General features: G+C 33.4%; 7 protein-coding genes and 1 long non-coding RNA gene across 27 annotated transcripts in view; 4 read left to right on the top strand and 4 right to left on the bottom strand.

The window, feature by feature from the left end:
- Positions 1–7,939, top strand: part of LOC147383201 (chloride channel protein CLC-d-like) — a 13,207-nt gene extending 5,268 nt beyond the window's left edge. The window contains exons 9-23 of one of the 2 annotated variants that reach the window (XM_086427508.1): positions 462–532; positions 713–792; positions 917–1,066; positions 2,668–2,727; positions 2,825–2,899; positions 3,993–4,144; positions 4,392–4,527; positions 4,629–4,760; positions 4,858–4,935; positions 5,034–5,089; positions 5,559–5,645; positions 5,727–5,883; positions 5,990–6,091; positions 6,176–6,217; positions 7,395–7,939. In XM_086427508.1, coding sequence (XP_086283634.1) covers positions 462–532; positions 713–792; positions 917–1,066; positions 2,668–2,727; positions 2,825–2,899; positions 3,993–4,144; positions 4,392–4,527; positions 4,629–4,760; positions 4,858–4,935; positions 5,034–5,089; positions 5,559–5,645; positions 5,727–5,883; positions 5,990–6,091; positions 6,176–6,217; positions 7,395–7,409 — 1,393 coding nt within the window. In that variant the 3' untranslated portion in view covers positions 7,410–7,939. Of the gene's footprint in view, positions 1–461; positions 533–712; positions 793–916; positions 1,067–2,667; positions 2,728–2,824; positions 2,900–3,992; positions 4,145–4,391; positions 4,528–4,628; positions 4,761–4,857; positions 4,936–5,033; positions 5,090–5,558; positions 5,646–5,726; positions 5,884–5,989; positions 6,092–6,175; positions 6,223–7,394 lie in introns of both variants that reach the window. The other variant, XM_086427506.1, reaches the window with a different exon arrangement.
- Positions 7,940–11,678: 3,739 nt separating this feature from the next.
- On the top strand, positions 11,679–15,665 carry LOC147383200 (sugar transport protein 8-like). The gene is made up of 4 exons (XM_086429321.1): positions 11,679–11,855; positions 13,222–13,541; positions 14,105–14,731; positions 15,049–15,665. Exons 1-4 carry the CDS (start codon positions 11,756–11,758, stop codon positions 15,502–15,504), a joined length of 1,503 nt encoding a protein of 500 aa, XP_086285447.1. The 5' UTR covers positions 11,679–11,755; the 3' UTR covers positions 15,505–15,665.
- A 2,725-nt stretch (positions 15,666–18,390) lies between these two features.
- Positions 18,391–25,875, top strand: LOC147383199 (sugar transport protein 6-like). Its single transcript, XM_086429286.1, has 4 exons — positions 18,391–18,593; positions 22,054–22,373; positions 23,055–23,681; positions 25,266–25,875. The coding sequence occupies exons 1-4, from the start codon at positions 18,482–18,484 to the stop codon at positions 25,710–25,712; spliced, it is 1,506 nt and encodes a 501-aa protein (XP_086285412.1). The 5' UTR covers positions 18,391–18,481; the 3' UTR covers positions 25,713–25,875.
- Positions 25,876–27,819: 1,944 nt separating this feature from the next.
- LOC147383198 (mavicyanin-like) lies at positions 27,820–31,220 on the bottom strand. The gene is made up of 2 exons (XM_086429308.1): positions 30,949–31,220; positions 27,820–28,296 (listed from the first exon to the last, which is right to left on the bottom strand). The coding sequence occupies exons 1-2, from the start codon at positions 31,115–31,117 to the stop codon at positions 27,917–27,919; spliced, it is 549 nt and encodes a 182-aa protein (XP_086285434.1). The 5' UTR covers positions 31,118–31,220; the 3' UTR covers positions 27,820–27,916.
- A 3,873-nt stretch (positions 31,221–35,093) lies between these two features.
- On the bottom strand, positions 35,094–44,631 carry LOC147383196 (uncharacterized). Its single transcript, XR_015173974.1, has 2 exons — positions 44,365–44,631; positions 35,094–35,282 (listed from the first exon to the last, which is right to left on the bottom strand). It is a non-coding gene; the product is annotated as an uncharacterized LOC147383196 (long non-coding RNA).
- LOC147383197 (uncharacterized) lies at positions 35,922–42,604 on the bottom strand. Of its 19 annotated transcripts, XM_086429295.1 has the most exons (9): positions 42,251–42,575; positions 42,056–42,163; positions 40,257–40,334; positions 40,109–40,179; positions 39,810–39,907; positions 37,754–39,359; positions 37,312–37,651; positions 36,289–36,432; positions 35,922–36,136 (listed from the first exon to the last, which is right to left on the bottom strand). In XM_086429295.1, exons 6-9 carry the CDS (start codon positions 37,895–37,897, stop codon positions 36,027–36,029), a joined length of 738 nt encoding a protein of 245 aa, XP_086285421.1. In that variant the 5' UTR covers positions 37,898–39,359; positions 39,810–39,907; positions 40,109–40,179; positions 40,257–40,334; positions 42,056–42,163; positions 42,251–42,575; the 3' UTR covers positions 35,922–36,026. The 19 variants fall into 19 exon arrangements, with proteins under 19 accessions (XP_086285421.1, XP_086285416.1, XP_086285419.1 ...); XM_086429290.1 differs by having other exon boundaries at positions 40,257–42,163; XM_086429293.1 differs by adding an exon at positions 40,526–40,594 and having other exon boundaries at positions 39,810–40,423.
- Positions 44,632–47,004: 2,373 nt separating the features above from the next.
- Positions 47,005–50,522, top strand: GEX1 (gamete expressed protein 1). The gene is made up of 7 exons (XM_086427450.1): positions 47,005–47,054; positions 48,007–48,558; positions 48,662–49,249; positions 49,346–49,472; positions 49,568–49,754; positions 49,848–50,001; positions 50,109–50,522. The coding sequence occupies exons 2-7, from the start codon at positions 48,062–48,064 to the stop codon at positions 50,362–50,364; spliced, it is 1,809 nt and encodes a 602-aa protein (XP_086283576.1). The 5' UTR covers positions 47,005–47,054; positions 48,007–48,061; the 3' UTR covers positions 50,365–50,522.
- Positions 50,523–50,678: 156 nt separating this feature from the next.
- On the bottom strand, positions 50,679–59,401 carry MSS1 (Major facilitator superfamily protein). The gene is made up of 5 exons (XM_086427449.1): positions 59,147–59,401; positions 57,720–58,060; positions 54,229–54,353; positions 51,595–51,886; positions 50,679–51,491 (listed from the first exon to the last, which is right to left on the bottom strand). The coding sequence occupies exons 1-5, from the start codon at positions 59,280–59,282 to the stop codon at positions 50,781–50,783; spliced, it is 1,605 nt and encodes a 534-aa protein (XP_086283575.1). The 5' UTR covers positions 59,283–59,401; the 3' UTR covers positions 50,679–50,780.
- Between the last annotated feature and the right edge of the window lie 11,416 nt (positions 59,402–70,817).

The raw sequence follows: 70,817 nt of genomic DNA, 5'->3' as shown, positions 1-70,817 counted from the left end.
AAAGATGGGTCGAATATGGTTTTATGTCCCATGATCCGAGTTGGATATGGATCCCTCCATATATCCACCTAGATCCGAATTATATATTGCTTTGAAAATTAATTTTTTAGATTTTTCAAATATCTTTTTCAACTACTTATATCATAAATTCTAATAAAATAAAATGATTATAATGGTAAAATAGAATAGTATAGCAATTAACAAACAATATATAGAAGAAAAAATGTTGAACTATACAGAATTGTCTTACCTGAATCAAGCAATTCGGTTGGGTCGGATCTGGATCAAGTGAAATCAAAATGATTCGCATATGATTTATCTAGTAAGATCCAAGTTGGATCCATATAAAGAAATTCGGATCTGAATATGGATATACTCAGATACGGCCTGTATCCGACCCATTATAAGCCTTATTTGCTTTGCATTGATTCTTTTTAACGGGTACTATTTTCTTTTGTTAGGGGTCAAGATGACTACTCGTTTGAGGAGTTACTGCCGATGGCCATTATTGGGGTTATTGGAGGTGTTCTTGGTAGGAATTTTGTGGGCTGAGCTTTTTACACTTTCTTACTCCATTGTTTCACATTTTTGTTTTTTTATGGCTAAGCTGAACTTGAACCCACGACCTCAAAGTTGTTTTGCAATGTGTCAAACCAACTGAGCTATGGGTCTAAGCCCATTTCCTAACTGTTTCCTTGCTGGTTCTTTTCAGGAGCCTTATTTAACCAGCTTACTCTTTATATAACTTACTGGCGTCGAAAATATTTACATAAGAAGGGGAATAGGGTTAAGGTAAGCCATTGACCTATCCTACATTATGTATTATCAGTATGTATTGTTCCTTTATAGTTATGTCTGTCGCTGAAATGTTACATACATATGTTTTATCATCAGAATATTCTTTTCACTGTCACAGATAATTGAAGTATGCCTCATCTCTGTGATAACCTCAGTTATTTCCTTTGGGTTACCACTTCTAAGAAAATGCAGTCCATGCCCGAAATTAGAAGAAAATTCTGATATAGAGTGCCCTCGTCCTCCTGGAATGTATGGAAATTATGTAAATGTAAGTTCCATCTTTTTGTGATCAGCAAAAAAAAAGTTCCGTCTTTTTGTTCCTTTGGATCATCTCATGGCTGATTTAGGGATTTCAAATTTTCTTGTTGTCTGGTAAGTTCTTGCATATATCTGCTCCATCTCTTTTAGATTACTACTGCAAGTAATTCTCTGTACTTGTCCAAGCTGGGCATGTTTGATGTCCATGCTCTTTTAGTTTGGGTTTAGTCTTCACTGTTATGTGTTGATTGTAACTTGGCCTGTAGGCCCATTACTTATGACACTATATATGACAAAGTTAGGACTGAGAACTAATTTTTCTCTCTTTTTTGCCCCTTTCTTATTATTTTTCCACAGTATTATATTAGTATATTAATATGTCAACTAGAAGTCTAAATTTCACTTTAACGTTATGTAGCACCTTCTTGAGCCATGTTTAAGGCACTAGAGTTTTGATTGGGCGAAATGGTAGCCTAGCTGTCGCCTAAGCAAAGCTTTACCACACTGGTGAATGTTGTTGTATTTATGCTTGGTGGGAGATGTGGCAGTGAAAACTTGGTTGTAGACATATCTTACATTTTCTAATGGTGGTTGCATCAACTATGTTCTAGATGGACGTTAAGGGCATTAGAAAAAGATACACCCTTCTAAGGGTGCACCCTTACAACTTGATTGCTCATCCAGCCAAAGTCCTTGTTGGGAACTGAGACATGTGAATTCCCTTCCCTTGGAGGTTCAATATATGAAATAGTTTGTTGAGATATCTCATTTGGGAAATCATTTTCATTTTTATTCACCCTCAAGACTGAAACATCTTGGTGGAGATATTCTGTGACTTAACAAAACTATGAACTGTCCTCCTCTCTGGATTCAAATGATGAAGAATATATGCGGCCACAAGTTTTCCCTTTCTCTGGAGTTTTCTTGGCATGTTTCAGTTTATCTTGCCATTGTCGTGATTGTTTTGTACATTCTTTATTGAGTTTTTCAACTAATTAGGGCATATTTCAAAACTAAGACTTCAAACCGTGGAATAAAGAACACCTTGACTTCAGAAACAGCTCCTCCATAGGTACAGTGACCTTTCCATCAAAGGGCTGTAGCTATCTTCATTTTAATTGGGAATAGTCTATCCTACTTTTCCTGCTATTGGTGGGTTATATTGAGCTTTGGTAGCATATGAACTTGGAGCTACTAATTGTTAGTGTCTCTTTCTACTATTATGTTATTATTTTCATCCTTTCCACTACCTTGTGTTCTATGTGATCTCTGTTCTCTTTTCCATGGCTAGTTGTGCTTCTTTTGTTAATTTGGAGCCTTGGACCAGGAAATTTCTTTCTGGATTTGGCATGGAAGTATTTTCATCTTAATAATTGTTTTGCGTTCTATCTGATTTATGTGTGTGAATGCATGTATCAGATATTTATTGATATCTTCGTATACCCATGACATATAATGTTATCAGCTTTGTGAAATTTATATAGCTCTAATCAATATTTTAACTTAACGCAAAATGGTTAGTACGTATGCATGTTGTGATATTCTTTACTTAATCTGTTCCTTTTATAGGATTTTGCATTTTGGTTTTTATCTCTTCTTTTGCAAGTGCAGTTTTACTGTTCTAAAGAGAAGGAGTACAATGATCTGGCCACTATTTTTTTCAACACTCAGGTTCTCATGAAATTTCTAGCAACCTCCATTCTTGTTCTTGTTAGTGTAAAATGCGTGCTTCTTAGCTTTTGTAATGGAGTATATGTCTTGGTTGCAGGATGATGCAATACGGAATTTATTTAGTGCGAAAACATTTCATGAGTACAGTGCCCAAAGCCTTCTAATATTTTTGGTATTGAATTTCTTTACCAGCTCACTATCTTTGTCTTTTATGCAAGAAATCAATTTTGGTTTTTTCTGATGCATATTGCCTTAGATGAAGTTAAGAAAGACCTTTCCTTTGGGCTGTGGGTCACCCAAGGCCCTAGCAAATTTCACACTGAACCTTGGATAAGTCAACTACTCTTGTATTTTGCACTAGATTTCACTCACCACAGGTCCAGTCGGTTAGGCAGTTTTGTAAGGAATTAGTGCACCTGAGTGCTCTAGATTTTCTTAGGAAAATTACTTCTTAAGCCCTCTCTTAATTGTTTTTTTCCCAAGAAAACCCAAGCATTTTCCACCTTTGCTGATACATTAAGCCTATCCTAATTTTCTCACCTAGTCTTTCTAGTAAATTTCTAATTTTCCCAATCTTGACCCTTGGTCCCCACATAAAGTCAATTACCTTCTTGCTCATAATTTGTTGAGACTCAATTAAGGTAGATCTTTAAACCCGTGACTTTTATTCTTAATTCAATGCCTTTCCTCCTAAGTTTCATGTTAATTGACAAAGATCAAAGCCCTTGACCGTTTTACACATCCATAAGATGTCTCTAGAATCCCAAGAGCAATTACTCTTCTATCCTCAAGTTGTTAGAACTTAGGAGCTTTTCCAATGCAATTGACTAAAAAGCCCCAACTTCCTAAGTATCTTGGGTTCTCTATTCCTTCTTTTTAGTAAATTCTATATTTATTAAAAAAGGGTAATATCCTACCAACATTGCTCAATGATCTATACAGATCCTTTTCACAGGTACACACTACACACAAATATGTATGCATTCTTCCTTTAGATTTTGTTGCTTTTTCCCCAAGTGCCTGAAAAGTGCGTAGTCAATACTTTGTTGGTGAGGTTGGAGTATTTATGTAGCACATGGTCATACTTAGAATGGAATTTCAATTTAGGTTAACAATTAATAGGTGACACACAATAATTGGGGCAGAGGAATGGTGATGATTAGGATGATGACAACCTAAATTATTAAGTCATTTAGTGAATTATTTTGATAACCATACCTTGCTTTTTCTTGCAATGTTTGACTGCTTCATCCATATGTTTTCAGGTCATGTTTTATACCTTGGCAGTAGTGACATTTGGTACAGCTGTTCCAGCTGGTCAATTTGTTCCTGGAATAATGATAGGATCAACATATGGACGGCTTGTTGGCATGTTTGTGGTTAAGTTCTACAGGAAGCTCAACATCGAAGAGGGAACGTGAGTTCCTCATTAGTCACTAATGTCCTGTATGATTCATGAATTATGCGACTTTGAAATCCTGGGTCCTAAAGTCTTCCAACCATCATGGGTGCTAATTATGTTTTGAGAATATAGATTATGAATCAGCATTCATATTTTTTGGTGCTGATTTCAAACAAGTCAGAACCACTGAAAATCTTCTGAAATTATAACTTCGATTTATGGGAAGACAGTTACAATCCCAGTATTTGGTGAAAATTTTCAGATATGCTCTACTTGGTGCTGCTTCTTTTCTTGGGGGTTCAATGCGGATGACCGTGTCACTTTGTGTCATTATGGTTGAAATCACAAATAACCTGAAACTTTTACCTCTTATCATGCTTGTTCTTCTTATATCAAAGGTATGCCCTTTAATATCAAATATCGTGTTACTACTTTAATGCTCCAAAAAAATAAAAAAATGCCACACTAACCAAAGTTTCCGGGTCTTTTTCTTCTACAGGCTGTTGGTGATGCTTTCAATGAAGGTTTGTATGAAGAACAGGCCCGCTTGAGGGGCATACCCTTACTTGAGTCAAGACCTAAATACCACATGAGAAAAATGACAGCAAAGGAGGCATGCAGAAATCAAAAGGTTTCTCTCTCTTTCAAGCTGCCTCTATTATTTCTAGTCTCTCTCTTTACATACCTGTTTTCAACTTACAATTGGATTGACTTGCTACATATGAAAGGTTGTCTACTTCACTCGTGTTGTTAAAGTTGCAGATGTAGTTTCTATTTTGCGAAACAACAAGCACAACGGCTTCCCTGTGAGTTACCATTGTACCCTAGTTTTTTTTTCTCTCTCTCTCTCAGTTTAACCTTCCACTTTTCTTTAGGTTATCTTTCATCTTGCTTTGCATTCCAGGTCATAGATAATGGAAGGAATGGAGAGGAACTTGTTATTGGACTCATCCTTCGTAGGTAGAACTTGTTAACCTCTGTTTGCTCGCTCTGTATAAGATTGCTTCTGCTAGATGATATTGGCACCCCAAATTTTACTTATTACACCCCAATTTCTTAAATTATTTATCCCACCCCAATTAAAGATTAAAATGCACTCTTCTAACATTACATAGGCTTGGCTCAAATTATAATCTAAGCATTACAAAACAGTATAACACTCCTTCAAATAAATTCAACAGTTGTTTACAATTATGATCAGGCTCATATAAAATCCTAAACCCAAAAAGAAAAAATATAGCCAAAAAAAAATGAGAGCTTCTATTGGCACCCCGACTTCTACTTATTTTCAACCATTCACTTATTTTCTTGATTTTTAATCAGGGTGTAATAAGCAAAAGTTGGGGTGCCAATAGCAGCTCTCTTATGTCATGATGGTAGACACTTTAGTCAATGATGGAATAATTGAACAATTGGTTCTTTGCTGCAGTCACTTGTTGGTCCTTCTGCAATCTAGGATAGACTTCCAGCATAGCTCTCTGCCCTGTGATTTCGGTGGTGGATCCATACCTGTCAGGTACCTGGATGCTCAATATTTGTCTCTAATTCTTCCATTCTACTCGTTTGGGAAAAGTTAACAAAGTGGATGAATATCCAGGCACAACTTCTGTGAATTTGTTAAACCCGTCTCTAGCAAAGGACTGTCCATAGAGGACATTCATCTAACTCCAGATGACTTGGAAATGTACATAGATCTTGCCCCTTTTCTGAACCCCTCTCCGTACATTGTTCCTGAAGATATGTCTTTGACGAAGGTGAGTATTCTCATTTGTACCCTAACAAGTATGTCCATTTTATTTATTGTTTCTTTTCTTCAAATGTGTCTATCTCCAATTCTGATCTATATAACCTATGATACAGACATACAACCTTTTTCGTCAGCTAGGATTGAGGCATATATTTGTTGTACCTCGTGCTTCTCATGTTATTGGTTTGATTACAAGGAAGGATTTGTTAGTTGAGGTACTTAGCTGAATGAGCTCCTTTTATGTTATTTTATTTAAGTGCGATGCTTTGTAAATTCATGGTGGTTCATTGGAATTGTAGGACAATGAGGATTCAGCTACGGTGGAGCTACAATCGACTAGTGTAAGGTCTTGATTCAGCTATACCCCTCATATCCCTTCTTTTGTTTATTTTGATACTCACACCATGGGAAATTCTCCAAGTTTGATGAATTGCTAACAATTTTTTATATTCTTGTACTTAAATGTGCTTATTGCACCGGCTCTAATTAAGTCCTTATATAGATGGGGAATGCTAATGGTCAAGAACTCATGGGGATATTAGCATTGTTCATCACATTTTTTTTTTCAATAATATCCCTATCCATTTTGTCTTTTAGTGAAAAAGATAGGGGTATGTTGGTCTTTTATATAATAAATACTTGTTTACATTAATTGCTAAAGCATTTATTGCAAACAAAACATTAAATCTAAAGAATAAATCTCCTTTGCATTTATTATGTAAAAGATAAACATTTATTATGTAAATTAGTATCTATAAAAAAAATAGCATTTATTATGTAAAAAGACTAATATACCCTTGTCTTTTTTACTAAAAGACAAAATGGGTAGGGGTTATTATTGAAAAAAATGTGTTGGAGAATCCTAACGTCCCCATGAGGCCTTGGACGTTAGCATTCCCCTATATGTATAATATGAGAAATCCCAACAAAAGACACATTTGGCATTCGGAAAACCATATCATTTAAGTAATGTTTTAGATCAAAGAGTAATAAGTTTATTAGTCATAAAATGTGTATTTTTTCTCCATCTGGAAATCTTGATCAAGTTTTTGTCTTAAAAATTGTACCTTTCACTTCCTCAATTCCATTCTTTGTTTGATGACACATAATACGTATTCGGTGGAGTGAGGGGATGAGACCTTTATAACATGCTATATAAAATATTTGAAGAATATGTAGTAAACAATGTTGTTTAAATTATAATTTTTGTACATGGATGGAGATAGCGAAAACAGATACGAGCACACTTTCAGTAGCAGAAGAGTTGGAAGAAAGCATGCTACCATCTTGCTTCCTTTGTCTCTACAAGTAGTTCGAATCAGGAGTTAATTGGGTGATTTACTGTGATATTGCTCCATTTTCCTCCAAACAACTTATATTTTGACTTGAAGCCCTTGAAAGATCTGATGCCTAAATTAATAGTAAAAAAAAAAAACGGAAAAGAAAATGAAATATGGTCGAAACATATTTTTCATGTTGTTTTAACTGTTTTCTAATTCTCATTTTTCGATTTGGCAGAGCTCATGGGCCTGATAATAGAGTAATTGCAAGGAACACAGATGTGGAGCTCCCTCTTCTCGATGGTCTTCTGGTGCAAGATTAAACAACATTACACCAATGTGATCATCCAATCCACCCATGCTAGGGCCTTAGCTTTCTTCTGCTTTGCCATTGCTGATTGATTCTAGTTTATACGAGGCTCCGAGGTTTGTCGGTTATTTGTGTGGATAAAATTGTTGGTTTGGGCGTGAAATGTGAGATCATTTCGGGGAAATTTCAAATGGGTTATGCTTAAGCAATTCTTCATGCCAAAAGATATGAAAGCTTCAACGTCGCTAGTGAATGCCCCAAGGAAGATGCATGCATGCATGGATTGTAGGAAATTTGTTATGTGAGAAGGGTAAGCTGTGTTCAAGAGTAAGGTTTTTGTTTCCACTAGTGCTGTCCATAACATGTAGGAAAAAAAGACCCTTTTAGTTTTGCTTGGTCTCTGTATGATATTCCAAAATGCTATTAGTTTGAGGTTATATTGGTAACAAAGTGAAAAAAGTTGGGACTAGAAATTTGAGAATAATTTGGCAGGGTAAAAAATTGATAAAAAACAATATTTTTATGGTCAATATAGAAAAAATGTATATTTAGTAATTTATATATTAAAAATAATATTAGATAAAATTATCATCAAAATGTATTTTTGTATTAAAATACTAAATAAAATATCATTTTAACATTACATGAAAGTACATTTTTTTCCCACAATTTTGGATATAAGTTGGGATTAAAGAATACTTAAAAATGGGAGCATTTTTTACGAATGAAATACTTAAAATGTTTCTGAGAGATGTAATTAAGATTTAAAAATAATAATAATTACCAACATATTATTTTATTAGTAAAAACCGGCATGTTTCATGTTAGCTTTTCCAGAAACAAATTCCTTAAACAACAATTTAAAAAGAGAGCTGCTATTGGCACCCAATTTTTATGTGATCACCCCAATTTCTTAAATTATTTATCACACTCTAATTAAAGGGTAAAAACACCACTCAAACATTAAAAAGTTTGGTTCAAGTTATTGTTTCGGCATTACAAAATGTTATAACACATTGAAACAACTTCAACAGTTGTTTACAATTAGGATTAGGCCATATAAAAACCTGAATTTAACAAATAGAAATCTTAAAAAAAAAAAAAAACTAGAGAGAGCTAGTTTCTATTGGCACTCCAACTTTTGCTTATTCTCAACCATTGATTTTAAGGTGAATTTCTAATTTGTAGATCACAAAAGTAATGAATTCACCGGAAAAACATGTTTTGGGAATTAAAATGAGCAGTGTACCAAAATCGGAATTTGGATGTATGTTGCACACATTTTGAAAAAAATCGCTTGATTTTTTTAATTTGGGTGTAATAAGCAAAAGTTACGGTGCCAATCACAGCCCTCTTTAAAAAAGAAAGGGAACATTACTTAAAGGTCCCCAGCGGAGGGTTTTCTTTTTTAATTGTCCTTGAATTTTGGGTGGTAGCTTGATAGTCTGTTTAGTAAACTTTTTTTTCTTCTTCTTAATGGTTCCTCATTATTAGGGATGTCAATGGCTACCCATTTAACTGGAATCAAAATCAAATTTCGGTTATGTTTTTATTGGAACCGATTAGAGTCGGGTCTAATATGAAACCAAATCGGTAAGAACCGGAACCATTAGGTTCTATCCGATGGGTACCCAAAACCGATTTATTTTGTCATTTGTTTTTACATTATACATGATTTAAAGTTTTTCCATATTTTAAAATTAACATATATTATATAAAGGGGGACGGATCATGGGATGGGACATATGTAAAAACAATGCAATAATAATAATTTTTCAAAATATGGGCTAGAAGTTTCGGATTAAGCTGATTTTTTGTGAGGATGATCTCTATGATGAGAAGATCATCCTAAAAAAAAAAAAAACCAGTACAATTTGAAACTTCTAACCCCATCAAAAGTGATTTAGAATGTGAACCATCGATGTTTTACCAATAATTTGTAAACCACTTTTGATGGACTTAGAAATTTTAGATTGAGCTGATTTTTTGTGAGGATGATCTTCTCATCGTAGAGACCATCATCCAAAAAAATCAGCTCAATCCAAAATTTCTATATTTTGAAAAACCATTGTTTTTACATATGTCCCATGATCCGCCACCTATATAAAGTTATTCAATTTTACATATACACTAAATATTATAGCTTCAAATGGATCATCTCTTCTTAAAGTTTATAACTTGTAAAGGATATGAGTTTAAATTTTTGAAAAAAAAACATAATTAAAATAATGTTTTTAGTGGAACAAATTATTATTAAGTTGATACTTTGTAAATAATATGTTATCTTTCAGAAGATGTTTTTTAATAATGATCTAATTTTTTTTTCCCATTTGATTCTTGTGAACTGGAACTGATGAGTACTTGTGATTCTTTGCGGTTCTGGTTCCATTTATTTTAGAACTGGACCTAGAACCGATAAGAACCAGAATTAGAAAATATAATGGTTATGGTTCTAATTTTCTTAGGAACCGACCCATTGATACCTCTAGTCCCTACTCGTTATTGTCGAGCTTACCACTTTTTATTTATTTATTGTCGAGGTCAACATTTTTATTGTTGAGCTCACCGCTTTTTATTGTTGAGTAAGACAATTTTTATTGTTGACTTTGACAATTTTCAAAATTGTTGAACTTGAAACGATAAAATCCAATCATTTTCGTTTTTTTTTTTTGTTGAGATTTTCCGACTAAAATACATGAAAAGATCCACTAAAAACTTGGCATAACGACATGTCTAAATGATTTCAAACCAAAAGAACCATCTTTGATCAATTTTCATCCAAAAACGAAGTAAAAAAATTTGAAAAAACCTAAGTTTTCTACATGCCTTCAAAATACTTGAAAATGGCTTCTTCTTCCTCTCAAATCTTTAACGTCAGAATGAAATCTCCTAAACTCGATTGGGGTGTCAAAAATCCAATTTTTTATTTATGAAAATGATGAGTTCGAATGGTTAGGGCACATTTATCGTTTCAATTGTGAAAAATGTGAGGACTGAAGGGTGAGATTTAAGGACTAATTAGAAATAATTTTTTTATGAAATAGACTATTAAGAGAAATCTTAAAAGTTAGGGGTTATTTACAAAATAGTTCCTTTTTCAGGGGCCTTTAAATAATTATCCTAAAAAGAAACCCAAAATTTATGTAGCTTTCCATGGAAGTCAAAGGGCGCAAATCTTGCGTGTTTGTCTCATAACTTTGGACGCTCAAACGAGAAAGTCCCTGTAAAATGTCAATTGCCCTTCCTATTAACTCTGAATATGTGTCAACTCATCCAATATCTTTAAAATTTTCTAATTATTTTGATATAAAATAATTAATTTTAATAATTTAGAGATTTGTTATCTATATTTAAATTACGATTTGAATAAGATCTTCTCTCAACTGATTTAATCCTTAATTTACTCTTTTATTGCATTATTAATTATTATTTCAATAAGATAAGATGAAATCTCATTCTTAATTAGCTGATCGTGATGATCTAAAACAAATAAAATGGGTCAAATAATATCCGCTTATCCGACTCATCCTTTCTGAGTTATTCGTGTATGGGTATAAATTTTTTATCCATTTAAGAATCCAGATAAATTTATTTGTAATTATTTTTATCCGAATATTTTGAGAGTTAGATATGAATATATATCTTATCCAACCAGAACATCAATTTATTTGAATTTAATACAATAAATTCATAATATATATAAAATTCAAAATTAATATTTTTCCATCATCTTATCTGACATGGATATCCGTTTGAAATTTGGGTACAAGTCAAATACGGATATCCTTTTAAAAAAGTGGATAAATAGTTGGATATGGATATTTTTAGCGTAAGTGAGTTAAACATTGGATACGAATAACCGGATATATAATTGGATAAGGGTATGGAAAAAGCTTCACCCGATCCATTGCCAGCCCCATCTATGCATAATGAGTAAATTTCCAAATGTACCCTCGGATATAATTGGAAACTATTTAAAGAAAAAGCTGTCCTCTTCAAGTTATGTGGCTAGAGTTGAAATCCTCATTAACTGTTTTTCAACATAATCACGTCGACCCATTTATACTAAAATGGGAAGATAATCTTCGTTGGACACGTAATGTTAAACATCTATATATGGATATTATAATATTCTGGTACTTTTTCTCTAACAAACTCATACATTTTTGGGTTTTTTTTTCTATATAAATTTGTTGTGTTTTTCTTTGTTTCTCAATGCTCTTTTTAGATAATAAATAATAATTAAAAGTCTGACATATCGGGGGGTGAGTGTCGGCGATACAGGAAAGATGTCGGATACTAAGTTTTATTCCAAGGGTTATGTGGTGTTTTGTTGGCTTGTAGCAGCAGTTGGAGGCCTAATGTTTGGTTACGATATTGGAATTTCAGGTTTTTATTATTATTTATTATTATTATATATTTCTTTCACAGTACTTTTGAATGACAAAAATCTGTGATTTATTGAAAAAATCATGATTAAATAATGATTTTAACAGTTGTTGATCAAATTACGATTCTTTTCAAAAGGAAAAAATAACCAGAATTATTTTTTATTTTAACATTTTTTAAATATTGTTTTTTCATTTAATATATAAATATTTTTTTTATACTTAAAATAATTTTTTTTACTCTTTAATTTATTCGATGTTTTTCCGAATTTTGCCTCTATTTTTTCAAAGCTTTCTCTTTTTGAATTATTCCCGAACCCCGACTTTGTCACTATGGATGGGTTGTGCATTTTTCATCATTTTCAAATCCAATGGCTAAGATTTAACCAACAAGCTTACATAGATCAATTTATGGTGATCCCAATGTCAGTGGGTTAGTAGGCCAGGGTAGGTGTAGAAATTAGGACCATGGATTTAAAACTTGTTGTTCGTAGACAATATCTAGTTGTCTTGTATGAGTCAAACCATTCAACTTGGTTTATAATTATTTATTCATATGTGTTTATATAAAATTAATTAAAATTTTTACAAAATTAATTAGATTAGAAGATGTTTGATCATAAAATCATATTTTATTTGGATAACATGATCACACACCCCACAAGGGGGAAGTTGGCATAACCATGTCTAGGGGCCGAGCCAGGATTGTCTATGTTGAGAGTAGCTAATACACTTAAAAAAAAAATTTGTGGGATCAATAGCAACGGATTTTTTAATTTATCTCAATAGTTGCTAAATCCTTATAATTATTAAAAATTCTTGTTCCGTGCAGTTCCCTCACAATAAATCTGCCCGACCATGCCACACTCAGAGTGTGAAAAACACTTATCATCACCTAATCATAATAGAAAAGACTATTTATGATTTAACCTCATAAGATATGAATCCCATTCTCATTAAAAAAAAAAAAAGAAGATATTTATAAAATTACTATTGTACAACAACAATTAACAAGAGAATTCATACTTTTTTTTTGAGTTGTGATAATTTGACGCCCCCCTCTGACATATGCTCCCATCACAGAATTGTAGATCATTTGCCTAGAGATACAAAAGAAAAAAAAATTATGATTCCATGTATCCCAAGGAAAATGATCTACGGTTCAACGATGGGGCGTAGGGGTGCGTATGTCAGAAGGGGGTGCCAGAAAATCATTAGTCTTGTTTTTTTTTTTTTCACTGTAGAATTGACAATAAAAATAAATGTTTAAAGATGCAAATATGACAAATAGACTGTTTTGGAGATTGTTATAATTTGATTTATTGTGATATTGATACCTCCTATTGCAAATTTTGGCATGTTTTTAGGTGGAGTGACAGCTATGGATGACTTCCTATTGAAATTCTTCCCCGCTATCTATAGAAAGAAACAATTAGCACATGAAGACAACTATTGTAAGTTTAATAACCAAAAAGTTCAGCTGTTCACATCTTCTCTGTATTTCGCCGCTCTTTTCGCCAGCTTCTTTGCTTCGAAGGTTTGCACCAAGTATGGTCGAAAGTTGACAATGCTAACTGCATCGGTCTTCTACTTGGTCGGTGTTGTATTGAATGCAGCAGCCTCCAATCTCTCAATGTTGATCATAGGAAGGATCCTTCTTGGTGTTGGTGTTGGATTTGGTAACGAGGTACAAGTGCAACACTAGTAAAGACATTTAGTTCTGAATCAAACTTAACACCGGATTCTAGAATCAGATTATGGGAAAGTGTGGGATTTCTAGAATCCAAACCAACACTTTAGTAGCATAAATTGATTAAAAGAAGTTGAAAACATATTATATGTGGGGAATGCTAATGTTCAACACCTCGTAAGGATGGTAACATTCTCCACCACATTTTTTTTCTTCCAATAATAGTTCTTCCCATTTTGTCTTTTAAGTAAAAAAATAAGGGTATATTAGTCTTTTACATAAAAAAAAATGCATTCATTGTAAATGTCTTTGGTAAATGTATTTATTATGTTGGCATTGATTGTCAAAATATTTATTAAAAAAAATATTTAAATCAAAAGACTAAAAATCCCTTAGTATTTATTATGTAAAAGACCAACTAATGACTGTCTTTTTCACTAAAAGACAAAATACATAGGTGTATTATTGAAAAGTGAATTTATTGAACAATACTAACATCCAATGAGTTATATATATATATATAGGAATTCTAACTAAATAGACTCAAAAATTCCTTGCAGTCAGTTCCTCTATTTCTATCTGAGATTGCTCCAACAAAATTTCGAGGCGCGGTCAATATTCTCTTCCAACTCTTTGTGACAATTGGCATTTTAGTTGCAAACCTAATTAACTTCATGTGTTCAAAAATTCACCCATGGGGCTGGAGGTTAGCCTTGGGCCTAGCAGGTGTGCCTGCCTTAATTCTATTCTTGGGTGGCTTTTTGATACCCGACACTCCAACAAGCCTCATTGAGCGCGAAAAGCTTCAAAAGGGTAGAACAATACTTGAGAAGATTAGACGTACAAAGGACGTCGATGCCGAGTATGATCAGATTGTACTTGCTAGTGAAATGGCACGACAAGTGAAGAAACCATTCACGGAACTCTTGAAGCCTGTGAGCCGCCCCCCCCTTGTCATTGGTATATTGATACAAGTTTTCCAACAATTCACAGGGATCAATGCTATTATGTTCTATGCACCCGTACTATTTCAAACCGTTGGATTCAAGAGCGATGGCTCATTACTATCATCTGTCATTACGGGGCTTGTTAATGTAATAAGCACATTAATCTCGATTTACACTGTCGATAAGTATGGGAGAAGAAAATTGCTTCTTACTGCGTGTGTCCAAATGTTTATCACTCAGGTAATATATTTTGCTTTTTTTTTTTTCTTCACTTCAACTGGATTTTGCTAAGATCAGATTTAATTAATCAAATGGTTAGGATCATCTGTTGAGACCATTACTTGCCCAAGGATTTGTTGGATTTTGAAATCTAAAATTACTTGTAGAGATAATAGAATTACTATTTTATCTCACATTTTCTCTTGAAAACCTTATCATAGAAGATATCTATGGTGAACAATATGAATCCTATTTTGCCATTAAACTTTGTCTCATTCAAATATGGAGTTATTCCATCATTTGTAACACAAATTAATTTAGATTTCAAAATGTTGCAGTGTGCGATCGGAGCGATTCTTGCAGCAGATTTGGGACCTACAGACTCTTTGGGAAAAGTAGAAGCATTGATCGTGGTATTGCTTGTATGTCTCTATGTTATGAGCTTTGCATGGTCATGGGGACCTTTGGGTTGGTTGATACCAAGTGAAACCTTCCCTCTTGAGACAAGAACAGCGGGTTACGCTTTTGCAGTTAGCTCCAACATGCTTTTTACCTTCATCATAGCACAAGCATTCTTATCGATGTTGTGCCATATGCGCGCCGGTATCTTTTTCTTCTTTGCTGCATGGATTCTAGTTATGGGATTATTTGTGCAGTTTTTGTTGCCTGAGACGAAGAACATACCAATCGAAGCTATGGTCGAGAGAGTCTGGAAACAACATTGGTTTTGGAAGAAATACATGATTGATCATGATGGTAACTCAAAGCAGAAAAATGTTGAAAGTGGATTATAAAGATGATCCTGTCTGGGTAATTTTTGTTTTGTTTGAACTTCACTTCTGTACGGGAAATAATGGCATTGTTTAACAGAAATAATTGTTTTGAGATAAATATCTTAGCTTGGATCAAATTCCATCCAAATTATTTGAATAAAAATAATTATGTTGTTTCTTTATATTTGAATCCATTTTCCAGAAGGACCAATGAGAATGTGCAACCATAGTTAAAAAGTCGGGATTCGATGATTATGTTTAATTCGTAAAAATTTCAGGGATCATACAAATAATTTTTCATGATTCAATCTCCCCAAAAAAACCCTATCTTTTTCTTGAGATTAATTGGCAAATCACAGATTAATTAGTCGATTTAATCAGTTGGTCCTTATTCGAATAATTCTTCCAAAATTTGTGGCAGTGTGAACAAGTAGGGCTGTTAATGACTATCAGCTAGGCTAAATGATTCAATCAGGTAAATTTCAAGATTGGGTCTAAGATCATGTAAGTTTGGGTGGTTTATCTGATCGGGTCTGAATCTTACAAAATTGAAACGATATTGAGTTCGAGTTTGTATCGTATCTAAATCTAATGGGCCTAGCTACCATGGAATCAATTCGGATTTATCACAATCTGATGGTAAAATTTACACTCTTTGACTCTTGCATCAACTTCTTTTCTTCTCCAAATGGAGCATAAGTAGGGGTACAAGAGATTTAAGCTAAGAAATATATTTCTACTCAAGATATCTTAGATTCAATGCAAGGCCATTATTGTTACACACTTGAGTGATCTTTTATACTAAATGAGGACAATATTACATTTGAGCACTAGATTCAATCTTGAGCGATTCTAAGTCTTCAAATTAAATAATTTTTATTATTGAATCAATGCATAGTTTATTATTTTGAAAAAAAAAAATTTGCCCGCATCCCTTGTGCGGGCATGTTGTGTAAATGTCTTGAATTCTGTTGTGCTACGCAGAGTTGCGGGGTGTAGAGCGAACACTATTGATTTTATAAATAAAGATTCTAGGATTGTAAAACGTATGAAAAAATAGTGATTATTCTTGTTCTGTTCTGTGGACACGTAAACCCTGTGTTTTTTGCAATTTTGTCTCTTTGCTATTTTTTCACACCCCATCCTCAATCAATTGAGATGAAAAGTTTCTTCTTGCGTTAATTAGGTACTCGTGCTTTTAAAATCTTAATGAGATTTAGATGAATAATAAGACGAGTTTATACTATCCTTCATATAATTTATATATTAAAAAATAATAATTAAACCAATTTTTATATTATATAATCTATTTGCATCTCAAGTTGACATGTACACAATAGCTATCTTGATTTATAGTCCGTTTTTTTCTTCACCATGGGAGCTTTGTACCAACCAAAAAAACGAGGAAGAAAAAGAAAAAAAAAAAAAAACTCCAACCAACATCAATAAATCACCAATCAGAGTAATTTTTTATGTATGGGTCCTCAAATTGCTTGAAAAATGTTCATGGGTCAGTGAACCCTGCACTCAGAAGAATTATAATGATAAAATTGAATAATATATAAATTAAAAAGAAATATAGCAAAAAATGTTAAACTTACAAAAATTATCTAACTTAAATCAAGTAATTTGGTTAGGTCCAATTTAGATCACAATTTAATGAAAGTAAAATGATTCGAATATGATTTTAGCTAATAAGATCAAAGTAAGATTTGGATACGGATCCAGATAAAAAAAAATCAGATCTAAATATGAATAACTCAAATCGGAGTATCTGATCAACCCGAACCCACCCCATTTAAGCCATACTTTTCACACTGGCCAAGAATTATCTTTGTAACAGAAATAGGCTCATTTAAAAAGAAAGATCTTACTAACGGGCACACATTAAAGGGCAATAAATACACTTTAGAAATTAGATTTTATACCGAAAATACCCTTTAAAAAAATCTTTTTTTACTAAAATAGTGTCAGATATTTTTAAGGAGCATTTATTTCTCGTTAACGTGTGTCCTAAAAAAGAAATGAGAGAGAGCAATCCGCATGTTTCATGCATCTTATCTTTTCCGGAGATTCATACAAATTTTCTCAAACAACAATTTAAGGAAAGAAAAGTCAAATTTGTGTAAATTTCCATAGAAGTCAAAGACGACTCGCACAATTCCTTTATTTCTTTGGACGGTCAAACTAGAAGGTCACCATGAAATGTTACTTGCCCTTCCTATTAACTCTGAATCTGAGTTGACTCATCCAATATTTTTAAAATTTCTTGATTTGATAATTCTTTGACATAAAATAATTAATTTTAAGGGTGAATTACTATTTCGTGAGTTGAAAATGAGTTATTTACGATTCTGGGTCACTGTTAATTTTAATTATCAAAACGTAAATAATCACGTTTTCGTTAAAAAAAAATTCAGAACCAAGTGACTATTTCGCGTTTAAAATCACATGTTTTAGTAATTAAAATTAAATGAGTAGTGAGTCGGAATCGTAAATTAGTCAAAAGTTGATCACTTTTTCATAAATATCTTTAATTAATTAAGATTTTGTTAACAAATAATTATTCCCATAGGATCTTCCTTCAACCGATTTCACTATCTTCGGTAGAGGATTGTGATGAACTTTGACGGTCAAGATCATCTAAAACAAATACCCAATCAGTGGGCCCTGTGTACCGCACCATATCATTTCTATGAACAAACGTTAGAATTGCTTATAATATACACTAAATTTCCTAATATACCCTCCGATATAATAGGAAATTAAGTAAATACCCTTACTCTAAAAGTCTGTCTGTCGTCTTTAATTTCTGTGACTAATTTGGACACTCTGTCAATAAACGGCTGAAATGGAAAGATAAATGCTAAAGCAGATCTTCGTTGGACGGATACTGTTCAACGTGGATTGACACTATAACACCTCCCCTTTTCTCCTCCTCTTCCTCCAACAAACTCATACATTTTCATATCGGGCGAGTGGTTGTAACACAGGAAAGATGTCGGAAATTGGATCGAATACGAAGTTTTATTCTAAGGGTTATGTGTTGTTTTGTTGGCTCGTAGCAGCTGTTGGAGGCCTAATGTTTGGTTACGATATTGGAATTTCAGGTATATTTTTTTTTAGTTTTATATTTCTTCTTTGAATGATGGGATCTACGTACAAAGATTTAAATATTTTTAATCATTTTCAAATCCAACGGCTAAGATTTAACCAAAAAACTTACGTAGATCCGTCTATGGTGATTCCAATACCAGTGGATTAGTAGGTTAGAGTACGTGTAGGAAATAGGACCCACCATTTTAGTGGATTTAGTTTGTGTTTGGTAACACTTGTGAGGTTGAATGGAGGTGGTGATCCAACTTTCGAATTCAGATTTTAGAAGTTTTTTTTTCGTTGGTTTCGTTTTGGATTTCAGACTTCAGAATCGAAATTCAGAAATTTTGAATCAACGATAAGGGACATTGGATGAAATTTTTGAAGTCTTATTTCTAATTTCCATACTTTAGAAATGTTACCAAACATAGCCTTAGTTTCTAATGTCAAATCATTAGTGGATTTTCTAATGCCATTGGTTCATCAGCTTAGCTTAGAGTTTTTGTAATAGCAAATCTTTGTTTCGTCTTAGATATCAAAGTAAATTTGCTGTCTAGTACGAGTTTTTTACCCACAACATGGGTATCCTCATCCTTTTACGTTAACCACGTTCGAAGTCCGTAAGAAATTCAATTAAAGGCCAATTTTCATTATTTTACATTGAATTTGCCCATATATAGAAGATTTGATACTTGCTGATAGAGAGACGAGACCATACAATGACAAATGTTACCACCAAATATATATATATATATGAATAATGATTTTCTGATTCGAAAATTTTCACTTGGTTGATGTGGCAAGTACAGAAAACCGTAGATCTATTTCCTTGTATACCCCAAAGAAAAAGATATATGGTTTTGTGCACTTGCCATGTCGACCAAGTGAAAATTTTCAAGTTAGAAAATCACGACTCTCTCCCTCCTTCCACATTCTTTTATTTCCTCGTCTGGTGCTTTTGCTCTCCTTAATTACCTCTTATTCTCTACAATAATATATGAATTACTATTTGTTAGAGAATAAGATGCATTGTGTTATTATGTGTGAGATATATTATATCATTGTCAATGTATCTCATCTCAAATAAGATAGTATATTAGAAATTATATTGTGCGTGAAGATTGTGATGAATAATTATATATTACCAATATCAATTAGGATATTCTACATTAGGAATTATAATAATTGGTATTTTTATATTAGACTGCATCAATATCTTGGTTGATTAAATAGCTATATAGAATTATAGATACCTTATTAAAGTTCATTTAATAATCAATCCAAGAATTATCAATGAACTCTTATTTTTACACCATTGACTCAATTATTAAGGTTCTTAGAATAGGTATTGTTTAATTTCCGCCCATCTTAGCTCTTACAATATGAATATAGTTCCTAAAAAGGAGTTTCTACTCTTTTAAAATTTTCAAAGAACTTCAAATGTAGAAATTCATTTTTAAGGAAATACAAAACCTAAGTAACTAAGGTTTTTGTGAAAAACACTTATCACCAGTTACTTTTGTAAATAACAATTTCCATTAAAAATATAGGCTTTTAATGAAATTAATATATAAAAATTGTTCTCTACTTAGAAAAACTTAATTGTTGAAAAAAGTTTTCGATGAAAAAATATAAATCGACAAAGATAATTGTAGATGTATGTGCTTTGAAACCTTTGTGGAGGTTTGAGCTCATCTACATGAGTTTAAGAGTCGCCTCCATTCAATTAAAGTGTGAATGGATACTATAAAAAATTTTTAAAATTCTATTTTTTGACTTGTAGTGACTCACATATCCAACGATAAGGGGGAAATGGTCTATCTAAATATCTAAGATAATGAGGTTTAGTTAAGGGATAAGGAAGGTGTTAGACACCTTGTCCCACCCATCCTAAGATGATTATCAATATATGACCATAAGTGAATATTAGAAAATATAGAAGAAATTAAGAAATAAAAGAATTGTAATCTAGTTTTCAAAAATAAATGATTTAAACTAATGAGTAAACTAAAACAGAAATATTACTTGTTGAAATTTTTTGTGAGCCTAGAATTTTGGTGAGAATCTATGTGGATTTCACCTTCTTGAATCTCAAGACTTTTTTAAAGGGTATGTGCTCACTTGGGAACATTTTTTTGTTGATCTATCATTTAAGAAGTATCCATAAGTTGGACACCACCATGAAAGTTTACAGACATGATGCATGAGATTTTATCAATTTTAGACTGTTTTTGTTGGTTTTAAAAGTTGAATATAGGTCCATAGGGAACTATACTCTTAATTGTATCTATTTTAGAAGTGAGTAGATGCAAAGTTTATGCATGTGATGAATTTATCAAGAGAAGATTACCTCTAAAGAGGATTTATTCTCTAGCTATGTTACCATTAAAGGAAGCAAGATAAATTTCTATTCTATGAATTAAAATTTGCAAGGAAAGTAAAGAACACCTAATTCATAGAATAGAAATTCTAAAGGATTTAATGGATTAGCAAAGTTGTCAAAATTTCTTGAACTTGATCAATTTACATTGAACCTTATACGATTGAGGATAGACTTGGGGGCATAAGAGTAAACTACCTAATTTTAATTCCAACAATGTGAGGTTAGGGTAGTAATTACACTCATGTGGGGACCAATTTGACCAAGGGTCTTTGTTGGAAGAAAAATGAAATCTACAAGAAGACCATGATGGTATGTTTATTGAAGGATTAAGATATGGGTAAAAAAATAATTAAGGAGAGGGTTAAGGGGTAATTATCCCTAACAAAATTCGAACACACATGGATTGTAACAAAATTATAACACACATGAGTCACCTAAGGCCAAAGCAAATTTTATGCCTGGCCATGAGTTACCCTTGGACCAAGCTAAAATTATGTTTGGCCGTGGGTTACCCTTAGCCACGTTTAAAAATCTCTCTAGTCGTGGGTCATCCTTGGCTAGGTCAAAATTGTCTGAAAATGATTTTCAAACCTTGGTTACTTGCAATTTGGGGTTTTCGAACCCTTTGGAAAGTTACTTTGGATTAAGTCCCTTCCTCGAAAAGTTTTTGGTGCTCTCAGGCTCAGCCTAGGCAAAAATGAGGTGTTTACAATAATTATACGTTATTTTTTTTTTGTTAACATGAACCATCGTGTCTCACCCTCTTCAACACAATATTTATCTATCGATGTCGTTTACACAAGGAAAAAAAAGAATAATAATCCCATATATCATCACTCTAGTGTTAAACTGTCAAGACAATGATTTTTGAACGCATAGAACCCTAATTCAGAAACTAAAACCCGTCGTATTATAAAAATACTATTGTACAATGACAATTAATTAGAGAACCCATGCTTTTTTGTACTATAGACTAAATAATAAAAAATGTTTTGAGATGCAAATTTGACAGATAGAGTGTTTCGGAGATTGCTATAATTTGATTTATGTGATATTGATACCTCCTATTGCAAATTTTGGCATGTTTTCAGGTGGAGTGACAGCTATGGATGACTTCCTAAAGAAATTCTTCCCCGTTGTCTATAAAAAGAAACAATCAGCACATGAAGACAACTACTGCAAGTTTGATGACCAAAAAGTTCAGCTTTTCACCTCTTCACTATATCTTGCCGCTCTTGTCTTCAGCTTCGTTGCTTCGAAGGTTTGTTCTAAGTATGGACGAAGGCCAACTATGCTAATTGCATCTGCCTTCTACTTGGGCGGTGTCTTATTAAATGCAGCAGCCTTCAATCTCATCATGTTGATCATAGGAAGGATTCTTCTTGGTGTTGGTGTCGGATTTGGTAATGAGGTACGGGCACAACACCAGTAAGGGTATTTAGTTTCGATTATTAGATTCTGATTTGGGATTGTCAAAAGCAAATCTATGAAAAATAATTTTACCATGTTTTTCTCTCAAGATATAATTTCTAGAATCTAGAATGAGAATCTCATTTATTGACCATGTTTCTATTGTTGTGATATAAAATATTATAATCTACGAGCCGCTCCAACTCATCATGTTCCATGAAAAGAGAAGGTTAAAAATAACATTCTTGGGAAAATGTGGATAAAATAGGTATTTTAAAAAATGTGAATAATGATTTAGAGAGGCACTCTAAAATTTCTCAAGATATCCATATATATTTGGAGACGTGAACACTGATTTAGAGGGATTTCTCTAAAATAAATTAAAGACCCGTTGGACTTTGGTTTGGATATCTCTATCTCTAAATTTAGAGATTTAGAGATCAGTTGGAGTTGCTCTAGAATAAAAAACCACTTTAGCGTAAAAACACGACAAATTCCAAAATCACAAGAAATGGCTTTTTGTTGAATTTAGAATTCTTATTAAGAGGGTATTGTTTTTATAATCTGAACCAAACTTAACATTGGATTCTATCATCGGGCAAGTATTGAAAATAAATAAAAAAAGCCAAAAACTATATTAAGGATGGAATTCTAACTTAAAAGACTTAAAAATCATTTGCAGGCAGTTCCTCTATTTCTGTCTGAGATTGCTCCAACTGAATTTCGAGGCGCAGTCAACATTCTCTTCCAACTCTTTGTGACAATTGGCATTTTATTTGCAAACATAGTTAACTTCTTCGCTTCGAAATTTCATCCATGGGGTTGGAGGTTAGCCTTAGGCCTAGCCGGTGTTCCTGCCTTCATTCTATGCTTAGGTGCCATTTTCATACCCGAGACTCCAACAAGTCTCATTGAGCGTGAAAAGCTTCAAAAGGGTAGAACAATACTTGAGAAGATTAGACATACAAAGGACGTCAACGCTGAGTATGATCAGATTGTACTTGCAAGTGAAATGGCACGACAAGTGAAGAATCCATTCAAGGAACTCATGAAGCCTGTGAGCCGCCCCCCGCTTGTTATTGGCATATTGATGCAAATCTTTCAACAATTCACAGGGATCAATGCTATAATGTTCTATGCACCAGTATTATTTCAGACCGTTGGATTCAAGAGTGATGGTTCATTATTATCGTCGGTCATTATGGGGCTAGTTAATGTAGTAAGCACATGTATCTCGATTTACACGGTCGATAAGTATGGGAGGAGGAAATTGCTTCTTACGGCGTGTGTCCAGATGTTTATAACACAGGTAATATATTTAATTTTGCTCATTCTTTTTCTTCCTTGAATTGAATTTTGCTAAGAACAAATTTTTAGGATCATCTGTTGAGATGATTATTTGCCTAGGGATTTGTAGGATTTTGAAATATAAAATAACTTGTATAGATAATAACATGCTTCTATAGAAGCTATAAACACATTTGATAAAGAAGAAGAAACTTTGAGGAAGATACAATAGAGTTACTAAAGGAAATGCATATATGATGGAAAAATGCCTTTATAGAGACTTATTTCTAATAAATTCCAAAATTCCCTCTAATTTTCTCTACCAAAACCTTTCTATTAGGTCTTCTCCATGTCTATACCAAATATAGTGCACTACCCTTGTAGTCCACACTAGAAATCTATCACATTTTCTCTTGAAAACCTTATCATAGATATCTATGCCTTATATCAAATACTAGGGTCAACACATCCTTTTTTGCCATTAAACTTTGCCCTAAACTTCAATTTTTTGGAATTTTTACCAAAACGTGACCAGCTTTTGATTAAATTAAGATTGTGGGTCACTGTTCATTTTAATTACCCAAACAGGAATATCTCGGTTTTCAAGTGATGATCTTGCAGTTTTTCTTTAGGTGCACCTCCTTTCCTTGTATTATTAGGTCTTGTTCTTTAATATATTCTGCTTTACTACCTCCACACACATCAAAAAAAAAAAAAAGATAAGTGAGCATTTAGTGAGCTGAATTAGATGAAATTACAATTCCGACTAATTGTTCATTTTAATTTTCAAAAGGTGAACGTTTGGGATCACAAGTTTTTCAAGTGACGATCTCTCAAGTTTTAAGTGACAATTTCATAGGGTTTTCTTCCCCAAAATGGCAATCTCGCTGGTTTATAAAGTGACGATCTCACTAAAAGTAGTAAACATCGGTAAAGAAAACCCAATGAAATTGTCACTTTAAACTTGAGAGATCGTCACTTGAAAACTTGTGATCCCAAACGTTCACCTTTTGAAAATTAAAATGAACAATTAGTCGGAATTGTAATTTCATCTAATTCAGCTCACTAAATGTTCACTTATCTTTTTTTTTTTTTCGATGTGTGTGGGGGTAGTAAAGCAGAATATATTAAAGAACAAGACCTAATAATACAAGGAAAGGAGGTGAACCTAAAGAAATAAAGACAAGCCTGCCCCGCCCCACCAAAAAAACAAAAAAAACCCAACAAACCCCAACATAACTAAGACTACTCTCTCATGATATACCCCCATCTAACCAAGAAATCTTCAAAAATGAAACTCCAAAATTCTTTAAACAACTTGCACTAATAATATTAATAATGACATTGCCTAGAGCAATATTTTCTCTTAAATCATATATTTTTTTAATTTTCAAATATATATATATATATATATATATATATATATATATATTTATTATTATTATTATTTTTTTTTTCTGTCTCAACTCATGTCATTATTTTCTGCCTTGATCTCATTCTCAAAGAATTTAACAATAGTGTGAATTCTTTCATCATTGTCTCATTCAAATATGGAGGTAGTCCATCATTTGTTACACCAATTAATTTAGATTTCAAAATATTTCAGACTGCAATCGGAGCGATTCTTCTAGCAGATTTGGGACCTACAGACTCTTTGGGAAAAGGAGAAGCATCTATTGTGGTATTGCTTGTATGTCTCTATGTTATGAGTTTTGCATGGTCATGGGGACCTTTGGGTTGGTTGATACCCAGTGAAACCTTCCCTCTTGAGACAAGAACAGCGGGTTTCGCTTTTGCAGTTAGCTCTAACATGCTTTTTACCTTCATCATAGCACAAGCATTCTTATCGATGTTGTGCCATATGCACGCTGGTATCTTTTTCTTCTTTGCTGCATGGATTCTAGTTATGGGATTATTTGTGCAGTTCTTGTTGCCTGAGACGAAGAACGTACCAATCGAAGTTATGGTCGAGAGAGTCTGGAAGCAACATTGGTTTTGGAAGAGATACATGGGTGATTATCATAATGGTGATAATCTTGAAAGTGGATTATAAAGATGGACCTTGTTATGTTTTTGACTTTCTAAGAAGAATAATCTTGACATTAGATTATAAAGATGATCCTGTTTGGGGGGTGTTTGTCTTGCATTCCCACCCCAAAACACTTTTTTTTTCTTTCTGAAATTTGGCTTCTGGATTTGAGATATTGACTTGGTTTAGATGGAAATAATGGTTTAGATTTAGATATGTTGGCTTGGTTCAAATGCCATCAAAATTGTTTGAGTTTCAATATAATTGAGTGGTTTCTGATCTGTATATAAATACTATTTTTCAAAGAATAATTCTGAAGTGATGTCACGATTGTACCTCATATTGTCACACCTCTGACATGGAAGTGTGCAAAAACCATAGATGCTTTTCATTGAGATACGAATGAAAAAGCATTTATGATTCCTGCACACTTCCATGCCAAGGATGTGCAATATGAGGTACAATCCTCATGTCACTCCAGCACGACTCGTTTGCAAATACACCAGCATAATAAATAAAGTTTGGGTTCGACAATTATTTCAGATGGCTTTAATTCTGATTTATTGGAAAAGTCAAAAAACAAAGATTCGAGAAATGACTTGGGTATGAATGTTTTAACCCACCTCCTCCCTTAGTAGTTTTTCTTAAACCCGCCCCACCCTTGCCCTTCAAATTTCTTATGAGGGGTGTAGAAACCTAAAAATCTCAACTGTTGGATTCAAATTATAAACAGTTGGGATCATGTGTTTTCTTATGAGTTCATGAGCCAAAGGATCCCAAACCATTTACATTTGAGATCAAATGGTGGGGATAAAAGATAAATCTTGGAATATATTACGGATCAATATATATAAACATAAAATTACTAACTCCTTATATTTAAAAATTGGGGCAGGGTAGGGTATATCAAAATCGTCCCCACCCCAAATTTGACTTGATTTTTCATTTTTAACATCAAAACCGCTCTTAAAATCATTTAAATTGTGAAAACCCAATCTTGTGGGAGTGCTGCAAAGAAAAATTACCATCCTACATTAAGCACTAAATTCCATCTTGAGCCATTCAAAGTCTTAAAGCTAAGTAAATTTTTTATTATTGAATAAATACTTAATTATTAATAATTAAAAATTTTAAATTTGTTTCCATCCCTTTGTGCCCCTCATCTATCCGGTAATTGGATGTGATCATGGCATGCTCCACTTACTCATTGATTTAAAAAATGTGATCGACATGAATCAGGCAAGTTTATAAAAGATCAAGTAATATAATGTTTTTTAACAATTTGATCATTATAATATAATATATTAAGGTTGAACACCCAGGAATTAATGTACTTCAGAAAAGTAATTATTCTATTAATTTATATATATATATAGCGGTTCGAGGGACGTGCTGAAAAATAGACGTTTGAGAGACGTTAGATCTGAGAAAACGGACGGTGCAGATTATTCAAAACGTCATTTCCAACTAAAGAAACGGAGTTTCTTTTATTTACAAAAAACTCCCTCCTCTTTTCTGTTTTCTTTACTACCTCAGTTTTTCTATTTTTTTTAACTAAATCTAACAATTCTGTTTCTGTTTATCTTCATCTCGACAAAAGATAGAAACCCAACCCTTTGTCTCAACAAAAATCAGCCCATTCCAAAACTTCTAACCCCATGTTTACAAGTTGAAAAATCGTGAACCGTTCATTTTTTGTAAATCATTTGTGACATCCTCATCAAAAATCAGCCCATTCCAAAACTTTTAAACCATGTAAGACAAAACATGGTGGGCAAATGTTGAGTATCGAATGGGACCCTATATATTTTAAATTATTCAAAACAACATAAGCACAATAACTATCTAGATTTGGGCTTATTCACAATGGGCTTTGTTGTTTGTGCCAAACACTTGGAGGGAGGGAAAAAAATTTGTTCAAACAACATCAGGAGATCACCAATCAGAGTAATTTTTGAGGTGTGGGTACACTAATTCCTGGAAAAATATTTATGGTCAGTGGGCCCTGAACTCAAAAGAAATCCTCTTTGGGTGATTGATCTGGACTCTTGACCCAACCCAACTCCAACAAACTTTCAAAAAAAAAAATTATATCCATCATCAAAAGTTTGACATTTAAAAACATAAAGGATACTCAAATGTCACATAAAATGACTTAATTAGTCTTGACACATGTCCAATAACAAACACATACAAGGAAGTTCAAAACACCATTAATACAAACCCTTCTAATAACCAAAACCTGCAAAAATGGCTAGCGCGAAAGCCACCACACCGATGAACCCCTTGGAAGGAAGGGAAGCACTGTTCTTACTAGGTGTCGGTGACAGTGGTACAGGTGCAAAAGAAGGAGGTGAAGCAGAAGGTGAGGTAGGAGCGAGGGCAGGAGCTGTTGAAGATTGAACTTTAGGAATTCTAATATCAACCTTCTGTCCAGCCTGGCAATGGCCAGGAACGCCACAAAGGAAGTAGTAATGGCCAGATTTCTTGATGGTGATCGAATCATTGCCTGTGGTGTATGTGACGATCGGGGAAGATGTTTTGCATGTATCGTAATCAGTATGGGACACTTGCATCACATTGTGGAACTGCTTGTTGTACTCGAAACCTTGGAATTATTTTTGGCAAACAACAACAAAAACATAACAACTTCAGTTCCAAGACCAAATTGAGAAAGAATAAGAACAATCCACTGAAATCAAAAGGAGTCTAAGAGAACTCATGGTATAATAGCACTCATTGAATCAATGAATCGAGAAAAATGAAAGAATTTTATTTCAAAATCTATATACATCTTGAGATGACTTCTACTCATGTTGTAATAGGTATCAAATTCATGTCAATGTAAGACCTATGTTACTTGGTTTGTTGATATGTTCGTTTCAGTTCGGTTCGAAATCAGGTTCGAAGTTTGCCACTCTCGAGCAAACCCGGCTCACAGAACTAGATCGTGGCGAATATTTAAGTCTTCTATGTTAATCATATAGAAGAAGACTCCGGTTGAGGGGGGCATATCATCAATTTAACAACAAAGGAGTATCTTCAATATTGATCAAATCTAGGGGTGGTTTAAAAAATAAGGCCTATCTCTAATATTGACCAAACCATAGGGTACATCTCTAAAATTCACCAAAACAAGGGGGTTTGAATGGTTCATTGTTTTAGACCTGAGTTACCTAATCTGTTGGCCGAGTATTGAACCGCGGTACGATTCACCCCCAATTTGTGAAATGTAGTGAATTCGACGAACTACTTTCTTCTTATTCTTTTTTACATGCCCCTCCCTCTACATGTTGATAATATTTGAGACATCCCCCTATAAAATTTTAAATTGAGCATGTCACTTTGACCTTGGTAATACCTTCACTTCAATCTCTTTTTCACCATACTCATCACTTCAATCTTCAAATACCCTTACCTCTGTCTACCCCTACGAACCAAGTTCATTCTCGAGTGTTGAATCACAAGCCCAAATTATAATCAAGCGAATCCACGAATCAGGTAACATTATTTTAGACATACCCACAATGAATCGAACCTTTAACTAGTTCAATTTGTCCCTGTTCGTTATTATGTTATTAATCAAAGTTCTTAATTGGACAGTCATATAACGTCACTTCTCAAGATTGAATCTGTAACATATTTCATATGTATCAATTAAAATCTAATTACAACATATTCTTCAAATCATGGTCATTATGAATTATTCAATATGATTCTTATCCACCACAATGATGATGATTTGTTTGTCACTCCCTAGATCTAGAAGAAGGAATGAGGCTGATTAAACAGTAACTAACTCCTTAGTAGGACCGATCATAATGAGACACGTGTATATCTTGCTTTTGATTTTGTCAACGATCACGTGTGGCACAAAAACTTCTACCGTAGGACCACCATAATAAGCTATCCCTTCCCACGCGTATGACTCATGATTCACACGTGTTACAAATAGAATATGACAAGTGATATGAGCTGACAGGTGAGTTTGAGTGGGACCCACGCCAATATACTCCATGATGATGGCTACCAAAAGTAGGACCACATTCTACATTACAGTTCTGTCTCGTGGGGGCAACCACTGCGCGTGTCGTTCTACGGTATTATCCTACGAAAAGAAACATCTGATCATTCTTTGTTTTTTTTTCTTGGATTCGATTTCATACATCGTTATCCACTGTATTAAAGTGCGCGTACTCTCAAATAAAATCAGAGCCGTACAATGAGTTAAAATTTCAAACAGTAGCATCCTCGAAACAATTAAAACCTTAAGCCACGTGGGTGATAGAGAAGATTTCTAGCAACAAATCATAGTGTACTGAAGAATGGTCACATTACCTATAACCTGTGATGTGACAGACCTAAGACACATATGGATGAGAGCCACGTGGTACAAACAACACGTGGCACACATGCCATGTTCTGAAAGATAGGCATCTTTAGACAGGATAATAACGTTGAAAAAGTGTGGTCGATGCCCACTAGCTGTTGCACACTTGTAGGCAGAGTTGGTGGGAGAGGACATTGAGAGAAGTGAAGGAGCAAATATGAAATATGAAGACAACAAAGAAGAACAAAAATAAAAAAGTTAATTTTTTAATTACGCCCTAGTTAATTAGACTTACCTCCTTTGACCTCAGACTAAGAATAAGTCTAGTAAAAGAATTTGGACAATTATCCCTAACAATAATTAACATAAGAAATTAATAATCCAATTTTATGTGATATTTTATCATTAAATATATTGTAAGATATTTTTGTAATTTAAATGTAATATGGAGACAAATTCTACTTGGAATGTGTGGGACATTTTTGGAAGAAAAAAAAAGTGAACAATCTTTGCTCCGACTTCTCTCGTTATAATTGTAAAGGAGATACCAGAGTTGTTCAAAAATGGAAAAAAAAAATTAAAAAAGGAAATAAATCTAATGGTGAGAAATTAACAGCTTAGAGTGAATTTTTGAGAACTTAAAGAAAGTCGCACACAGAGAAATAGATGAAAGTGGACTAATAGGTAGAATTAAAAAAACAAAAAAATCATGAAAGAAAGCATCACCACAACCAATAGTGCAATAGAGAAGCAAAAAAAATAAAAAGAAAGAAAATTTGCAAAAGCAGACTAGCAGAGAAAATCAAAGATAATAAAGGGTAAAATTTCAGAAAAAAAAAAACCCAGATTCCAAAAAGGGTACATGAGTTTTTAGAAAGAAAAAAAACCTCACATGAGATCTGAAACAGAGAGAGAGAGACAGAGACATACTGATGATATCTCCGATATGGAATGTCTTGGAAGCAGCCCATTTCTTGTAATCGACGTTTCCAATGGTAGTCCATCCAGAAGAGTCTCCCACCTTATAAACAACACTCATGGAGATCTGTAAAGAAGCCATAACCATCAATAAAACCATGGCTCTCTCAACAAAAGCCATGGCAGCTGAGCTAGCCTCAAAGACGCAGAAACAGAGATAGAGACAAACAGACAGACAGAAAGAGAGAGACAGAAAGAGAGAGAGAGAGGTTTGCGATTTGTAAAGCTTCTCTTATGTGGTGGTCGACACTAGCCACTCGTATATAAATATAAGTAAGGATGCTTCAAAGAAAGTTTTAGACTAAGAAACATTTTGAGAGAATTTCTTTCTTTTTCAATAATTTTCTTAATAGAAGAATTACAGTCTGTTTCTTTAACATGACAATAATACCCTTTGTAGGATATAAAAAAAAAAAGAGTAAAATAGAATTTGACTTTTTTAACCTCAAACGAGTTTGCTTGGAGTTCATTCTATCCTTTTGGAATCCCTAGAATACTCTCCATCTATTCATCTTACGTAGAAGAATACTTAGTCCCCATTTGACATTTTTTAACTAATTGATTCAACCATACTTAAATCCAATGGCCCAAATTTTGATGTTAAAGCCCTTATTGAAATATTGATGGAGAACGAGACATGTCCGACACATTTGCTAGATGATGGATTATTTTATGGATATCTTTATCAAAATTTAATGTAATTTTTCCCCCCAAATGCATTGGGACATGTATTAGTCGTATTAATTTTTTTTTTTTTAACCCAAGAGTATCCGCACATTAGTGAGACTAAGTTTCCCTAGGTCGGAGGAGAACCAACAATTCTCGCTAAGCAGATTATTAAAAGATTGCACTCAATTTTAAATTCACGATCAAGAAGAGCATATTCTTATTGCAATGCCTTACCACCGAGCCATACCCCTAATGGGAGTATTAGCTATCTAGGTAGTGAGTCTCTACTTTATATTAATTACCATTAATCGATGATAATCATGATTTCAAAACTCGTCTAAGATCGAGTCGTATCGTCCAAGTTGTCTATATATCAGACATGAACTAGTTGGACGAACAATTTAATTTGTTGGACGAGATTTATTTTAATTTTTTGAACGAGACATCTTAAATGTGTCGAAAAACTCATCCGAGACAACTTGGTATTTGACATGGACAAGACAAGACAAGACATGAAATCGAGTTTTAAAACCATAATGATAATTGAATGGTTAGGATCATTCAACTTTGGGTGCATGGGATGTAATAGATAGAAGACCATAGAATGAAATTGATGGAGTGAGTGGCAGCCCCATTGATAAGCTTCTAATCAAAGTATTAAACTATGGAGGTGGTTGGGATTTGAATGTGGAAACCAACATTTTGAGTTACATTGCAACAACTAGTAATTCCTCCCCACACAAGTTTTATACTAATCTACCAACAACCACTAATTCTATAATATTAATACCAAATTGGGTATTTTCGTAATAAATGAAAATAATTGGTCTCTTAATGCCCAACTTGTAGATTTACAAACATCTCAAGTTAAATTGATTTGTGCCTATGCAAGTAACATTCAAACTTGAATCAAGAATGACTAAAACTTGGTAGAGGGTATAATTGTGAGAATGAAAACATACGTCAAATCAAAAAAATAATAACACAACACAACACAACAAAGTTTGATCTCAATGATTTGAGGTCACCCAAACGAATCTTATTCCTTTATTGGATTATGTCTAGAACTTACTAAGTCTTCTATTAAATTCATAAAAATTAATAGAAAATGTTTATTATGTGTGATTCAACATATCGACTACTACAAATATTCATAAATTTTAAATAAGGGTCGGACTCTGTTGACTCAAGAAATAACACAAGATATTGACCGTGTAAATATAAAATCAAACGGTTGAGATTTTATGTGTACCTCAACAATAAATATCCCAATGATACTTATTTTCAATGATAATTTTCAATCACTAGATTTTGTACTTACACGATCAAGATCTTGTGTCATATTTCTTGAGTCGACGGAACCCTAACGCTTTAAATAATTAGTAAATAAAATTGGATACCCAATATAGATAAATAATTAGTTAAAAATGAAAATTTTCTCTTAAAATTTAGTAAAGGCACACGTGTCACGGTGACAGTGTTGCCATGTTAGCATTAGTGTGTGTGCATGTTCGCATGCGTGTTTGTAAGTATGTGTGTGTGTGTTTGTTTGTTTGAAAGATTTGCAAGAGTTGGTTGGGCGCGTGGGGTGTCTTTGGGACAAAGTGAGGTAGGGAACGCCATGATGATCTTGCCCACTCTGCTTTAAATGAGATCTATTTGAATAATGTCATCCCTTCTTTTAATTTAAGGTTTTTCGGGTAAGGGAGACCCTCAAGGCAGCTAGTGCTGCCCTGTCTCCATCTGAACCCAATTGTAAAACTTCGTGTAAAATATTTAGTTGTTAGAGCTGTTTAAGGCCAATCGTTGAAAAATGAGGTAAGAGGTGTTGTTAGAGAGGAAAATGTGCCTTGAAGTTCACAAAATGGTAAAGCAATCCCAAAGTTCTACACCATTTAAAAGGCCAACAATGGCTTGAGAAGATGTTAGTAATGCTTTAAAAGAAAAGGGGAGAAAAAGGTGGAAAGAATCACAAAATGGCTTCCACTAACCAAAGATTCCACACCCTTTTTCATTTATGATTTCTTCACACTAAGCTTGCCCCACAGAATAATCTGGTGTGCTCTTTTGGATTTTCTCAGCAATAATTATGTTACTTCTATTCAATTTTGTCTAAGATCATGTCTTTCGTCGATTAAATATAAACTAAAATCATCCTTAATGTGGTAATGGAGAGGACTTTCTTGTCCAGTGTTGGAAGGCCTGATTGTCGTGTATAGCTTTAAGGGATTGTTTTGAATAGCCATAATACTTTGAACATGATAATGCATTTGAAAAGAAAATCCGTACAAATAAACTAGTGGATGGCATGTGTGTTTGGAATTGCCAGGCTGAAATTTGGGGGAAAAAAATTGTTGAGAATTTACAAAATAAATGAGGGTAAATGGATATTTTTTATTTTTTATTTTTCATTTTGGTTCATGAATTTGCCAGATCAATGAGCATAAAAATGTGGTCTCATTTTACAAATAAATGAACTTCATTAAATGTTAGTTGATTGATTCTAGGAAAAGCTAAAATTCTCATCTTTTAATCCAAACTTTTGGTGGGAAAATAAAATTTCAAAACTCGTTAACTTATTTGTTTAGATTACTTGTCTTTCATTCTTTGGAAGTTTAGTTTGTATGTAATTTACTAATGTAGAGAAGCATTATTAAACTTACATATGTTGTGAATTTGGAGATTCCTGTTCAATTCGATTATAAAAAAAAATTAAGAGAACATAGATTTACGTGGTTCGGTAACGATGCCTACATCCACATATAGATCTAATGTTATTCACTAAGAAATCAAATGAGAACAATATAAGAAATAATCACTCAAGGTTTTAATCTCAAACCCAAACTCTAAAACCTTTGTACACTCCTCTCATTTTTTCTCTCAAACCCTAAAAGAATTGAATTAGTATAGAGTACAACCAATAATCAAATATATAAGGGGAAGACTAAAAATCAACTAGGATTCCAATTAAAGGTAGAGTGGAGTTCTAAACCAATCGGGTTACCACTATCCTAATATAACTAGAAAATCACGTCTACAAGAAAATCCAATCCTAATCTAAAAATCTCATACTCATCTTTACTGTTAGATTGAAATCTAATCCAACGACCATGATAAAAGACACATAAATATAAGTTATAACAACATATAATTATTCATTCCAGGTCTTCAATTGTTTGAGAGACGAAAATATGGTTACTAGGTTGTAATGCTACCGCATTCACATGTATGTGAATGAGTTTAGTGCACTTTGGGAATTCATGAGGCACACTTTGCACTTTGCACATGTGTTATTTCAAGACTTTCTCATTCGTTACTTGTCAGATCGTACTCCTATTTCTTGGTGTCATGGCATTGTGGACCTACGTGTGTGTGGCACCATGGGCATCGAAGGCATTGACATGTATGCATTGGGGAGATGATCGTGGTGCAATTGAATGGTCAAATCGATAATATCAATCTTTTGAGTAGACATATATGTGTTTAACCTCCACTCTCACAAGCTGGGCATTCTTGTTATAGAGGCGTAAGCTTCCACATTCCATCAATGGTGTCTCGTGCAGCTGTGTAGGAGTTTCTTACATATTTTTGTATTGGAAGAGCACAATACAATATACCTGTAAATGACAAATTTTGAGAGGGAGAAAAAAAATCATCTATGGGAATTTATTTAAATCAAATCAAATCAAATAGTCGACTGATCAAGAAATTTTATGGTGATGGGTACTCACTTATGGTTCATATTTGTTAGGTAAGGTCCATCGATCATATCTTTTATGAGATTATGAAAGATAAATTTGACTAATAATAGAAGAAACACATAATAATTTCGAAAAGTCAATAAGGAGATATATTTTCCAAATCATTTATGAATTTCATTATACTTAATCATATTTAATTACATGTCATTCTTTGTTAATAAGTAGGTTTTTATTTGAAAATTTCAAATTTCACACTATGTGAAAAAGGCCCATATTTGACGGTCTTAGCCCGTCAAATTTTGAGAAATTTGACGGACCTTACCGTCAAATATGCCCGTCAAATATTCTCTTGTAGAATTTTTTTTTTGACGGCCCTAGACTATCAAATTATTGGATAATGAACTTCAAAAAAACAAACAAAAATCTATAGAGTATGACCGTCGAATTTAGAGGTTTAACAAACAATAGCATGATTATCTAATTCACCAATCATAATAAACGAAATAATAAAAAAAAAATCAAAAACAAAAGAAAAATCATAAAACAAACTTCAAATTAAATTAAACACCACCAAATTCATATTATATATTGAAATTCCATTACTAAACAAACTTTAATAGAAGCAATTAGGCTCTAACAATCCAGATCCCAAGTATAAGACTAAAGCCTCAAAATACCAATTCCAACAACTAAAAGTAAGGGAGTAGAGACAGATGCTAATTGCTTTCTTCTAGTCTTTTCATCAAGTGGTCCACCATTATTGCTTTCTCCTGAAAAACTCCTATCAGCACACCAATCAGCTCAAATTAAGATAGAAAAATAGACAGTTGTCCCAAAAGTATTTCATAAATGTGTAGTGAACTCAATATAAGATGGCATGTTGAGTTCCTTGGAAGCCATTAAAGGATCAATTTAACTTCACCTGAGGCAGAGTCCATGCTGGCATTTTTTGCAATGTCTTCAGCTACAAATGAAGTCGCGACACTAAGGAGAGGAATATTGAATATCTTGGATATAATGTTGAAGATTGATATAGAAACACCTGCTGAAGCTAACTCCACAGGGCCTCTTGAACACAAAACAGAAATGTAAAATCTTTCAATTATTGGATGGTGACTTAAATTTATACCTGGCATTTTAACTTCCATACTTGAAGAATGTAAGAATCATGGAAATAACTATGCAAACAAATTCAATAGGTTGATCCAGGGAGTCAATGAGAACACAACTAAAAGACAGGATACATATATGTAAGCTAATCCCAAACATAGGAAACAAATTGTCTACATCAAATATTGGAACAAAATTAAATCTGTAGCAACCAAACCAGCCAAATGACACACAAAAGCCATATGGATTTATGTTCCTCCATTCAATTTTGTCTAAAGCCATATCTTCTTTACTTTTCTAACATAGATCTCATCAGGTAAAATTACACCAAATATAAGGGTACTCACCATAACAACTTCAGGGAAGGGTTTTTCTTTTTTCTATTTCTTTTTTTTAAATGATCGGTAAAACTTCACGTAATTTAGTTTTCTCAACTTACAAACACCGAGAGGTTGTCAGGTATCTCTATCTATATCCCATTCCACATGATAAAGAATCATTATTATACTACTGAAGATATGTAATCCACCAAATTCATGAACTACTCATGCTGAAGAATCAGCATGCATCATCTCAACTTATAAAGGTACGTTGCTGAAGAATCATTACTCTAATGAAGTGGGTCACAAGTTATTTGATGGTTCTCATTACAAAGTAGAATGGTTGAAGCAAGCTGTTATTGAATAAAGAAAAGGCATGCATAATGGTTATGTTATTGAATAAACAAGTTAAACATAGAAGAAAAGAAACAGAATGTATCCAGAAATTCCAACATTCTAGTTAGACAAGCCCATCAGCTCACATGCTCAATGAGGTTAAGTTAGAAAGTGAGTACCTTTATAAGTTGATACTATGAGAATTCGATTGACCAGCAGGACTAACATTGCAATTATGAAGAATGGGAAAAGAGACAACATACGTTTCCCAGGCTTCACAAGATTGGCAGGTAGAGAACCCCAGGAAAGAGTATCTTTTGTTCTATTTTTGTTTCCATTATCTGAGAAACAACCCAAGTTGAGGTTCTCCTGTTTAGTTGTGATTTGCTTGGGAGTTAAGCCCTTTGAAAGGATCGATGTCTCTTTAATGTTGGCTCCAACGATGTCTGCCTTTGTTCTAGCGGTGGCATCAGATTGATTGCGGGCAGGAGTTGTTGGCCGTGTCTGTGACACGCAATACTAATTATCATTGTTAAATCATGTTTACACTTATCAAATGTAAAATTTTCTAATAAAATTTGTAAATATTTAATGTATTTATGTATCAGGCTAGAATCATACCTGCCCTATAGCTTCTTCCATGGTTTTTGATGATCCAACCTTCTTACTAGGCCCACCATTTTCAATCCCATTGATCTTCCCAATGTTTGTGGAATCGGTTCCATTTCTTTTTGAATTCGAATTTGAAACAGTAACACTTTGCATGCATCTAGATGCAACCACCACTTTCTCCTCTTTGATAACAATTTTCTGCCTTGGGCTCTCCTCCTCTGTTTCTAATAACTCCCTTGATTTGTCTTCCTCTATATTTTGCTATGCACTATGAAATTTAGCTACTTAGTTTGATTTATGATGGTCTGAGTGCCAGAATGATTAGGACATCAGTCCTTCCCCAGACTCATCTCTTGATAGCACAAGAGGGTCCATAACAAAGCCTAGTGTGGAGATCAAGGGAGAAAGAAAACTACTCTCTTGTACAAAGGCGCAAGTGTATGGAAGAATTCAAGCAAGCCCATGCACAAATCATCAAGCTGGTGATAAGTAATAGAATCTTCAACTTCACATGTGTTCTTGGACATGGGGGATTGAAAATGATGGTAGGATTAGTATATATATATATATATATATATAAACTAATAATTGGGATGAAAACAGGTCAAACATCAAGCCATGTTATAGAATATAGATGACGCCAAATTCAAGGCAACCATCAATACTTGGAAATATCTAATTAAATCGTGACATTTCGATGACGTTTATCCATTAGCACCCACACAATACGACTAAGTAGATATCTACTTAAATCATGACATCCGATGACGTTTAAATAAAAATATTAAAAAAGAACCCTCCTAAAAACAATGGATTAATTCTTTTAAGTATTTTATTATTATTATTTTTTTTAAGGTGCAAATTAACTAAGTTTGTTTAAAGTCGTTGAGTGTCGATATTCGATACCATAACCATAAACCATGCCTAGCTATGCTTACCACCATGTAAAGTCCGGACCCAGAGATGTGAGTATGATCTGATGTCTCCTACAATGTTAAAACAAGAGTGATGATAAGATCCTAATATCACAATGCAGCAAGGGTGGTTGCCTCTTGTGGCTGTTAGAATGACAGTCTCACATCGCTTGTGGGAGTCTAATCTGTGCGGTATATAAGGAGAAGGCAACCCTCACCTTATAACCATGGTTTTGAGGTTGAGTTAGGCCCATGAACCTTAACAGTGGTGAGTTTCCATTAGAACAAAAAAATTCACCTTGCGATTCTCACTTGCAAACAAAATCTTAACTTGTTGCTTGCATGATGCCCAACAAAGTCTTTCAAAATGAAAGATCATACTTGTGTGTGAGTATTAAAAAATAACATACTTTCATAAAGGAATCTCACAATGTCAATAATTCACCTTTACTTCTGTGCTCCAAATGATTGGATAATGTAAGTGGCTCCTATTAGCCCTTGAAGAAGGAATGCACATCCATGGAAAAGTTTACAAGTTTGGATTTGATCCAATTAAGATAATCAGGTAAGAGGAATGCTTCACAAACCTTAACACCTTCGGCAATCAGACCTTGTGCAAGAACAACAGAGGTGGTTGTCACATCCCCAGCCTGCCTTACCAACTTAGCACCAATGTTCTCAACAGGGTCCTCCAACTCGACCTAAAAAATAGTTCTTGAAATGTTACAGGGAGGAAAATGTTTTAAATCAATAATTGGGTTCAACACATCTCAATATGTTTAAAAGTATTACACCAAAATCACACAAACTGTGTCTTAAAAAGAAAAGTAAAGCAACTAAATCTAATTATTTAGTGTTGTGCATGTTACGAAGTCTGCTCATGTGTCTATCTGCAGCCATGTAGTATCTGAAGTAATAAGTAATTATATTTTGTTTATTCTCAAAAGTTTTCCATTGAAATCGTGGATGAGCTAAGCATTCATTCAGGTCTCAAATGGTTTAGTAGTATATTCTACGCATGTATGCACTTCTACAAAAGTTTCTTGAATAAAACCTTATGTGTGCCATAAATCATGAGTATGAGCAAGATTACTTCACTAATTAAAGCTGAGCGAGAGAAATTTTAGTTGGAATGAGGTTTATGTCCTAACCTGTAGGGTTCCTTGCATACCGAGTGAACTTCAGTTTTTACTATCACAAGATCTAAAAATTGAACATCGTCAATTTTTCTCATTAAAATTTTCTCAGCCTGGAACATGGGAAAATCAGAGTTTAGTAAGCATGTAACCACATTGCAGGGTGATTTGACAACATTTGAGAGGACTACACCTAGACATTCTCTTCTACAGCCAATGTTTAACATATGGGTTGGAATGTGAAAAGGTGTGTATCTAGGAACCAAAGCAGAAAATAAGAACCAAGGTTTCAAAAAGGGCAGGCATGGACGTACCTTAATCTGATACATCTTAGTAGCTTTGCTAGAGGTGCAAAGACTTGCAATGTCTCCATTGCAATGTTGGACTGCATACAGAGTAATAATGCTTGATAAAAGACAAGAAGGGATCACCTATTAAATACCAAACCAAGAATTTCATTACTTGCTTATGCTCGGGCAAGTATGAAAGAGTATGCATGTTATGTAATTTGTCAGCTAATTTGACGATTATTACACGGACCTGTAAAAAAAGGCTGATTTAGTGGCCATTAGACGAAAAGGCATATCCATAATAAAAAATTGATTATTGGGGGTACCAATGGTTTGAACCTTCACCAAATTAAAAACTATCTAATCACTACTCTAGTAAACGTATTGGTCGTATACCTTCACCAAATGTATATAATTTACCATTAATTGACAAGAACTTACATGCTTCAATATGAATAAAAATCCTTTATAGGGATGATCGGGACGAACCTTCCTTTCTGCTTTAGTTTGCTACTCACAAATTGATTGAAGAAACACATTACCACAAAATTATAAAAATAAAAAGAAAGAAAATAGCATGAGAAATAGTCGAGTTCATATTCCCACATAAATATTGAATTTATCCAAATAAATGGATTCGTCCCAAGTTTTTGGTAACAATTAGGGTGCCTTTGGGTTATTGCTAATGATACCATTACAAGTCACCTTCAAACTATATAAATGAGTCCATAATGATCTCTCTTTTTTTTATGTCTATGAATTCTCTCTTGGTATTACTGCATCTAATGCAATGTTTTCCTATAGAAACTAGGGGGAGCAACTGCAGATATTATTTCTGACCTCCTACCCTTTGAAGCTTATAGGTAGAATTATAATGGAAATCCCATGGTTAGCTTGAGAATTATGATTTGTCTTTTAAGTATGCAGCACACTGCTCATTGATTACATGAATTCTCAAAGACATAATATGTGAATTGATTTTCTTTATTTCCATTCAGGCAATTCATGTGACAACATAGTAGAAACATTACATGAACTAGTATGAAGAAAATAAAAATGAAAGGTGGACTAAAATGAAAGAAGGGGATAGAGAAGGGGACATAGATACCTGTGACCACCATAAAAGAAACCTTATGATATGCCAATCTAAGTTTTCAATCCATCGTCGAAACATTAGAAACATAAACAATACCACTGCTAGTAAATTTGGAAGCAAATATAAAGTCATTGCCAACATATTCCCTAGCTCGCTCTCTCTCTCTCTCTCTCAATTGAGTTTCATTCTTTCCATTATGGACTCTTCCATCCTGACTAGTAAAACTCCTTAATATAGTGTTAGGATTCTCCCAAATATTTTCCTAATCGTTCTCTCTTTCGATAGTTACTTTAATAGGGGAATTGTTTCTCTATTAGGTCTCTATTTATTTGCTTTAGATAGGATTGTTCCTTTGAGGGATTTAATTCCCATTAGGATTGTTTCATTGGGATTATATAAGGATGTAATTGACTCTAAGAAGCCTAAACAATTTAATAAAAATAACCAAGTTCTAAGGAGGCCAAATCCCCTATTGAGTGAGTAAAAATTCGTTTTTCTGCTTGTTTGATCCCTGAACCCTATTATATAGATACTAGATCCTACAATAAACACTTCTGATTTTTCAAACCTTCGATGAACCCAATGAAGGAAAAGACTTACAAATGTATCGGAGAATCAATTCACCCCGACAATGTTAATTTCAGTAAATCAGGTAAGTACACAAAAAATTACAATTATTAAGATAATTTCTGGATCGAGCACCATCAAAATCCGATTACAAATATCTCGATTAATATATCAGGGTTCTTTAAGTGAGGGGAGAGGCAAAAGTGCATTTGGCATTAAACAACTAAATTTTTTTTATTGAACTTTGAATTATCAAACTGTATAAGATAATAAAAACATCTGATTGAAAACGTGGATGATCAACTCACCTCAACAATCAAAGTAAGGGAACTTTTTGTTGAGCTTGATCTTGTCTGGTTCTCTTTGATCTTCTGCTTGAAAAAATTCAACTAGAGATTTGTTCTCATCAACTCTTCCTTCAATATCAAACAAACAAAAGCTAAGTGTTGGAATCGTAAAAAACGAAAGGCATAAACCCTAGAAATCCAAAGAAATTCTCTTGCCTTCAGTATCCAGATCTCGTTTTCTAGAATGCAAAAAGCCCTAATAATGTCTTCTAGATATGTAGGCTCCAGTTAACCCTAGATCTCATCTTCACTACTTCATTTTCAATGTTGAGAGATCGAGAGATCAGATATAGAGAGAGATTGTAAAGAGAGATGTGATCAAGGGAGAGACACAGAGAGAGATTCTCACAATCGGGTGAGACTCTCACGAACCAGAGAGAGAGAGAGAGAGAGAGAGAGAGAGAGGGAAATCGCAGATCAGAGGGAGATTCTCACAAACGGGTGAGATTCTCACGAACCAGACAAAGAGAGAGAGAGAGAAAATCGCAGATCAGAGAGAGACAGTGAGAGAGAGACGAAAAAAAATTTATACAACTTTCTCTAAATTTCGTGCGCCCGCGCCCGTCAAATTTAAATTTCTAAAATTCGTCGGGCCAAGCCCAACATTTTTTTTAAACAATTTTTATGATTTTCACGTAGTGTCATAACTTCCAATATTTAAAGTAGTTTAAATAACAAAAAAAAAAAAAAATGAAATCTTTTGAAAGATCTTGCCCAAATCTTTACAATGATTTCTATTTTCTACTATTAAATATTTCATTAATATAGGAGAAAACTTAGGTAGTAGTTTGACTTGAAAGATTCTCGAGATTATTGTCAAACCTACGGCTGAGATCAGTAAGCTAGGAAGGAAAAAAAATCTCGACCGCTATATTTTTTTTTGGAAAATGATGGATTGTTTGCATTGGACGCGTTCAACACTGCTCTGACTTGTCAGTGTATCGAGAACCGTTGATGTTTTAACTGGGATCTTGAGGATCCATAGATTTGGCACCTTCAATTGTTTGAATTGGGCTAAGTTTTATAAATTTTAATCATTGATGCATTGATATTTTTTTCCATTATGGTCTGTTCAAAAAGCCCATGACATAAATGCCCAAATCTAATTTCTAAACTTACTATTTGTGTTATTTTTATTTGTTTATTCATTTTGCGATTCTTCGAAGCCCCGAATTATGTTTGAAAAACGCTTTCCTTACTTTGTGGCATCGTAAAACATGATCCAATACCATGGGATGTAGAGGATGGAATTCTAAGAATCTTGACATTTTTTTATTTTAAACTGTTGAATTTAAATCGTAGCCGTCCAAAAAAATTTGTTTTTAGAAATACAAGCTTTTACATTAAATTTAGAGGATGTGTTGTTGGATTACCAATGTGGTGATTCATATGAGCCCGATGACTAGTAGTAAGATTTGAAATCTTATTACATACCATGAGATACTCAAGTGAGTTGTGCAAGAGTGACATTAAGATTGACCTCAATTCACACTTTGCTGATGTGGAGGTGCACATTGAACCATAGATGTTTTTCACTGTATCTAGATGAAAAGTATCTATGATTTCATACATATTTTTCGCGTCGGCAAAGTGTGAATTGAGGTCACTCCAGCATTATTCTACTCAAATATATTCAATTTGACTGTGAATATGCATAGAACCATAAATTGTTTGTGTATCTCGAGGAAAATCAATGGTTATGTGCACATATTATGTTAGTTGAGTATATTTTGAGATTTTTCTTTTACCGAGGATAAAATGACTTGAAAAATATCACTTAAAATTCATTCGTTAATGTAAATGTGAATACGAAATCATTGATTTTCCTTATGTATCACAAAGAAAAAGATATATGATTCTACGCACATGTCACATCAACAAGTGAATTTCAAAATTCATTCTAACTAGTTTACCCCAACTTTTTTATTTTTTATTCAACTTATGAAGACTGTCTTTCTTCTTCTAAAAATCCAACTACCCTTATTAAGTTAGTAAGGATTTCACTAGTGTAAAGAAAATTTTCAAAAAAGTTATTTTTTACTATTGAATTTTATAAAAATTCAGTATCCATCCATTTTTAAAATCTTAGATCAAGTCCGAAAGAATTTTTTTATTAGATTTAATTTTGCCCATGTGAGAGAAACTTATAAAAAATAAAAATTGTGAGGGCAATAGTGGTGAATTTTTTTTTATCGACCGGCAACATTTGTGGGGCATTCACCCATAAGTGTTTCCATGAAATCTAGAGAGAGAGAGAGAGAGAGATCTACGTTCTACATCCAAATCCAATTATCATTTATCGGTGACGGGCACAATACTCTACGGCATCCTTCTTTTTAGTGGGCTCCACTCCTTCATTTCACGTGGCCCCCCACTTAGCTCAAAACCAACCTAATCAAGGGTCAAGATTTAATGCCGATAAAATATTTATAAAAAAAAAAGGTAAGTAGCAATCAAACGGTCAAGATCTTGAAAGAGAATACTTACCTTTTTGGAGAGCAATATCCGTACTAGGAGCTTATGATTGTTTACTGGGACAGACTTCTCTTTGATGGAAATGATGAGAGTGCGGTGCGCTTATATCAAGTGGTGAGAGTGTACTAACTGCAATACACATGTGTACTAGTAAATGTAGTACAACGAAGTAGTACAGAATACAAGTACTATAGATTGGAATATATAGAGAGAAAATGCTAGTGTTTATTGAGTGTCCAACGACTGGCTCTTATAAAATGATAGTCCCTAAAGATTTCCTAGAAAACCTAAACCAGATAATTGTATTTATATTAGTGGTGTAGTCAGACAGTTGGTGTCCAAGGTTGTTGCACCTAAAAGTTTTTAGTTTGGCGTGTCTAGGCCGTTCTATTTAATTTGCGAAGCCTGCCCAATTCCACCTGTATTATAAGGGGTTTTTTTAATATAAATATTAATTAAGAGGATGATGAAGATAATAAAAAGATTTTTTTTTTTTTTTTCGTCCTGATATTGTAATTTTAATGAATGTTGACGAAAATAACCCCGATGATATTAAGTCACGGAAAATGCTGAAGTGACGTTGAAATTGACATCGATTCATATATTGCTGATGTGGATGTATATATGGAGTCAGACACTTTTCATCTCATACGAGTGAAAAGCATCTAGCGTTCTATACTACGTGTTAACGATGTGTGAATCGATGTCAATTTTAATGTTTCTCAAGCACAACTCCAAGTTTAAATATAAACACGGTCCAAGGTCCCCATGTCCCATCAAACAAATATCATTTCATGTAAAATCTTTAAAAGGATCCTTTCCACTCAAAAAGCCGGAAAAAAAAAATCCAAACCTAATCTATTCAAAAGAGAACACTTGGCATCACACTATTAAGCCTCCCAAAAATCTTGCAATTTGACAATCATCCATAAGTCACAATCTTCAAGATGTTTCTCATTGTTGGCTCAATCATGATTTTAAAACTTGGTTTTGCGTCTCATCTTGTCCAGGTCCAATACTGAGTTGTCTCAAACGAGTTTTTCGATACATTTGAGACGTTTCATTCAAAAAATCAAAAAAATTAAACATGAGATATTAAATCTCGATCAAAAAAGTGACTTAACTACGCTATAAACCACGGATAGACTGTCTCAAAAAAAAAAATTAAATTATTTGTTCTTAATGGTACATACACATGGACTGGGCTTGTAACCATGCCCAATCATTTTTCTAATTAGATTCAACACATTTAAACTCCAATAAAAATGTGTCATGTAAAACTGTAGGTTGTCATAGGAATATGACACCATTTTAGATTGTGACTCTGGAAAAAAAAAAAAATTCCAATAATCTTGAACTAGAATTACAAATTTGACAAAGTTTTTCTTTAGTATTTTCTTCTCCCCATTTTTTTTCCTCTGATCTCCCCCTATTTATTAACTCATACAGGGATTCATCACAAAAAAAATTTACAAAAAAAAAAAAAAAAGGGACTTTAAACTAGACAAAACGAACTATCAATCTCTCTTAGATCAGAATGATCATTCTAAATGAATTGTTCGCTCTACCTTAATTAGATATCTAATTTATTGTAATTTTTCTTGGGATCTCTTTGTTATTTTGCTTGTATACCTCTTAATGTCTAAAAATATATCTTATTTTTAAGACTTAAATCTTGATGAGACAAAAGTATTGTACAACACCATCATAGACCACATCCACGAACAATCTAATATAGAAATATTTTCCAATATTAATAAGAGATTATAAGTACGAATATTTTTTTATTTTTACTAGGCATGCAAGACGTCCATGGTCAATATATAAATGAAGGTGGGTTCAATGAAATTTGAACCTAAGTCATGGGATAAACATTCCTCAAGCAGATAAGATGGCCCTACAAACATCCGGATTTATCTTATAGAAATGATGGATTTGGAAGGTGATTGGATCCATTGACAGCGATGTGCATTAACAAAATACTAATTTTAAGGGTTTTGAGTGGACCCTCACACAAATCTGAGAGATTTAATAGTGAATTAAAGACAATAAATAAATAAATTAAAGAGAGCGGAAGATCCAATGAATCAAAATCTGTCTTTATTATTAACGAATACGCACCTCTTCATTCAATCCCATAGTGTCCCTTCCTTTTTATTTCTATTTTATTTTCTTTCCTTTTTTTCTTTTTTAATTTCAACAAACAAATTTCAGAAACAAAATCTCTCTCTCTCTCTCTCTCGCTAATATAAACAAGTTTTTTCTTTCAATTATACTGACTATGTTTACTTTCCATAATAATTAGTTTTAAGTACTTACAAAAATACCAAACACGCCCTTCCTTCTTTCAAATCCGTCGTTTTCACATCAAACTCTCTTCTTCACACCCGTTTCTTGCGCCCCAAGTTCCATTCTTATATAAGCTCTCTCTCTCTCCTCTCTTTCAGTGTGGGAGCGGCTCGAAAGAAAGAAATTATTCGCACAGGTTTGATTTGCCTTCACAATGGATTATAATTCGATGTATCACTCTGCATCATTTACGATCGATGCTACCATCCACTTGTATAAATCAATCATCATCCCCACTGCACCCCACATCATCAGTTTGTTAGGTTTTTAATCTTAACAAGTGTAATGATTTTCTCACCCACCCCACTCCAAAATCACAGACCCGTTATTTACCTCGGGATACGCAAAACCATCGATATTTTATTTTTTCTGTATCCCGACTAAAAATGAATGTATGGTTCTGTGATGGGAGCGTGTGAAAGTGGGGGGCGTCATAATATTACGACTCTTTTAAGAAAACATATACTTGATTCAAACACTTTCAATAATTCACTAAGGCCATGATTGGTACACTAGAAATCATTTGCATATACAAATGATTTGAATTGCAAATGTTTCGCAATGCAATTGGTTTATTATTATATGCCAATCTTTTTTCTTTTATCTTTTTTTGTGATTGGTTGATCTTTGTGATAAAAAATTTCATTGTGATTGTGCAAATGATTTGCGTTACTTTTTATGCCACAAATCATTTAGTGAAATTTCTTAAGATTAGGAGTCCTCTTCATCATTCTATTATTGAAAGTGCGTTATTTAATTTTGGTTTTTTTATTTTTTATTTTTTATTTTCTGGATGAAATCCCTCAGACTTGTACTAGAATTTCTTGCCAAAATTCATAGTGGTGCAGGAAATCCAACCAATTTACAATATAGAATATCTCAAATTTTGTAAAAAAAATTTTAATAAAAAAAATTGTCCCCACAGTTCTTCAATTTTTTTTTTGTTAATTTTCTTTCACACCATTGAAATTTTCAATTTTTGATAAAAAAAATTTTAATTTCATTATCAAATATGGGATATCTCTTATATGCTAAATATCGTTGCATTTGTAATGAAATAATGATAAAAGATTTGAATTTTTATGCAGATTTTGAATTTTTGTGGGAGATTTAGAGGTAAAGAGGAAGAAAGAGAAACACAAAATGGGTCATCTTTCTCTTCTTTTGCATTCTTTACTCCTAATCTTACTTCAACAAGCCACCCTTTCATACTCATGGGGATGGTTTTCTTCTTCTTCTTCATCTTCGACCGAAACTCGTTCGAGCGAGAACCCTTCGAAGACATCATCGATCGCAAATGGCTTTGTGGCTGAATTCTCCATGGAAACTATTAGCAATCCAAAGGGAATAAAGTTGGTTGAAAATGCGAGACAAAGATCAGTTGGCCTAAATTCATGTTGGCGAAACGCTTATGGAAATCTCTTCACGGGGTGTTCGGAGATCATTACTAATAAAGAAAAGCAATCAAGACTTGCATGGCATCTCAGTGATTGTTTTCAAAAGGACTCGGGACGATCTCCGTTCCCTTCTTGTGACACTCGCACTCCAATGATAAATTGCCTCAAGAAGTTGGACGAATATGCCCATACGGTTTACCTTGAATTCTTCCTCGAAACCAACTCTATTTGCCATCAATTACAGTAAAAAAAAAATTTACTTTCTACTCTTTATTTATTAATCGTTACTAGCAAAGCAATGGGTATTTATCAAAAATACATTTGATTTTGATTTGTTCATTTGTAGGGCTGATGTATTCAAGCATGAAACAGAAAGACTAGTAAATGATTTAAAGAAATCGGCTCAATTCACGGAGGAAAAGTTAGAAAGCATCGAAGGAAAATCAGATGAAATTTTAGAGAACGCGAATCAAATCCACCACTCTATAACTTCAATTGATCACTTAGTTGAACAAGTGGCTCGAACATCGAAGGATGTTGAAGAACAAATTGATGTTATAATGAATTATGCAAAGGTAATTTTTGACCAATCCAAGGAAATATCGGCTTCTCAATCTGAATTACAAGGAGGACAAATCGAGATGAGAGAAAAGTTGGAATCAGGGATTGCAATGGTTCATGAATCTTACCAAAACATAGGCCAAGACTTGGAGAAACTAAGAAAAGAAGCTGTTAATATAGAGAGGGAGATAAATGAGGTGAGCAATTCAATGTCTTTGAAGATGAAAAACCTTGAAAACAAAGCTGATGATATCGGGAACATTGCGGGGTTATCGTTAGATAAACAAAAAGAAATTCTAGACGGACAATCCATAGCTCTTGAAGGCCTTGATTTCCTTACTAAATTTCAATCTCTAGCACTAGAAGAAAGCAGGTACAATAGACATTGAAACCCATCTTGTTAATTAGAATCAAAAAATTACGTTGGATTCCGTCTTATTTAGTTTTTTTTTTCTTTTCGAATTTTCAGGGCTACTTTGCAAAATTTAATAGAGTTTGACCGCAAACAGCAACAAGAGCTCCTACAACGACAAGAACAGCTTCAACAAGCTCTCGATCCTTTAGTTGAAAATTCAAAATCGCTATTGGCAGCTCAGGTTTATGCTTTTGAAGCCTCGATTAATTCGTTCGTTATTTTTTTAGGTTTTGTGGAATGATAGACTTACTTTATACTTAATTTTCTCTATCACAGGATGCATTTGAATCGAGGCAGGCCAACATGTTTAAGGCTTTAGATAAGTTGTTCGCCTTACATAACGCTATTTTGCTGGAATCACGCTCGATTAAAGCTTTCTTTTTCTACTCTTTTGCCATTTTTATCCTTTACATGCTCACTAGTGCAAAGCAAACATACTTTGTGAGAGCACGGCTTTATCTAGGTACACTACTTTGATCTACATAACTTAGAATCCAATTAAAACCAACACTGATCAAGATTATTCGTGCAAGACTTGACCAGTTTTTGTTTATAGGATTATGTGCCACATTCCTAGTAGAATTCGCAATTGTTCAACTTGGAAACGATCTCGATCATCAAACCTGGATAGCATCGAAAGTAATATTGACACGATCATTGTTTTTATTGGTTGCTTCTATTCAGATTCTATACTCAATTTTCAGTTACAGGTCAGTTATACATAGCTATCTATAGATAATAGAGTAAATAAATTGGATGGTTATGATTGTTTGATCAGACAAGGAGCTTGATTGGATCTAATTTCTGATTGGTGCAGGGACTATGAAGTGTTAAACCATCACATGTTAGTGACTCTAATTGAGAAATTTAACACAATGGAAAGACGGAAGATGTTGTCATTGGACATGGAAAATGACATAAACCTCTCTTCGTGGATTGATACAGAGCTACCAGAAGATGTAGATAATTGTGAAGATCCTGATTACACATTTCCAGAAGAAGTCATGGAGAATTCAATCACAACCACTTTGATTTCAAGGAAATATGATCTCCGACCTCGTTGTCGTCGATGAAAGTTTCTTGTGATTGGAGGGACAATATACATGTAAAAACTCATTAATTTGAAGTGTTTCATTAAATGTTAAACATAACCAAACTCGTCGTTTTTTTTTTGGTCTTGTTGAACAGAGGTGTCTGGTATTCTATTTGTTACTCAGATCCTATTAAGTAATTTTTAGATGTCAATAGGAGTTATTCGAGTATCGAAGGTATTTACGTAATCAGATCGTAGAAAGATAGACTATTTTGCATTGTGTGCTTTCTATTTCTTGTCGTTCATCCACAACTGGTTCCATCACACAATGTAATAAGCAAAAAAGAACACAAATAGAACATAATTTGTTTTCTTGCATATAAGAGATAACTTGCAACATTTAAATGGAAAGCGATGTACTAAAGCCCTATCTATACGTATGTTGGTGGCACAAATTTACAACTGTGAAGAGGGGTCAAAGCCATTGCTCTTCCCATCTTTAATTGTTGCCACACCATTTGGTATGTTGTCGTCTTCATCATCATCCATAAACCTCTTCCACAACCAATGCTTCTTCCATACCCGCTGGGTCATCTCCTCAATTGGAATGTTTTTCGTTTCCGGAAGCAAAAACAACACGAAGACCGACATTATGAATACCCACCCAGAGAAGAACAGAAAGATGCCATATTTGAAGTGGCAGAGCATGGAGAGGAAGGCTTGTGCAATCACAAAGGTGAAGAGAAGGTTGACACACACTGTTACACTTTGCCCGGCTGATCGAGTCTCCAATGGGAATGTCTCACTTGGAATTAGCCAACCCAATGGCCCCCATGACCACGCAAAGGCCGACACATATGTGCAAACCAACACCACGACTAGGATTCCAAACCCCTTACCAAGATTGTCTGAGGTATCTGTCACCTTGATCCCTAATATCACCGCAATCACTACCTGAGAGAAGAACATCTGGACCCCAGCTTCCAATAAGAGGATCCGACGGCCAAGCTTGTCAACCGAATAGATGGAGACAATGGTGGACACGACATTGACAGCCCCTGTGATGACTGCTGAGTATAGTGCTGCGTCACTTCCGAACCCAAGCGTGTCAAACAATACTGGCGCGTAGAACATGATCGCATTGATGCCCGTGCATTGCTGGAATATCTGTTGTACCACAACGGAGTTTTTATAAGAATTCAATTAAATTAACTACTCTATCGTTAATCCAAAAATAAGATCTTAATGGAACATTGTGAGTGGTACTGACCTGCAAGGCAACGGCAATAATCAGCTGGGGTCGGTTCCTCCTCTTGAGTAGGTTTCTAAAGGGGTGCTTCACTTCCTTGGCCACTCTACTAGCCTCTACGAGCTCCAAGTACTCGGGTTCAATATTGTCAGTGCCACGTATCTTTCTAAGAACAGATTTTCCTTCTTCAAGACGGCCTCGTTCAATGAGACTGTTGGGAGTGTCGACTACGAGAAGAGATCCTATAGTCAGGAGAACTGCGGGGACCCCAGCAAGCCCCAGTGAGAGCCTCCAACCCCATCCTCCTTTGATTCTATACAGATGCAAGTAAAATATCAATCAAAGTTAGTTAAAGAAAACAATTCAGAAGCAAATAGGTATCTCAATCCACTTATACTCTCCAAAATGTTGTGATATGTTGGAGTTAGATCATCATGGCTATAACTTTGAATGGATTGTCAATTTCTCAAATTAACCATCTAAGATGATGCAGGTGGCCCTAACCCAAAGAAAGGAGAAAGGTCAAGGTTCACAGTCCTACACAATAACTTATATGTGGTTCTCCCACCCATCTAAACCAATCCTTTGATTGGTACAACTAAAAAACCCCAAAAAAAGCTAGCCATGAAGGAAAAAAAAATCGTACACAAATGAGTGATGATCAATGGTTTAAGAACCGAACAGATGGTTGAACCAAATTTGTCAAATTGGTGAGTCAACATTCATTACCTGTCTCATTTTGGGTGGACACATTTACATTTCTTACAGAAATTAAAAATATAGTGTGATTTTCTTAATTATTTTCTAGTATTTTCATAAGAAGATTATCAATATTTAATTATAAAGAATGTCCATAAAGTAGTCCTTAAAAAAATGTTTATAACTTACAAGATCCATCTAACTAGAACAATATCAGTATCATAATTGGTGGCTATTTCTTATTTGATTTCCCTTTTTTTTTAAGTTGCGGGCTCCATGCAAGGATTGGGTTTGGTTTGGTTATGTTCGGTTTCAATTTGGCGACAAACCGAACCAAAATGTCATTGGAATCAAACCAACCCAAACCAAACTAAGATTGGTTTGGTTATATGGGTTGCCAATATTCTATAAATTATAAATTAGAAGTAACAAATTTTTAATGGAAAAACAAAACATAAGATTTCATACAATAAATCTTAATCTGTACATAAAAATTCATTAGTTCATCCATAATATGTTAATCTACGTCCTAACTCCTAAAATAATTCATAATATATTAATATAGATATATATTTATTTATTTCTTACATCAACGGTTCGGTTCTCGTTTTGGTTTGGTTCTTTACAAGCTTTATCCAAGAACCAAACCAAATTGATCTGTTCTCCATTTTCTTAACTCGGAACCAAACCAACCCAAAGCTATCAGTTTGATTTGGTTCTCAGTTTCAACCGGACCAAGTTGCACCCCAGTCTGCATGTATTTATGAATTAATTGAAAAGTTGTGTTTATTAGTCTCGATGAGAATTGCCCGTGTATTGGGGATATTAATGTAATTAGCTGAAATATAAAATCATAAGTTTGACCTAGGATTTAAAGTTCTTAAGAGGAAAAAGATTTGAGAAAGATGGATATATAAACAAGGAAGGGTGAATCCCTTTGTAATCCTTTGCTTGTAATATACTAATGATAATTGATGCCCACCGAAAACATATCCAAAATATCTAAACCTGTATTTTCTATATTATTTTGTGGTGTACAAATATCTAAACCTATATTTTCTATATTATTTTCTATGTTATTTTCTAGTGTGCTGGCTATTTTTTGTCGTGTTTTCGTAATGTTGTGACTTTCTTTTCATTGAAATTATGGTGTCCATACCATACCATGAGATCACTGCCATACATTGACTGGACTATTAGAAGTATAATATTGATCTATTAGGCCTATGTGAATTTTTAGCCTATATTCTCTATCAAATAATTGGTCCACTAATTGAATGGTCCTGGAGAAAGAGTTGGAGGACCCACCTATTAGATGCGATAGTGAAACCTCACTTATTTACATTTTTATTTTCATTTTTTTTGGTCAGAGAGGCCACTGGAGCTTAGGTCACAGTTTTCTGGTGTCAAGAGTCAAGGCAATGAGTCATGCAACATGCCAAAAAAAAAAAAAAATGGTAGCAAGGTCAAAAGTCAAAGCATTCAAAAGACATCTTATGTTTTTATAGGGTAACATATTTGACTAACTTACAATAAATAATACAAACTAAAATTCTATAAACAAAGGGAATCATCAACTGTATATTTAATGAATCAATTAATTATAAGAAAGCCGAGATGGGAGAACACTCCTAGAAATACCCCACCTCCCACCCCACACATGAAATGTTAGGCTACAACTAAGGTGGGTTGGAACTTGGGAATCAACCCGTGCCCAACCCACACTTGATAAACACCAACCCATGCCCATGGCCAGCCCGACCCCAACTCAAGTCGGGCTGGTCAGATTTGTTCATTTCTCATTAATACTAGATAATTTAGTAATGATTATTACTTATCTAAAGATAAGTGGTATGTAAAATGAAATATAAAATGTGCAATTGTTTTTGCTAAAAATATATTTAAAGAAAGAAAAGAGAGAAACAAATGTAGATGGGTGGGTTTCTGGTAGCTTACTTGGCGGTCCCGTAATTGACTAAGTTAGCGAAGAGAATGCCGAGGGTAACGTTCAACTGGAATAATATGTTTAGTCCTCCACGTATTCTCGTTGGAGCGATCTCTGATAGAAACACAGGAACTGCCTGTTGTTTTCAACAAAGATAAACAGAAAAAATATCGACATATTAGAATTTGGAAAAATCACTTGTCATCCTCAACAAAATTTCTAGATATTTACCGTACGTCATTAATTATACTATTACTGTCTTTCAACTTCTTTTGTGTTCTTTGTAAAAATAAAAATAAAAAACAGTTTTTACTGAGTCAACCCAGTGAGCTCCCCATGTCACATGAATGTAATAATGTTGCGTTCCAAACAAGACCCATCAAAGATGGACTTGAGGGCTAAATAAAACGGAAGGCAAAACTATAACTTTCCATAAATAAATAATCATCCGTACCTCCACATGCCCACATCAGCCTGATTCTATAAATAATTCCCCATAATGAAAATGGGAGGAATCTCCTGAAATCTATAAAAAGCTACAGATATCTTTAACTTTTTAAGATGGGCACGGATTTGAAATGAGATTTAAAAAAGATTAAATAACGCTGTAAGGATGAAAAGCAAGCAATATGTTTTGAGGGAAAAGTTTGATACAGATGTCGACATATAAAGTTCAATACAGATAGTCTAAATGCCTCGAGAATGGTGGCTGGGAACAAAATGTTTTGGATATCAGTATCAAACTTTAACTATCATCTGTATCAAAATCGGACTCTGTGTTTTGTCCATGATTTTAAATCTCATCCGAGACCAAGGCAACTCGTCCAAGTTGTCTCCGTATCATCCACCGGCAAAGACATTGTTTGTTATAATATAAGGCAGTTTTTTAAATCTCATCCGAGACTGCTCAAACAAATCGGATATCTCATCCAAGACGACTCAGCCTCATTGGTGGACGAGACGAAAGTTAAAATGAGTTTTAAAACAATGGTATCTAGAGGCTTTTGAAAAAGTAAATTAACTTTACCAAATAGATAAGTTTCAAAAAGAGAAAAATAATTGGGATTCCTCTCTTTGGCCCATACAAGGCATGGTTGGATAGCCTTTCTGGACCAAGTCTAGAGGAAAAGGTCTTTTCATTGTAAGAACGTGTTACACGAAAAATCGTCTAAAGATAAAGATATGGGTGGTTAAAAGTAAGTGAAAAAAGAGGTGACTTTTTTTTTTCTGCTGTGATATTGATTTTGGGGTCACAAACCATACTTTTTCACACCATGACACAGCATGGTTTTAAAACTCGTCCGAGACCGAGACGTATCGCCCGAGTTAACTCGGTATCAGCGGTGAACGAGACCAACTCACAATGAGTTATGAGACGAACGCGTCTCGTGAGTTATGCGAGTCGTCTCGGACGATATTTTCGCAAAACTCGTCCGAGACAAACGAGATATCCGAGATATTACAGATTTTACATTAACTCGCGAGACAAACGAGTTGTATCGGACGAGATTTTCAAAATCTCGTCCGAGTTAACCGAGACAACCGAGTTTTGTGAAAAAAAAAGTTAAAAATGAAAATTTCTATTTTATTTTTACAAGCAATAACTATTGAGTGATATTATTACTTTCTTGTGATAAATACTTAAATGTATTTTTGATAATTTGTTTTATTTTTTCTTTAGAAATTTTTTGATGAAAATTTCAGTAGAAATTTATACTAATCTTTAGGAAACATGTGTTTTATTTAATGGGTAGCATTCAATGACTAACTTTTTGGCAAAACATTTTTCAAAACATGAGTTAGAACTTTTGGAATGGGCTGATTTTTGGTGAGGATGATCTCTATGGTGAGGAGATCATCCTCACAAAAAATCAGCCCATTCCAAAACTTCTAACCCATGTTTACAAGTTGAAAAATCGTGGACCGTCCATTTTTTGTAAACTATTTTTTATGGGGTTAGAAGTTTTGGATTGGGCTGATTTTTGGTGATGATAATCTCCTCACCGTAGAGATCATCTTCACCAAAAATCAGCCCATTCCAAAACTTCTAACTCATGTTTTGAAAAATGTTTTGCCAAAAAATTAGCCATTGAACGGGACCCGTATTTAATTACCTTGAATTTGATTGATAGGTATATTATAATTTTTTTTAATTTTATATTTTTTGAGGGGTTCATTTTTTTAATAGGAATCAATTCTGAATTTTTCCTGATTTTTTCAGATTTTTTCAGATTTTTTAAATGGTTAAAAACCATTGTTTTAATGTTGAACGAGACGACTCGACGAGACGAGACGTATCGTCCGAGTCAACTCGGTATCAGAGGTGAACGAGACGAGACCAAATACCGAGTTTAAAAACCATGTGACACAGACCAGCATCACCCACATATGTAAGCTTTGATAATGAAGGAATGGGAAAGTGGGGGAGAGGGGAGATATTGCTCTTATGTGATATTGATTTTGGGCACACATATTTCTTTTCAACACATTATGATATCCCATTCAATTATGGAGCAGAAGAATAGTCATGGGTGGGTTAAGTGTACACTTCACTTTATATCATTTCTTTAAGAATCACTTTGGCAAAATTGATCATGATGAGTGTTTAGATTTAAAGAAGCACTGGAGCATTTGGTGACAAAACAGCTTCTTTGAACATTTTTATAAGAGAGATTCTATGTTCACGCCAACTATTACTTATAACACACCAATCATTTTGAAATTGACTAGTTGTTTGTTTGTAGATTGGTGTGTTATAAGTAAAAGTTGCTGGATCAATAGAACTATAGAATCCCTCTTTTTATAATTATATTAAAAGTTATGAATGTTTTCATACATTATCATCCAAAACACAGGGAACCTAATGTTCTATTAGATTCCCACTAAATTTGGGAGCTAAAAACTGATCTGAACCACTTGGCATGTCTAACTTCTTTTTATTGGAATTGATTTAGTGTGTGTCTGGTATCACTTATGAAGTGTCAATGGAGATGGCCCACCTTTAAAATTCAGGTTTTAGAAACTTCATTTTTATTTGCTTTGCTTCAGATTTCAAACTTCATAATCAAAATTCAAAAGTTTTGAACCATCGATGGGAGACTTTGGATGAAACTTCTAAAGTCTAATTTCTAGTTTCCGGACTTCAGACTCCAGAAATATTACCAAACATAGCCTTACATTTTAAAGCAATAATTACCAAATGATGATTTTTTATACAAATGTAGTCTAATTACCAAACATAGTCTAATTACCAAATGATAATTACCAAACATAGTCTAATTTTATATATATATATATATATATATATATATATATATTAGGCCAAAAACACGACAAGCTACCCAAAACACTTGGACAAACGTATTAAATAACGGCACACTCAAGCTATGATATGAATATCAAATTACGAATTTTGTGGTCCTCACACCAAACAACACAATCAAACAAAGATTCCCTACAAAAAATTAAATTTTAATTGAAAGTTTTGTGTAGATAACCGAACCTGATTAGCGAAACCCACTCCGCAACCAAGTAAGATTCGTCCTATAATAAGCATTGCAAGATCCTGTGCTGCCGCGTTTAGTACCACCCCAATTATAAAGAAAATCCCAGCAATAAGCATGGTTAATCTTCGCCCCAGCCTTCTAGTTGTGTAGGATGCAAAGAAGGTTGCGATCAATCCAGCCAGATAAAGAGAAGATGTGAATAATTGCAGTCCTTGATTATCATATTTGCAGTAATTGCTTTTAGTCTCAGGTTCCCCATTGATAAGCTGGGGTAAAGTCCTTCGATAGACGACGGGGAAGAACTTTTTCAAGAAAGGGCCCATCGATGTAACACCCCCTTTAACAAATTAAAAAAAAATATTATAGATTTATTAAACTGATAAATACTTCAAATTCATTATAAATAAATAAAAAACATAATCTTGTATGTTTGGTTAAATAATTTACACTTTGGGTTCTTACAATTGTAACAAGGCTAAAAAGGTAATTTTACAAAAATAGTGGCACGTTACGGATTAGGTGAAGATTATACAGCTAATTAACAGACAAGATGCTAAGTGAAGAAAAGACTGGTCAGGGGTATTTTCGTCTTTTTAAATGCTCTTATGTGCTCTCCGATTTCAGACCGGTGGGAAACTGTTTTTCTCCAATTCGATTTTTGCTTTTTTTTTTGTTTAATTGATTTTCAGACAAAAAATTTCAGAAAATCGATTTTCAGTGTTTCCCGCCAAAAAAAAAAAGCACAATGAGAATTTTGTTTTTTTAAAAAAAAAAAAACTCCAATCCTTTGTTTCACTTTTCAGAACTCCTGAATTTCTGAAAATTAAAACAAATTTTTCGCCTCACATGGAACACAGACTGTCTCAGAAATCAGAGAAAAGCTTCTCTCTCTTAGAATTCAACCTCAATAAACAAATTCCCAACCAATTAAGGAAAACATCCCCAAAAAAGACATCCTCTAATGTAGCAAACTTCCAAAATAACCCAAATATAATTCTTACTAAAATTAATTATTTTAAAAAAGTCACTAAAACAAGTAAGAACGAATCAGAAAATCATTAAACTTATAAGAAATCAGATAATTTTCAAAATTATATAAATTTCAGTTCCAGATCTACAACTGAACCACAAAAACAGAGCAAAAAACTTGAAATTTTCATGATTTAAAAGCAAAATTACAGTAGTTTCTCTTAAACCATTAAAATCCAACAGAATCAAAGAAGAAAAAATGAGAAATATTAAAAATTCCAGAGATGACGTAACTCAAAAGATACTCCAAGACCAGACTATAGAAAATTCCAGTCCCAGATCTACGATTGAAAACCAAAAACAGAGCTAAAACTTGAACTTTTCATTGTTTAAGAAAAAATTAACAGTAGTTTCTATTAAAACCATTAAAATTCAACAAAATCAAGAAACTCACCTGAAACTCCAACATCGTAACCGAACATCAAACCACCAGTGGCCGCCATTATACAAGAAATGATGACGATCGGTGTGATTTTGGCTTCGAATTCGACTCCTGACGGAGCCGAACTAGAGAACCCCCCAGCAGGCATGATGACAGAAGAGAGAAGAGAGATGAGAGCTTAAGCTCTCTGTAAAAATCTGAGATACGTGTGACTACGCACGTGTACAAAGAAGTAGAAGAAGAAGAAGAAGGAGTGGCGTTGCGAGGAATGAGAACAACTGATAATTGGTTGGAGTTTATATAGAAGAGACCAAGGAGAGAGAAGAGTAACGATGGAAACAGTAGGGACCACTGTTTTGCCACGTGGATTAATCTTAGTGGTGGAGTTTTTGACGGCGGACCAGTCAATACACGGCTCTCGAGGTTTGCCTTTTGGTTTTAGATAAGAGTTTGAATTTGTTGTTAATAAACACGGTTTTAATGCTGTGAGTCGAACAAGGATTTAATTTGTAAAAAAATTGTAACACGGACCACCTAACTTCATTTTCTAAAGTTGGGGGACGTCCCCAAATTTTGGTTAATGTTACAAACACCCCCTTGTGTTTTCTAACTGATTGACCTAGTCTTCTTTGATAGACTAACGTAAATGACCTTATCTACAACTTGTAATGAAAAATTCCTTAAAATCCATCAGCTTGAAATTGTTAATGTCTAGGGTAAATTATTTTTAACCAATTCAGTGTCTTGTAAAAGTTCTTGATTTTTCTATCTAAAAATCTTATTTCATTCTTGTAATCCATTATATTCAAACCAATAATTTTTGGTGTATATTATTTTTAGGGAACTATTACTACCACGTCAATTTTTACTAACACCTCACCAACTATATGTAATTGTTTGATGATTTACATAAGAATTGATATGACATTAGTAAAAATTGGTGTGATAATAACAGTTCCCTATTTTTAATGCATTCAAACTTCATTCCGATGTCTTTGTATAAATCTTTAATTTTTAAACTCAAAAATTTATTTTATTTTATTTCACAAAAAAAAAAATATATATATATATATATATATATATATACTTTTTACTATTAAGATTTGATGGCAGAAGGAAATCAAATCTTGAGAACGAAGAACAAAAAATAAAAAAAAAAACCACTTATATGAGGATGAGGAGGGCATTTAAGTCATTTATATTTATTTTTCAAAGAAGACTTAAATCAAGGGTGTCATGTATTCAATTTGAAAACAAAGAAGGGTATCCTCTTCTAATATTATTGACCAAAACATTAGAAGGGCATATATGTCTAACCCACGCTCACTTGAACAAGCTTTGCATCTATGACAGTTAATGATTAGTCGAAATCCAAATTTGCATTTGAATCCATCAAAATTTGTATCAATCTGATGATTCTCTTATTGAACGAATTATCTCTGAATTTTCGTGAGATTGGCACATTGTATCCGATATTAAATATCGTTGACAGCCCTCCTTCCATCCACATTTTCTCATGATTCTCTTATTCAACGAATTATGAATTTTCTTTTCATCCCAACAGCCTGACAGCGTTGTTTAATAATAATAAATTTTTTTAGATAACTATAATATGATAGCACATCGTGACAGAGACTCCAAAACTCAAATACAATAAAGTCATTTGTTAATCATATGCTTTAGGGAGTTGAATTGCTAATTGACTCTATATCTCCACAGCATGCCAAATGGCTTATTTTGTAAAATAAATTAAAAATCTATCTGATTAATGATGCATGAAACAATTATCATATTAGGTTCCACGAACACTCATGATTTTTAAACTCAGTATTACATCTTGGCTCGTTCAGTTCTGATACCGAGTTGACTCGGACGATATGTCTCATCTCGTTCGACATTGAGACAATGATTTTTAACCATTTAAAAAATCAAAAAAATTCAGAAATAATTCCTATAAGAAATGAATCTAAAAAAATATAAAATTAAAAAAATCGATTTGGGAGTAAAAGAATTGAGGGTTGACGCTTTAACTCATTTGTTTCGATTAATTCATACAAGATTTTAAAAATCTCATCCGATACGTCTCGTTTAACTTGCTAGTTAAATTATTATTGCGATGTCTTGTTCGTATCGCTCAAGATAATCGAAATATCGTTCGAGACGACTCGCTTATCTCACGATATGCAGTCGTCTCATAACACTTTGTAAGTTCTTCTCGTTAGACTCCGATACTGAGTTAATTCGGACAAGTTTAAAAACCATGTGAACACTAGATAAACTATTGGTGTCTATAAATAATCAAATTGCGATAATTTTCTTTAAAAAAATTAACACTTTCCTTACCGACATACTAAAAGTTGTTGGACCCACATGGATTAGTACATTGGTTATCCAACCCAGCACTCTTCTAAAAGTCTGTTTTTGGATGCCAACATGTGTGCTCACAACTCTTAGTAAGATTTGAAATCTTACTAAATTAGTCAGGTTAGATTGAATTTTTTTTTTTTGTGGCAAAGGAGAGTGCTGGACTCAAATTAGAGTGCCAAATGGCACGAAACGTAACAAGTTTTCATTTAAGTATCCCTACTACTAGTAGTACAGGGTATAACTTAGAAGATTCGCGTTACTTTCAAATAACTGACTTTCGCGTTTTAAAATACCACGTGCGAGGGATTGTCCTTATCTCTTTTATTTTTTTTGAAGACCAGTTTTCCAGTCAACACCAACGTTCTTACACGAGTATTCTGGTCCACAGTCAACATCAGCGTTCTTACACGTGGGACCATATTCAGACTAATAAAATGTTGCCACCTGGAACAAATCATAATGAGGGAAAGAAAGATCGAACGAACTTCTCCTTTTTCCCAGGATATTTGTGCTCACCACGTGGTGTATATTGTAAGACATAATTCTGGATCTGGTACTCCACGGAGTCGTTTAGTTATTCTAGTAACTGAGACTTATTATCCATTTTGAAAAATATAGGATAGGACCAAACAAGGGTGCAACCTGGGGCCAAAATAGAACCCAGCCGACATAGAATCAAAATCCAACATCCCTAAATATATTTTAACTTTCTGATTTTATTAAAATAATGTTGAAGTGACTTCAGGCTGAATCTCAAATCGCATATCTTGACTTGAAAAAACATAAGAATCATTGATGTTTTTATCAAGATACGAACGAAAAGTTTCAATGATTCATATCCACTCTCACCTCAAGAATTGCGATATGAGGTTCCAACTTGATGTCACTCCAACATGACTTTTTTTTGTTAATGTGTGGCATTTTAACGGTGTCTTAACAAAATCCAAAAATTAATATATATTAGGGAACATGTAATAAATGTGAGATTTTGTTAATGTCACTCCAACAAGACTCATTTTGCTAACGTGTGGCATTTTAATGGTGTCTTAACAAAAATTCAAAAATTAATATATATTAGGGGACATGTAATAAATGTGGGATTTTATTAATTTGTATCCTAGTTAAAATGCAATAAAATAAACATATTTTGATAATATATAAAATAAAAAAAAAAGTCATGTTGGGGTGATAGGATTTATTACGATTCTCACAATTTTGACGTGGACAGCATACATAATCGTAGATGACTTTTACTCGTATTGCAAAGAAAAATATCTATGATTATGTGCACATTACACGTTAGACTTATAAGAATTGCAATAAATATCCTGTATCATTTCAGTATTTTTCGAAAAAAATTAAGGGTATTTTCGATATAAAATTTAATTTTCAAAGTGTATTTATTGGACTGTAACGTGTACCTTTAAGAGTACACGTTAAGAAGACCGCTAAGTGTGACGTTACAAATTTTGCTACCGTACATTTGTACACTTTTTTTGATGGATTACGTGATGTGTGACCTCATATAAAACGTAGTTTGACACGTCATGATATAAAATGCGGTTGTGAACGCCTTTGGAGGTCATCTACGGTCAGCCCAAGGTTAAGTCTGTCGGTATTCCTCGAGAATGGCCAATGTGAATCGCAATGATCCATCTTGACACGGCATGATTTAAAATAGACTCCCCTAGCCTTACTAAGTTAGTAAGGATTCATCCTTACTAAGGGTCATTGGGCTCACCACTCACCATCCAAAAACATGATCCCATGAGATTATCTTGATTTCCAATGAGATTTTTTTTAATTATTTTTTACGTAACCCATAAGATTCATTTAAATAGAAAAAAAAAATTATGATTATAAGTAAATTATTCGACATAGGAAAATTCAGATTTTCACGAAAATTGGATTTTGCCAAAATCAGATTTTGACGAAAAACACTTTCTCATTGATGTCTTGAAATAAAGGGCGGCAAATTCTAAACAACTCAATATGGCAGGCTGATCCAACCTCCCAGCCCACCAACTTTATAAAACCCATTGGCCCATCGAGTTACATCTTAGGCCCATAAAATATGAATTGGGCCTATAACTTAGAAACTTCTGGCCCAGTTCAACTGAATTGTATTGTCACTTTCTAGCAAAGGCAAAAGGTGCACATTTTCAACTTACTTCTGACCCACTGATAAGGACATCAATGTGGCACTATCCCATCATTTTATGGTCCCTACCTAGATATCCAAGGCCAACAATCAGACGCATCAGATGGTGGGCCCATCTATATTAATGCACATTGGAGCCATTCTTCTTGGACTAGTTCTATCCCTTGTTTGCTATTCGAAATTAAGTGAAAACCCCGATACGGGGAAATATTCGATTTTGAATTGTAAAAATCTGATCTAAAATTTGATAAACGGAAAATATGCGGCATATATTTTATACGTCTCATTTCAAAATTTTAGTGAAAGTGATGATGGTGATGGTAATAATGAAAGACATTGAGGTTATTATTCTATGATTTATAAAAGAAGACCAAAGTCAAGGGATAAATTATTAATTTGAAAAATTAAGGTGATATCTTAAATAAATGTAAAAGGGTATTTCATTATTTTTTAAAAGATAAAAGGGACAAATGTCACTTAAAAAATATAGGACAAGAATGCTGGGATCCACCAATCATATGGACCCAAGTGTATTGAATGACATCCCTAATTTACAAAACTACCCCTAATAATTACAAAATTGCCCTTGCATGCTTGATGTGGCACGGTATGAAGAGTTTGAGAACTGTGAGCACAAAATCACTTATTTTGAAGTATGGTTGCTTCAAAGTCAGGTTTGTGTTACATGTTACAACTTACAAGTTTACACTTTACAACATACTTATAATAATAATAAAATAAATAAATAAATAAATAAAAATAAAATATAAATAAAGAGTATTTTATTCTTATTCTTTTTTAAACTTAAAATATGTGAATTATAAAGAATAATTCAACAATACGGAAAATAATACTTGTTTGAAATAAACGAAAAAATTTGTGAATTTTTGCAAGTTAAATGGGAGATTGCTAACAAGGGTTCTATCTATACTGAAGTTCAAGAGGCTAAAAATCAAATGGAGAATGGAAGAATATCTAATGGGCTTAGGCCCATCTGGTCCAATGGACCATGAGCTCCTTCAAGTATTTTAACCTCAGAATAGCAGGCCAGATTTGGCCGCATATGTTGATCTTTTTCATCAATCTAAACAAAATCGCTCCTCTTGGGTGCAACCCAGCTCTTTAGGGAGGGCTAAGGCCCAACCCGAACTAAATCCAAATCCACGAGTTGATAACCCTAATATAAATAGGTGGTCAATGGATCGGATTCAAATCAGATACAGGTCGAGTTACGATGTGTACAATAAGAGTTGGATCAGATCTAACCGATCCAATTTTTATGTCCAATTAGATGTCCACACTTGGCATAATTTCTATCCAATGGCCCTTGGAGCATACTTATCGTTGTGATACAAGTAAAAACCATCTATAGTTCTGTGCACATCGCCACGTTAGAATAGTGAGAATCGTAGTAAATCCTGTGCCCCCCCTGCATGACTCTAAACAATTTAATGTTGTTTGGGAGTCACTAAAAATTATTCTGCAAAGGCTAATGATTTTCTTACTTGATTTTTTTCACTTGGTCTGTACTCAGTTGGTGTGGCAAGGGCATAAAACCATAAATCTTTTCATTACGTATCCCGAAGAAATCGATATATGATTTTGTGCCCTTTCCATGTTAGTCAAGTACAGATCAAGTGAAAAAAATCTAATAAGAAAATCACGACTCTTCTGCAAATTATCATGAGTCCTGATAATCTGACTCACTTTTTTGTACTCTCGCTTCACAAAATCATAAAGATGTATCCCAAAGCAAAGGATCTATGGTTTTGTGAAGGGAGTGTACAAAAAGTGAGTTATATTATCACGACTCAATTATTATGAGTTTAATTTAATATATATATTAAATGTATGATTTCTTCTAAAAATAAAATTGGGAAAAATTAATTAAGTAACCCTCTTATTAGGAATTTCTAATTTTTCTTACAAAAAATTCATCATCTACAACTTATTAAAGATGAAATTGGTAGTACGATCCGCAAAATCCTATGATTTAAACCTATAAATACATGGCCAGAGATAAAGAAAGGTTATTCTCTTATACTCTAAACTCTATACTATTTTTGTTTCTACTTCAATCTGACTTGGGAGAGGTGTTGAGCATAAAAGGAGGAGATCTCAAGCCAACATCACAAATCTAAAGGTAGTGTAAGTATTTTTCATCTATAGAAATTTTAACCTCTAAATACCAAAATTAAAATCATTTTGGGAAAAAATTTGAAAGTTCCAACTCTGATTCCATTAATTTGAAAACAAAAGTTGATAGAAATTATAGTCGATTAAATTAAATAGCTTTTGTTTTTGAAGATTTAAAAAGATAGAATCTTTAGGTTGAAGATGGGAGTGCCACTCTATTTTCCCTAGGGATTGAAGACAACCATTTTTCATAGGAAAATGCTAGAATGATTGTTATTCATTGCATTTCATGATGTTTTGACGTGGAGGTGTGTACAGAACCATATATGCTTTTCCTCAAGATAGAAGTGAGAAGCATCTATGGGTTCAGTTTGAGGTCAAGTTGGAACCGAACCAAATTCCATTGAAACCAAACTGAACTAAAGTTGGTTCGATTTTACGGATTACCAATATTCTATAAATTGTAAGTAATATTTTTTAATGAAAAATCAAACATAAAATTTCATACAATAATCACTAATATATGTCCTAACTCATAAACTAATTCATAATATATATTCGATTCTCGATTTGATTCAGTTTTATACAAACTTGATCCGAGAGCCAAATCAAATTGATTGATTTTCCATTATTTTCATAATCCGAAATCAAATCGCAACTTGTTCCAAATCGAATAAAATTATCCCAAAACTATCGATTTGATTTGCTTCGCTTCTCAGTTTGAACCAGACCAAGTTGCACCCCTAGTTTCATGCACACCTCCATGTCAGAGTAGTGTGAATCGCAGTGAGCACGACTCTTTCTCATAACAAGAGGTTTGAGTATAAGGCACCAAGGTCATTTAAGTCAAATTTAAATAAATGACCATCGTCAAGGGGTAACTAAATAATTATTACCTTTTTATAATCGTTTATGTCAATTTTGATTATCATCATCATCAAATGATTATATCATCACTTGATGATGATGATGATGATGATGATGATGATTATTAATTTAATTAAGAAACAAGTGATCGTTTAGAATTGTAGAGAGAGAGAGAGAGAGAGAATACTTGAGATTGCATTGGATCGGAATTAAATAAATTTGGCCATTCTGTGCCACGAATCATTCATTGAATTTCTTAAGAATTTTTTCCAGATCAAATTAATTACTTTATGTTGCCAAACACATCCGAGGTTGAAAAAATCCAAAAAGAAGTATTAAAGTATTAGAGGAATATGTGTGACACCTTAAGAACCATGCTTGTCTAATTGTCTAAGCTGTAAAGTGTACGGTTTATCTTACCCAACTAAACATAGTTTCTCCATGTATACAATATTAAATAACTTTTTGGATAAATTACATTTTGAACCTTTATAATTTAGCATAATTGCACTTACCTCCCTTTGATTGATGGGATTAAAATTTAGATGTTATTTGATTATTTTACCCTCTTAATTTATGTTATTTTTTATTAATAAATAAATAAAATTTAAAAAAATAATGATTTTATGCATCACAGAATCGTAAATCATTTGTCTCAGGATACGTAGAATCGTAAATCTTGTTCTTGTCTATCTTGAGGTAAATGATCTATTGTTTTGTGATGGGGGCTTATGTCAAAGGGGGGCATCAGATTATCACGACTCACAATTAAAATATTCCCAGATTGACATTCATTGAACTCATTCTTTCTCAGGCATAATTATATATATATAAAGAATAACAATTTAAAAAGGGCAAAATGATCTTTATAAAAAAGGAATTTATCTATTAAGTTGACGGTAATTTCATCGGAAAGGGGGGTAAGTGAACCACATAGATAACTAGAAGGGGGGTAAGTACAATCACTAAAATGTAAGGGGTCAAAATGGAAATATGCCAAATTACAAGGTCAAAGTGTAATTTACCCTAATTTTTGTGTGGTTTATAGGTAATATTATTTTTTAGCATTTGTTCTCGTTATACTTGCAATTATTTATGAAATATGGATATAAGTCACACTCCAATAGATCCTATTAAAGTTGGATTTGGGTTATGGTATGGACAACCCGATGCCTTTGGATATGGATCTGACCCCAATAATATGCAAATAAATTATTATAAAATATATATTTGTATATTTTATTTAAATTTAAGATTTTTATCTATAATTTCTGATTATCAAGTAGAACTTTGGACCTTATCCATTATTGTGGGATGGGATGGGATTTGGATTCAAATATTCTGATTTGATAAGAATTAAATAAAGCAAGCAATTGGATCAATTCTTAGATCAACCTTGATCTGATCCATAAATAGCCCTAGTTGTGTACTTGTGTTATAAATAATACATTTAGAGCTTCAAAGTTTAAACCAATTAATTCGAATCGAACGCAACATGAGATCAAGTACAAACTTGGATCAAACACCTTGACGTGAAAGTGGATAGGAATCATAAATGTTTTTTCACTCATATCTCGAGGAAAGCAACTATGGCTCTCATATACTTTCACATCATGATGTGAGATATACATATATGCGGACCATAAAACATTTTGGCACACAAATACTTGACGGGGTACACACGATGTCAATCACAAAATTTTAACCACCAAGGAAAATAACAATTGAATTTTAAATTTGGGAGCTTCAAAAGCATCCATTTTCAAAGTCTTTGATCCAACAAAAAAAAAATTTCTATTGAATTTTGGTTCTTAAACTTAGTCTAGATCATGAACTCTAGAGGGTTTACGTGCAATTTGGGTCAACGTAGGTTTCCACATGACACAAAAGAGGACTTTGATCTACGACTTACATGATCTTTGGTCCATTTAATTAACCTTTTTTCACACACACACACATATAGATAAATAAATAAAAAAGAGTTGTATTGCCACACCAATTTTTACTAACACCACACCAACTGTGTACAAATTCTTTGGTGATTTATATAAGAATTGGTATGGCATTAGTAAAAATTGGTGTGGCAATAGTAGCTCTCTAAGTAAATAGCTCCTCTATAATTAAGGTCAGATAGTAATTTGCATGGAAATATCCTTTAGAATGCGAAGACAGAGGTGTCAACCCTAAACTATAATTATATAAGGATACAACAGAGATTAATGATTTTATGATAAGTTTAGTTAAATATTGAACATCTGCCAAAAGACTTTAAGAAAAGAACAAATAATAATGAGATTCTAATTAATATTTTTTATACTTTCAAAATATATTTACCAAAATAAACACCTTCTTCATTTACATTCAATAATAATCTATTTATATAATAAAGGAGAAATTAATTCTATAGGTTCCATAAAAATTAGTAATAAATGGTTAATCACTTTTGAGGATTATACGTCTGATAAAAAAACCCTTAACATAATTTTAAAACTTGGTCTCACATCTTGTCTTGTCCTGATATCAGGTTGTCTCAGACGATTCATCTCGTCTTGTTCAGCAATGAGACAATGGTTTTAGACCATTTAAAAAATCTGAATTTTTTTTGTTTGAAAACTCCCTTTGATTTCACATTAATTTAGTGGAGGAAGATGGAGTTTGTCAAATCCTTTTGTTGTCCGATACACTTGGTTGAGAAGAGGAGAAAAACATTGATTTAGGGGTGAAAATGATAAGGTTTGGAGATGAAAATTGATATATCTCGTTCGTCTCGGATATCTCGGATGAGATTTTTGATATCTCGTCCGAGACTTGTCTTTCGTCTCGTGAGATTCTGTAAAACCCAAAAACATGTTTGTCAGTCTCATTGCTGGGAGATACCGAGACAACTCGGGCGATACATCTCGATCTTGAATGAGTTTTGAAACCATGGTCAGTGATGCTTTTATGAAGTTGAATGTTGGATACATAAGAAATGCGACCATGCAATGAGTTTTAATAAGGTTAGTTTGTTCAAATTAAGGAGTGACATGACAAAGAAAAATAAAATAAAAAATTAATAATTTCAAAGGGATTTAGAAATAATTTCAACAAAAATAAACAAAAAAGAAGGAAAAACTATTGACATATTTATGGGGTATAAAATGAACAATAGATTTCCAATTGAGAATTAGTTGAATAGCTTTTGATATATTTTTTACGTATAAAACGAAAAATAAATATACCAATGAGAATTAGCATATTGACACATTACAATGAAACGCATATAACCATGAAGATTTTAATGGTTGAAATTTTAAATTTAAGAGTTCCGTAGAAGTTCAATTGCTATCCATTTTCAAAATGGGAAATTTATCAAAAAACTATCGATATTTTTATTTATTACTAAATCATTACTAATTTTGAGGTATTACCAAAATAATAAAATATCTTGTATAAGATATCAAATTACCCTGAAAAGAAAATGTCAAGTTTCTGACTTGATTTTACTTAGGAGAGAGATAAGGTAAGACAAAAGCTTCATTAATGACTTTTCTTATCTCTCTTCTTCCATCTTCAATTTTTGTCTCCATTTTTATTCATGCGCCCCCAGGTAGAGAGAACCATGTATTAAAATATTTTTTTTTTCTACCATTTTTGTTTATTCTTCCTTCATTTTTGTATATTTCGTCGTCTTCACGGTTGAGTTGTCCAAAGAGGCATTTAATGAGTTGTTATGTAAAGGATTAAGGTTAAGAGATTTTTATTTTCTTTCTACCATCAAAAGAAGTGAATGTGATTTTCATATTGTTATTCCTCTTTCATATAATCTATGATTTTCATCCATGTTTTGAATACAAGATAATCAATACAGATTTCATTAAAAATTTAAAGTTATATTTAATGTATGTGAAGCTTTGATTAATTTAAAATTCATGAACAAAATATTGATAAGAAACACACACAAATTGTGAAAAACCTTAATAAAATATTAACTGACATCATTTCAGTGATAAAGAAATAGCAAAAATGATACCAATTTTCATATTTGTTCGATTTTTTAGCTCATCGGTTCATTTTACTTTAAAATTTTAAAAAATTGATTGATTTGATTTGGTTCTCAATTAGGGGAATTCTAATAAAATTAAATATAACGAAAAAGAGCTCTCACTGTTT

Source organism: Akebia trifoliata, chromosome 16 (genome assembly GCF_017979445.1).
Source record: "Akebia trifoliata isolate Shusen 1 chromosome 16, ASM1797944v1, whole genome shotgun sequence".
NCBI lineage: Eukaryota > Viridiplantae > Streptophyta > Magnoliopsida > Ranunculales > Lardizabalaceae > Akebia > Akebia trifoliata.
Note: the sequence above shows the minus strand (reverse complement) of the source record. Positions and strands in the feature narration are given on the sequence as shown.

What these genes read in the sequence shown, in the direction of transcription:
- LOC147383200 (XM_086429321.1), top strand. Translation starts at nt 11,756, where the DNA reads ATGTCGGATACTAAGTTTTATTCCAAGGGTTATGTGGTGTTTTGTTGG. An exon ending in TTACGATATTGGAATTTCAG is followed by an intron (nt 11,856 to 13,221) that starts GTTTTTATTATT and finishes GCATGTTTTTAG; the next exon opens with GTGGAGTGACAGCTATGGAT. An exon ending in TCCAAATGTTTATCACTCAG is followed by an intron (nt 14,732 to 15,048) that starts GTAATATATTTT and finishes AAAATGTTGCAG; the next exon opens with TGTGCGATCGGAGCGATTCT.
- LOC147383199 (XM_086429286.1), top strand. Translation starts at nt 18,482, where the DNA reads ATGTCGGAAATTGGATCGAATACGAAGTTTTATTCTAAGGGTTATGTG. An exon ending in TTACGATATTGGAATTTCAG is followed by an intron (nt 18,594 to 22,053) that starts GTATATTTTTTT and finishes GCATGTTTTCAG; the next exon opens with GTGGAGTGACAGCTATGGAT. An exon ending in TCCAGATGTTTATAACACAG is followed by an intron (nt 23,682 to 25,265) that starts GTAATATATTTA and finishes AAAATATTTCAG; the next exon opens with ACTGCAATCGGAGCGATTCT.
- LOC147383198 (XM_086429308.1), bottom strand. Translation starts at nt 31,117, where the DNA reads ATGGCTTTTGTTGAGAGAGCCATGGTTTTATTGATGGTTATGGCTTCT. An exon ending in CCATATCGGAGATATCATCA is followed by an intron (nt 28,297 to 30,948) that starts GTATGTCTCTGT and finishes AATAATTCCAAG; the next exon opens with GTTTCGAGTACAACAAGCAG.
- LOC147383197 (XM_086429287.1), bottom strand. Translation starts at nt 37,897, where the DNA reads ATGCAAAGTGTTACTGTTTCAAATTCGAATTCAAAAAGAAATGGAACC. An exon ending in TGGAAGAAGCTATAGGGCAG is followed by an intron (nt 37,652 to 37,753) that starts GTATGATTCTAG and finishes AATGATAATTAG; the next exon opens with TATTGCGTGTCACAGACACG. An exon ending in CAGCATGGACTCTGCCTCAG is followed by an intron (nt 36,137 to 36,288) that starts GTGAAGTTAAAT and finishes GGAGTTTTTCAG; the next exon opens with GAGAAAGCAATAATGGTGGA.
- GEX1 (XM_086427450.1), top strand. Translation starts at nt 48,062, where the DNA reads ATGGGTCATCTTTCTCTTCTTTTGCATTCTTTACTCCTAATCTTACTT. An exon ending in TCTATTTGCCATCAATTACA is followed by an intron (nt 48,559 to 48,661) that starts GTAAAAAAAAAA and finishes GTTCATTTGTAG; the next exon opens with GGCTGATGTATTCAAGCATG. An exon ending in TACTCAATTTTCAGTTACAG is followed by an intron (nt 50,002 to 50,108) that starts GTCAGTTATACA and finishes TGATTGGTGCAG; the next exon opens with GGACTATGAAGTGTTAAACC.
- MSS1 (XM_086427449.1), bottom strand. Translation starts at nt 59,282, where the DNA reads ATGCCTGCTGGGGGGTTCTCTAGTTCGGCTCCGTCAGGAGTCGAATTC. An exon ending in TTACGATGTTGGAGTTTCAG is followed by an intron (nt 58,061 to 59,146) that starts GTGAGTTTCTTG and finishes AATTTGTTAAAG; the next exon opens with GGGGTGTTACATCGATGGGC. An exon ending in GAGTGGGTTTCGCTAATCAG is followed by an intron (nt 54,354 to 57,719) that starts GTTCGGTTATCT and finishes TGAAAACAACAG; the next exon opens with GCAGTTCCTGTGTTTCTATC.